The 72,089-nt window shown below is 33.1% G+C and overlaps 1 protein-coding gene and 1 long non-coding RNA gene across 2 annotated transcripts in view; one reads left to right on the forward strand and one right to left on the reverse strand.

Moving 5' to 3' along the window:
• The first annotated feature begins 12,999 nt into the window (after positions 1-12,999).
• Positions 13,000-33,382, forward strand: LOC127727718 (solute carrier family 28 member 3-like). Its single transcript, XM_052234832.1, has 11 exons — positions 13,000-13,116; positions 13,911-14,302; positions 20,916-21,060; positions 22,479-22,670; positions 23,143-23,304; positions 24,651-24,776; positions 25,286-25,416; positions 25,879-26,047; positions 26,940-27,212; positions 27,964-28,144; positions 33,144-33,382. The coding sequence occupies exons 1-11, from the start codon at positions 13,000-13,002 to the stop codon at positions 33,161-33,163; spliced, it is 1,908 nt and encodes a 635-aa protein (XP_052090792.1). The 3' UTR covers positions 33,164-33,382.
• A 38,496-nt stretch (positions 33,383-71,878) lies between these two features.
• Positions 71,879-72,089, reverse strand: part of LOC127728429 (uncharacterized) — a 1,266-nt gene continuing 1,055 nt past the window's right edge. The window contains exon 2 of the long non-coding RNA XR_007994119.1: positions 71,879-72,089. This exon is cut by the window's right edge and continues 309 nt beyond it. This is a non-coding gene — a long non-coding RNA (uncharacterized LOC127728429).

The raw sequence follows: 72,089 nt of genomic DNA on the forward strand, positions 1-72,089 counted from the left end.
GAATCCGGTTCATCTATAATAGACTGAAGCATTCTATTTCTTTTTGGAAAAGCATCAATACTTCAGATTTTATTTTAGATGTAATTAATTCTGGTTATAAAATTCCTTTTATCAATGAACCTGAAAGTGTATTTTTGAAAAACAATAAAGCTGCATTTGATCATTCAGATTTTGTAGGGAAGGCTATACAGGATTTGTTAGATGATAATTTGATCAGAGAGGAGTTTATATATATATATTTTTTTTTTTATACAAAAATATTTGTATTCAAGTTTTTATATAGTACAGTATTTAAATCTGTTGTATTTATTTTGTAGATTATTTTGTTACAGAACGTGATATTATTGAAGATTCTACCAGGTAGTGTATCTTGTGTTTTTGATGGACTTTATTTTTGTAGTTTGATGGACTTTTAACCAAATCAGTAAGAAAATAAAATTTAAGGTGGTCACTGCGCCATTCAGTATCCACACTTGTGTTTGTTCTATTGTATTTAGAAAGTAAAGGCTAATGTTGAAGTGTACATAATTGTATGTGCTCAATTATGTACACATATGTTCAAAATAGATGGAGCTTTTTAGCACATAAATACTTTATGTTTGGTTAAACAAAGTGCATTCAATATAACTCAAGTTTCGATGTTTTGGTGTAAGATATGAACGCAATTCAATACATCTTGATATTTGATATTTCTTTTTTCAGTAGAAAAGACTTTGTACTAAAGTATATAACAATGGTTATTTTTTTTTTATTTTTTCAATTTTATTTTCTATGTTGATGTTTCGTTAGTACCATTTCAATTCATATGTACCCAACTCGTTTACAAAATTTGTCCGTGTTTGCACAGATATTGTGTATTGCAATCCAAGTTATTGTAGCTTTGGAATAACTGAAAACAAATTGTATGCTAAATACCTACCATTAACTCCATATAAAAACATTTCAAACATTTCTCTAAGAGCTATAATAATATAAAAGATTTTTTGCATCCGAATACGGTTTGCCTTATATTGCGATGAAGCTATGCCGTGATATTCTCGTGGACTGATAATTCACAAGCAGCAATTTTAAAGATCTTTAGCTAAAGTTCTGCGTAAGGGATTAAAAGTTGGACACTAGAAACTTTTCTAGACAGTTAAGGTAGTTTCGAATTTCGTTGAAAAACTTTCAAATATCTACATCTAAATTCTTCTATCCTTTGATCCTTTGATCGTAACAAAGAATGAATAGTCAATACGCAAAAAATCCTCTTGCACGCATCCCCCCCTCCCCCGGTATATCATCAAATGCCCCTAACCAGGCTGAGGATACCTTGGCAGAATTTCTACTGTATTGTAAAGCCTTAGAACAAGTCAGAACACCCATACTGAAATAAAATTATTGGTTAATGTAGTAGTGAGCTTATCGCAAAAATGCAATCTACTAACGCACAGCTCAACATTATGCAAGTAATTTTTAGCACTATCCACTGTGGTATAAGAGAAGCATTAAAATAGATATCATCACTCAAGATAAATGCCAAATAAGAGATACGATATGCTTGCAAGAATGAACATGCTAAAATGTAGGAGGAAAATGAGCATGAAAGTGAAATAGACAGGTCAAATTGATTGTATCCAGATCACATAGACTTAAAAAGTAACAAGACACTTCTTATCTGTTACGTGAACAGTGTACATATTATTTGAAGTGTAAATGTACTGGTAGTGGAATTCAGCGACTATTGTGGTTTTTTCGAATAAAATCTTCTCCAATTAAAGATGTGTTTCTATATTGGCAGAATTTCATATGATTCATATATGGCAGACAGCAACCAACGACAACCACTGGATTGCAGATTCCTGCCATGGAAAACGCACATATATAATTTGACATAAGGATCAACATGTTAACGAGAGCTCAACCACCTCCTAACCTGATGTGACAGTTGTGTAACGACACAATATAACTTTGGTCTCGAGCGTATCTTTGCAGGTATTTTCAGAGACAAGTGTCATGTGCGCTACAAATCGGTATATATCAGACGTTAAAATTTGATATTGAATCTTTACAAGTTATTTCTACATGCAAACAAGAAGAAGACAAATTCCGGTTTGCACCTACGCGAAAACAAATCAAGGCTTTCCTGTGTATTATTGTGCTCTTTAATATAATAACGAGGAGATGTGGTAGGATTGTCAATAAGACAACTATTCGTCTCGTCAAATGACGACGATAAAAGCACTTATAGGTGACCGTAAGGCCCGCAACAACGAAAAAACATTGTCAGCTTTAACAGGCTTCTACATGAAAATTGTGAAACAATTAAACAATTCAGACGAGAAACCCAACGGCCTGATTAACACTATACAATTTACGACCAAAATATGACATACACGAAACAACGACAACCACTGAATTAGAGGCTTCTGGTTGGGGACATGCACATATAGAATGTGGCTGGGTTAAACATGTTTATGAGCGCTCAACGATCCCCTATTCTGGGACAGTGGTGTTACAGTACAACATATGAACAAACTGTAAAAAAATCAGTTGAAAATGGCTTAACTCAATAGATCGGTACGAATCACACAAAAAAAAAACAACATAAAAACAATAGACACAAATCACCGATATAAAAATACTCGCAATTACTGGAAGCCCATAGACAGTTAAGATTAATAAATGAATCATGTTTCCCGAGGCTATAGTGTCAATCAGTGCATATCCTATGTATTAAGTGTGAAGATGTCATAAATAGTCTTAGAAACGCATGATCGTGTGCAATGCCAAAAGATAAGTAAACAGTATCGACAGTCATGAGTACCCTTCGGGAAAAGAGGGGGGGAGCAGTCTTTGCGGATTGACTTTTCATTTTCATCTGTTGCTATGCATATGTATTTTTTGCCGCGCGAAAATTTATTTTCACATTTGTACACGGTTGTTTCCTGTGATGCAGAATATTATTATTCTTATGCTTATATATTTTCATGGCATGATGTTCAGTATCAAAATCCTCCTAACCCCCACCCAGAAAGTTAAACGGTCGTCCCCTTAAGAATAACCGTTCTCAATCGGATCAATAGTTGTACATGGCTCGTATCTAAATATAAAGGTTCTGAAGACAACATCACCGTAAAATTTGTGATAAGAATACTACAGATACGACTAAACTCCTTAACAAAATCTGTGCATCTATGAAAGAATTCAGTAAAAGTTTAATTAATTTGCAGTGACGAAATTCCTAACTTAATAATGTACCAGGTATACATAAATAACGTTCATTGAAATCTAAAATGCGACTACAGACTCGAGCATAGCGAACAAGTTGTGAAATATACATATCGTAAGAGGAGACTGAATGAACGTCACCGTCCTAAAAGAGGAAACGAAAAGTTGTATCTTTTGTCGTAAATGCTTGTATAAAGTTTCCCGTATCATTATCTGGAAAATGACTATTACTGCGGTCTGGATTAGTATTATTCAAATTTATCACTTTGGGAAATTTCTGCGGTAAAATTTGAAATTTCTTGATTATTTAACTTACTTAAGAGTTACTTAGAGTTGATTTCCAGTACAGAATCCCTAAGGTTTCTCTTCACCAGACTCATAATTTAAGTTATTTCTAGTCATCTTTTATTAGAAAGCTAAATAACTTATTGTGATTTGTATATTGATTTGTATGAATTTTCATTTGTTTTTGTTTTTAAATGTTACCATTGTATTATAAATCATGTTTATAATTGTATATTTACCTCATGTTACACATATATGTGTCTGAGCGTTGCTTTACAATAAATATTGAATTGAATTGAATAGTTCTATTTTGTCCGTGACTTCCGGATATTTCTGCTCTATAGTCATTGTAGTAGATCTCACCGTCAGACCAATATTCATCTAATCGGGTTTTGAAGGTATTTATGGATTGGGCTTTAGTGATGTTATCTGGTAGTTTGTTCCAGGTTTTAGCAATTCTAACAGAGACTGAGTGTTTGCGGATATTATATTGAAATCTTTGATGGATGACTTTGTTGCTATTTGTCCTGCTACTGGTTCTATGTTGTGAATCATCTGCCATTTTTAAAAAGGAGCTTACTTCCTTATCATAGTAGCCATTGATAGTTTTGAAGGTTTCAATCATATCCCCTCGTATTCTCCTATATGATAGTGTAGGTAAGCCTAGTTTTTTAAGTCTCTCTTGATAGCTCATGTCTTTGAGACCTGGTAGTTGTTTTGTTACCCTTCTTTGGACTCCTTCTATTTTGTCAATATCTTTTTTTTTTGTATGGAGACCAGACTGAACTCATAGTCCAAATGAGTTCTGACCATGGTTTTATACAATGGTACGAATGTCTCAGTACCCAAGTATTTAAAAGTTCTTCTAAGAACTGCAAATATTAAATGATTTAGTAGACTATAATTAGTTGAATGGTCAGTGCTATTTGATTTCTTACATATTTTCCTGTATTTACGTTTTTCAGGGTGAAATTTGAGTAGCCATTTGTCACTCCATGTTTCCATCTTATATAGGTCTTCTTGTAGAATTTCCCTGTCATTTTGATTTTTTGTTACTCTGAAAATCTTGGTGTCATCAGCAAATAGATAGGCATCAGAATCCACTTGGTCAGGAAGATCGTTAATGTACAGTAAAAATAACAGCGGCCCAATACTGATCCTTGGGTCATCCCTGATGTAACGTTCGCCCAGTCTGATTCTTCTCCATTCACCATAACGTTTTGTTGTCTGCCCTCTACAAAGCTTGTGATCCACCCTACTATATGTTCCTCAGTACCAATTGGCGATCAATCTTTTATGAGGTACCTTATCAAAAGCTTTCATAAAGTCAGTATATATGCAGTCTATGTCTAAACCTTGATCTAGTGCCTCTGTCCACTTATCAATCACTTCTAATAATTGTAGTCCAGATGACCTCCCTGCAATGAAGCCGTATTGTGTTTTAAAGAATAGGTTGTTTGTTTTCATGTGCTCTATTATAAATTCTCGCAATATTTTTTCCATTTACACACAACCGATGTCAAACTTACAGGCCTATAATTTTTGGCTAATGATTTATTTGCCTTTTTAAATATTGCACTTATCAATGCATTCTTCCAGTCAGTAGGGACTGACTTACTATCAAGTGACTGATTGAAGATAATGCATAAAGGTTTTGCTATTGACTCAGCTATCTCTTTTAGTAATCTTGGGTGCAGTTTGTCCATACCTGGTGATTTGTCTATTTTTAGTGAAGATAAGTGCTTCAGTACTACATCCTCCTTTATTATCTGTTTTGACATTTTATTTATTACTTGTACCTGGTTTGGTAATGGTACTTGTCCGTCTGGTTCTTTGGTAAATACGCTAGAAAAATAATCAAGTATTATCTTTGCCTTCATACTGTTATCCTCAGTTTTATCTGATTTTGTATCTTCTGGGTCTATGTGTAAATCCCCTATTCCTTCTTTGTTTTTTGTCTTTGATTTGATATAGCTCCAGATTGCTTTAGGGTTCTCTTTGGCTTTTTCTGAAAGATTTTTTTCATATTCCCGCTTCAATTTGTTTACTCGGCTTTTCACTTGATTCCTTATCTTGTTGTATTCTTTTCTCACCTCTGGGTCATGATGGTTTGTTATCTTTTTTGAGAGGATGTTTTTCCTTTTAATTTTGTCTCGTGTTTTTATCAATTGGGAAGTTATTTTCCCTCTACCGATGTTCTTCCTTTCTTTCGTCGGGATATACTTTTTGTCCATATTTTGATTTATTTTTAGACAAAAGAGATGATTTCAGCTTTCCATTGGGAACCTTCCATTTCTGTGTAGCAACATTACAGCTGCGCCTGCATACGGAGTATATATATATCTCCTCATTGATACGATATTACCGGGCTTGGATTTCCTATCATCATTTCCTTGATAGAGGGGTGCTGCTCACAAGGAAGCTATTAAACCAAGAGTTCCAAATGGTGAAGTTGAAATCATCACTTCGTAAATTTTACGGACGACATCACGAGTTGATTGACCGTTATGGAATATCCGTTTCACAGATGATAGCGGATATGTTCCTAATGTCGTAACTACAATTACATTCCCTTTTCACGAATGTGACCTACCGAATTAGTGGCCTACCGAATTAGACTATTTACCGGGTTTGTACTAACATGAGCAACACGACGGGTGCCACGTGTGGAGCAGGATCTGCTTACCCTTCCGGAGCACCTGAGATTACCCCAAGTTTTTGATGGGGTTCGTGTTGCTTATTCTTTAGTTTTATATGTTGTGTTTTGTGTACTATTGTTTGTCTCTTTGTCTTTTTTTCTTTTTTAGCCATGGCGGCGTCAGTTTATTTTCGGTTTATGAGTTTGAATGTCCCTCTGGTATCTTTCGCCCCTCTTTTAGAAGTTTCATCCAGTTTTTATCTATATCGTTTTCTGCTTGTAGTAGTTCCATCCACTTTATTTTGTCTAATTCTTCTTTTATTTTTTTGTAGTTGCCCCGACTGAATAATTAAATTATTTTTGGCTTACTTTTAATATTTGTATAATAGTTAAAATCAAATTTCATGGTACAGTACTAGCTTTTTCCTAGTGGACTCTGATATTCTAAATTTGAGATCATTTGTTCTTCATTTGTCAAAATCAGGTCGAGGGTATGCGGTGTGTTAGTACCTCTCCATCTTGTTGGTTTTGTGATATGTTGAAATAAAAAATTTTCTTGTAGATTTTCAAAAACTTTATACTCGTTACTTTTCGTACTATCTCCCGGTGAATTCCAACTGTCCCAATTTATTTCTGGAAAGTTAAAATCTCCCATTATAAGGATATGTGAATAGCCTTTACTACATGCTTCAGTAGTTAGCGAATTTAGTTGTTTAATGTAATCATGTGTTCTGATTGATGGTGATATATATATTTAACCTATAATAGTTGGTCTGACTGATTTAATTTAATCTTAATAAATAAGTTTTCTTGCAATTCCGAGTTCATTTGGACCTGTGATGCGTCCAATTGTTTGTCTTTATACAATGAAAAACCTCTGCATGTGTCGTTGTCTAGATTTTTACCAAAAATATTATGATTGGACACATCGGCTAAAGAATATTCGGCAACTCCTGGTACCTGGTAGATACCTATTATTTTTTGGTTTAACCTCAGTAATACCAATTATTTTTGGTATATCATCTCTTGTTCTTACTATCAATTCAGGCAGCTTATTTAATAACTGGTCTGCTTTCGTGTATATACAGCTTAGTTTGGGTAAAACTGGAAAATTATCTACATTTACACTTTTAAAAACCCTTTTAACCATTAAAATTATTTACATTCTCTTTTCCTTTATTCTGTTTTAGGAGTCTAGCTTCTTTAGTTCGACAACCATTCTTGCCCAGGCACGGCCCCTTACTTTGAAATGATAGTCCCCCAAGACCTCTTCTTCAGTTTGTTTTCTGGCTTGATCCCACAGCTTTTTTCTTGTTCTCTTTCTGCTTGAGTAAGGTCGTTACTCACTCCAACTTTGGATTGGACTTCATATAATGTATGTTTTTAAATAAAGTGATATTTGGTTCAACACTTGGTAATTTCACTAAAATTGGTCTTTTTAGTTTCTCGTTATCAAATTTTCCTAGTCTTTTGACCGTTTTTAGATTTTCATTATCTAGATGGATCTTGCAATCTTTTAACAGTTCGTTTAGTTTTTCCTTGTCAAATTTATCTCTTTCTTCTTTGCTCTCTTCATCCATTTCTGGAATCCCAAAGACAATCAAGTTGTTTTCTCGTGATTTTCTTTCATTGATTTCTTCGAGAACATTAGTTACTGTCTCCTTTCTACTTTTCGGACTGGTTATGTTTTTTACCTCATCGTTTGGGACTTCGCCAACTCCAGTATTTTCTGGCCTTTCTATCTTGCTTATTTCCTCATTGATTATGGCTTTCACTTTCTCCTCATTACTGCTGTCTTCTATGGTTAACGATGTTGCCTCTAATTTGCCGACTTCCTCTTTTACAATCATCTTTACCATATCCTCGTTACTTATGCTTATTTCCTCTTTTACAATCTCCTTAACTCTTTCCTCGTCAATTTATTCTCAACAGTCTTTTCTAGGGAGGAAATTCTCTCCTCATAATTCTCCATTATTTGTTTGTACCTTCTTTCAATTTCAATATCTGTGACTGCATGGCTGCTCCATGATTATCTTGCATGTCCCACAAAACCACATAGCGTCTGTTTTACATAGCATAGTGTACTCGGTTTTTGTTTTCTTTAGGCAAGCTATGCAGAAATGCTCCTTGCACCTTTGGCATTCCATAAGTTGGGCATCGGGCTCCTTAAAGATTTTTGTACATTTTGCACATGTCAATGCTTCTTCATCATCCTGACTTGTTTTTTAATGATGATTTTGAGTTTGTGATACTATTTTACCTGGTTCCCGCCATTTTCTCTTTAATTTATGAAAAATAGGGCTTCCCTTAATCTCTTGTTCACCTTTCTTTTACAGCAAATAAAATTTGTATAAGGCTTCCTTGTACCAAAAATATATTTGTAGATTTAATTATTATTATTTAATTATTAGTTAAAGGACAAGGCTTCCCTATCCTTATCTTTTTTAGATTTTCAACAGAAGCTAGAGTATCCTAATATGACAGGGCTTCCCTAGGACGGGTTTGATTTATTCAGGGACAAGGCTTCCCTGTCCTGTGACAGTATCTTTCAGAAAAAGGCTACCCTATCTCTCACGTTTAGGTATTAGTTAGATTATTTTATTATTTATCTTTCTTTTTTTTTTATTGTAACTTTAACCTCTTTAAATTTCTAGGACAAGGCTTCCTTATCCTTGTGACATAGACTGCACGCTCCAGTGATTGAAACAGGGCTTCCCTATTTCCGGATAAATATACACTTAACTTGTTCCTAGGACAAGGCTTCCTTATCCTCACAAAAGTTTTACAGCACTGACCTTTATTATGAAAACAAGGTTTCTTTGTTTTATTTCTGAATTCTGTTCCCTCAAAATTTTATAGCATTGACTTTTAATATGAAGATAAGGCTTCCTTGTTTTCTGTTCCCCTATACAATGAAACTAGGCTTACCTCAATGTAACAGGGCTTCCCTGTTTCGTTTATCTCTGGATTTATCTGTTAGAATATGCTTTTATATTACTCAACTCAAGACGAGGCTTCCTTGTCTGCGGACTACTTTGTTGATCTTTAATTGGCCTCCCTATCCAATTAGTCTCAGTTCTATCCTATCTAGAGTATATATTTTTTACCCTCCCGATATTATAGACTGAACAGGGCTTCCCTGTTCAATCTCACCTCATTAATAATGCTTTGCCCAAACAAGGATTCCCTATTTGGGTTAAATACATAAATTTACCTTCTAACATTTGTGACTGAAACAGGGCTTCCCTATTTCAGTAACACCTGTTCTTTTAGCAGGTTTCGGACACCTCTATAGACAGCTCCACCATTTTATATACCCATAAATTGGAATGTGTTCTGTTTGGTTGTATACCGTCAGATAGCAGTTTATAATTCTTTCTATACCTGACTCTGTTCTTGTTTTTAGGTTTGCTTAATACAATCTGATCTTGGGAGAACCTTGGCGCTGTGTATTTTTTGTAAAGTAATTTTAACTGTCTATTATAATAATCGACCCGGTAATACAGTTCTTTTATCTATATTTGTTGCTTCCGTGACAGATCTATACCCTTTTGTTTTATCAATGACAAGTGCTGGGTAGTGTCTCTTGTTTCCTTGTAAGTTGTATGTTTTAGATACTTTTCTTGTGCCACTGTATTTGTTTATTACTAGAGAGTATTTGCCTGTTTTTGTCTAATTGTTGTTTTGATCTGTTTTGTAGTTGCTTGTGTCCTTCCCTTTTCTAAGCACCTTATTAAATGTAGAGATAAAGTAATACGGGCACTCTAGGAAAATTATAGTGACGTATTTAAAACTTGTTAGTATTCTGTCTTTTAGATCTCTATAACCTGTTAAAATGTACTCTATGTTTTGATAGGGGTAGTCTCTTAAATAGGTATACTTCCCTTTACTTGTAATTTCGCAGGTGCCAAACCAGACTAATATTATAGGGTCTTTTTCTTTTAATTCTTCTATTTTCTTTAGGAGGTTCTCTATATGCTCTTCTGTAGAGGCAGTACTTCCGCTCCTGGCTATAACGTGAAACTTTTCCCGGACACTATCCGGAACCACTTTATTTAGGCTGAAACCCTTGCTATCCTTGAAAAGAACGGTTTCCCTCTTGCCTTTTGAAGAGGTTATAAACCCTTTTATACTCTTTAATGATTTTGTTCACGGACATGAAGTTCAAATAATTACACAATTTCGTGAATTCAAAAATTCAAAATTCCAATATGTCGGCAAAATGCCTAGTGTCAATGAATGCATAGTTCAAAAAGGTGTCACGCTACTCAGACATATAATTAATCCATATTTACAGTTATGTATGACTTATAATATGAAAGCATTTTTATATTTCACAGATTTGACCAATTTATCCCAGAATATCACACTGAAAACTTATCTTTTGATGATTTAACACTATCAAAAGATTTGTGACAATTGTATGCATTTGCACTTTAACAGATTGTAATCTTAACCAAAAATGATAAAAAAAAATTAAAAAAACAGTTATTATAAAAAAAACAGTAATTATAAAAAAAACACCAAATGGAAAGATTATAGTGGTATATATTATGTAATGATGTTTTAATCTATTTGAATAAGGATTAAGATATTCACCATCTTTATCTATGTCCACCTCAGAGAACCCCCCACTCCAATTTGAAATGGATAAGTAACACTAATGTAATGTTATTTGCTCCAGGTAAACTAAATATTACGTCGGAAGGATAAGGTATATTTACAATTTTATGTCGGAAGGTAGGTGTTCTATAATCTAATTTATATTTGTTGTCCTGTTAGACATGCCTTTATAGTTGTATTTTTTTATATTTATGCATATAAATATTAATTCAGTTATTGGGACGAGAAAAATACAGTGAATTAAAATTAGCTTCGATAGTTTTCCTACCAGGGAGATCATTCACAAAGCATCCGTTAGCTAACGGACCCGTTAATATCTCCGTTAAGTTTCCGCTAATTTTAATTCATATTCACAAAGCCTCCGTTAATTAACGCACCCGTTAACGTCTCCGTTAAATGTTCCGTTAAGCCCGATAATTAACGGGTACGTTAACGTATCCGTTAAACGGGCACTTTTAAAGAATGCATTATATATGGATTCGAATTTTATAATATTTCTTATATGCAATACGAAAACGAATACGAAATTTGTTTAATGATTTTTAGTTTAGCAACTATATGCACAGGATATTTTTGTTTATACACAGTTTTGATTTATAAGAAAAACCGACATGGTTAGAAAATACAAATAATAACCCCATTGCAAACACAATTCCATTTTAATATTCTTGTTATGGTAAGAAAATACATAAAATTCCACCATTACAAACTCAATCTTATATTCTTGTACGTGTCTACAATAAAACAAATCTATTCTACTTTTAGAAATTTACCTGTGATAACATAAACGTCACAAAAATACGCCACTTTTTGTGGCGTTGATACATTCGTGTGTCTTACAGTTTATAGTTCGTGGGTGGTGTCCTGGTGTGCTGTCGTGGATTCATGGGAGGTGTCCGTTGTTATTCTGTGGTTTACATGTTGTAATGTACTAACACTATATTATTTATTTATGTACTTCTCTGTCCTGAGTGTTCTTGTGTTTATTAGTACTGTATTCCTGTCACGTAATGTTGTCACTTTAGCGGTGTATTTAACATTGCCATATGAGCGGGAAGTTTGGCTAGCCATAATACCAGGTTCAACCCACCATTTTTTCTTAAAATGTCCTGTACCAAGTCAGTAATATGGCAGTTGTTATCAAATAGTCTGTTTCTATGTATGTTGGCGTTTGTTTTTTGTTACAGTTTAGTGTTTCTGCTGTTCCTCGGTTTTGGTTTGTGACCCGGATTTGTTTTCGCTTCATCGATTTATGACTATTGAACAGCTGTATACTATTTTCGCCTTTATTTCTAGCTTGTATTTATCCAATTTTAACCATATTTACGAGGAGGAGCATTCAATAGCGTGTTCTTGATAAAATATTAGTATCTCCAGTATAGAAAACATTTTCTACTGTTCTGTGTGGTATGTAGATTCCATATATTTTTTGGAAAACGATACAAAACACAGTCTCAAATAAAACAATACTTGATATTATTGATATGAAATTCCTGAAGTTTTTGTAAACTAGCAGAAAGTACTTCATCTACATATATGCCTCTTTGTATTTGTTTACTTTATGCTTATTTTATAACTAGTCAGTACGTCACCTATTATTATAACATTGAGATTATTTGAAAGAATAATCGGATAAAATGTAGAAAACGTTCCTCAGGCTTTGGAATGTGATAAAATAGTTCCCGTTCTATGCTGAGCAGTTCTATTTCAACCTTAGTTCAATTGTTTTTCTTTTTCAGCAAACGCTAATAAATCTATGACCTGTGGAATATGTCAATTTGTGTTAGCCAACCGATTCAAAGAAACTTTTCTTTACTTTCTAGTTCATATTCCAAAGCACTTCAATCGATCAGCGGTAGAGATTTTAATTATTATTTCTACAGATGAGCTCCCGTTTTTGCGCATCTTTTATTATAATAATGAAATCTGTATTAAACGAACATGTTTGTGAGATTAAGCAAAAACATTCAATAAGCACACCCGAAATATATATGAGAATTAATTCTAAATAAATTTCCGCTCGTATACATTTTGTAATATTTTGTTTTGCGCAATAGGTTTTCAGTAGTTCATGTACAATAAATTCAATAGATTATGATTTTATGATCAGTTATTCAAACAGGATGTATAAATTTACAGTCAATATTTCATTTGTATATTTGTTTATGACTTTCCTTGCACTTACGAACCCTGTTTGAAAATCAAGATTACTTGTCAATAAAATTTTAATACAATGTTTTCAGATGGCTGTTGAGCTGAAGTCGGTGAAAGCAAGCCATGTTTACTCTAATGGATCAGATTTCGACCAGATTCCAGTCAATCAACTATCATACCAAAATGAAGCATTTCAGACTGACAGGGTAACTTATTATTATTACATAAACCGTTAATAGCAATAAAAATAATTATAATGAGATATTGGTAAATAGTATTATGAAATGAAAACAAATAACAACAGAGCAAAGTTGTTTTTACACAATTTACAAATCATCATTTTCTTGTAAACATTACAAACGATGACAGTAGCAGGTTATATGAGTTTTGTGTAAAACGTGTATTAAATGTTGCTATATGTTCAATTTCCTAACTTACCAACCATAATCTTTTTCACTCGCTGAATTTGTATTTATAAATAAACTGTTTACAAAGTTTGATTTGTTCGAAATACTAAGAGTTTTCTACTTTAGGAATACATTACCTTAGCTGTATTTGGCAAAGCCGTTTGGAATTATTGGCCATTAATACTTTCCAACTTCGTACTTTATTTGGCTTTTAACTTCTTCTATTCGAGCGTCACTAATGGGTCTTTTGTAGACGAAACGCGCGTCTGATGTACAAAATTAAAAGCCTGATATCTTTGATGAGTTTTATGTTAATGCGCTAAGATAGATTGTTGTTTGCTTTACGTCCAGTGGCAAGTATTTCATGCATGTTTAGGATCAAAATAGACATGAGCTGTTCATGAAAAAAATATCCAAAAAATGAATGATATACAGAAAAGATTAACACAATGAACTGCAGTCAATGTGGCAAATTCAAATCAATTGTTATAAGACTCTATACATTTCATGCGAATTCGAAAAGACCGCATATATATATCCTGAAAAGTATTTTTTATTAAAAGTACTCATGACACTTTTTTTATGTTTTCCAGAATGATGATGATACTTCTGTTACAAATGAAAAAGTTCATATGCAGATCGAAATGTCCCATGAGAGTTATTCCGATTGTTGTTCCAAACCTACTTTACAGATACAGTCGGTGGTTTACGCTTGTCTGAGAAAGAACAAAACAATTATAAAATTTGTCTTTAAATTAGTATTACTTCTGGCATATTTATCTTATGTAGCGTATGCCATGTACTACAAATTTGGTGGAGAACCGGAGTGGAGGCTACTGATTTGTTCTGTTTTTGGTCTGATGATGATAACTGGATTCTGGTTTTCAAATCAATTTAAAAACAATATAAAAAATTGGAGACGTGATAGACTTGTACCTTTCTGTACCAGCTCTAGTACAGAAAGAGCTATGTTCCATCTCAAGTGGTATGTGAAGTAGAAGTGTCAATATTTATTTTACAGAAGTCCTTAATGCTTTACACGTATATATGTATATCCTACCGACTGTAGGTTTCAGATAATTGAATTGATCGTGAGACGTCACGTGCTGACTATATTTATTTTAAAATACACGGTGTGTACAAGAGTTATGTTCGTTCTTGACATTGGTCCATGTAAGACGAAATCTGCTTATTATACAAAGTATTAAAAGAAACTCATGTTTGTTTTTTTCAGGTATCAGATAGTTGGTAGGATATAAATATTATACAGTCCATGCATAAGTGAAATTATACGCTCTCGCCACATATAAATTTACTGACTGTGTATATACCATATTAAGTTACTAACGGCCTGTGTAATATCTAATACTATGTAATAATTTGCCTATACGGTACAAAATTTACAAGATATTGGTATTGTCAATAAAAACGTAACTGTTTTATAAACCATAAACATTATCAATTCGTGTTTAATAGACGTGTTACGAAATGGTATATACTCGACGCTGAGGTTGACAAATTAGACTTTAAATGCGGGTATCGTATCAAAACACAAAAGTGATTTAAAGATTTAAATTACCTGTGTATCAATTATATCTTGTGTTTAAACTGCATAGTAATCAGTGTATGTAATGTGCGAATCCTAAAATGTCATTTTTACTGTATCCGTCATGAATTTCTGATGTAGAATGATAAATAAACAGACGACAAATTCAAGATTTTTGAATAAAATAAGAAATAATATATAATGTGTACTGTTTTTATAAATTCATGATATAGGTATGAGATGCGGACGGGTTCTCATCGCGCCTACAGCCATCCAGGTGCAAAATTGATACACAAATAGATAAATATTAAGAATAGTTCACGAACAGAGCGTGCAAGAGATTTTAAAGTAGCAGTTAAGTTTCATTTGCAGAAAAATGTACCTTTTAACATAATTATTAATGTTGTTTAACTTAAAACAGGTTTTGTTATTCAGCTTGTTGATATTGAATCAAATTCCACTATGCTGTTTTCGTTATGCGATTCATGTTTACTGTCGAATAATGATACTAGACTTTCATTTTCACTGTAGGGCGATTCATTTCTATTGTATATGCGATGCATTTTCACAGAAGGAAATTAATTAATTTTCATTTTATAAAGTCTTAATTCAGCCGACTCTCTTACAAAATTTATGAAGTCAGAAGGATTGATTATATATACATACTTAGTGAGTGAAAGTCTGAGGTAATATATCAATAAATTCCTTAAACATGGTATTTATTGCTAATATATTCAATTCTATTTTCTCAAATAATTTGTCCTGATCTATATGTAGGATAAAATTTATTCTTTCCTATGACACCTCATCATTAAATACATATATCTTGGACAGTTAAGCCAATCCACGTCACCGGAAAAGCAAAGTTTCTGTTTCGGTCTAAATCTACATCGCATACTAATAAATTAAACGTCATTAGAGCTAATTTCCTAATGCTTGTAATTAAAAGATGTGGTTGGCCTTGATTGTGTAAATGTTGCCTAAGCATTGTTATTAAGACTGAGCAAATGTTAATACAAACAAGGCAAGCAAGCCAACCAAACCTTTAAACTACAAGCGCTAGGAAAATAGCTCTAATGGATGCATTTGAGATAACAAAGAGCATTCACAAAACGATCTTCATTTCACGATTGAATGAGTGGAAACGTTTTCATCTTGCACAAACAACTGACGCTTGGATGACTGGATAATTGATATTTATCATGCCATTGCGTATAAATTTTATACAGTAAAGAAAGTTCGAGCAACAGTCGAGTCACCTTAAATTTGCTTGAATTTCTTATAAGTCGGTGTTACAAATAAACCAATACGCAATTGTAAGTATACAAAGAAATATTAAAAACAGTTTATTGTTACATGTTTAAACGGTTTTATACCACGGGGTATGACCGCCGTACAGTTGATTTCGGACGTTAATCGCTACATCGCAAAGCAATGTTGGTAGATATACCGTTCTTATATTTTCACCAAAGACTAATTGACTAACTGTTCAGTTAAGAATTCAATGTTTATGAAAAAAAAGTTTACTGCTCCTGGCAGCATTGCATATCATTTATATTACATGAACACCATGTGACTATTTCAAATAGACAGGTCTGTGAATTACTTGTAAACATCGCGAAACAAACACTATGTGTAACTCAAACTTGATTAAACTACAAATAGAGCATAGTTGGTTGGCTCTTTCACTAAATGCGACCGTGTATTTTGTGCTTTGTTGTTGTTAAAATACATAATACGAATGAGAAACCCGTTGTTTTAATTCGATTTGAAGACATTTACTTGAGAAACTGACCTCAGAATTTTGACACTGTACGATTCATTCTCTTTGTAGTTTGTTTTCTTTCTTTAGTACCGTTCGTTGTACATTCTTGTACTGTTCGTTGTGCAAAAGCCTATCAATACGGTAGACATATGTATGACACGGCGTGACAAATGTTCAAAGCTTTTTTAAGCGAGTTATAAAACTTTTTCGAAGAAAATTCATCGTAGAAAAACGTTTTATTCATGGATGTTCTGCTCCAGTAAATTTTCGGATCCTTGACAAGCTAATAGCAAACCCACCAACAATATTTGAATATTCTTGATATGAACGTGGTTATACCCGTGTATATTCAAGTAAGCATCTACGACTAGCTTGCATTTCAAATTGTAAATATCATCAATATTAAAGTCATTTAAAAACTATTTTCAGTTGTTGTATGTCGAATAATCATATAAAACGACAATGAAAATTCATCGCACTTCCAAAAATTCCACATCAGAAATGATTGCACTTACAGTGATAATTCATCGCATCTATAGTTAAAATGAATCGCATTCAGTAATCAATATTATGGATTCTGCTGCTTAAATAACACTTTTTTGGACTTTAATCATGTTATTATACATTAAAAAGTTATATTCTAATGAAATTCTGTTAAAACATACATTCAAATTTATTATTTTGTATTTTCAAAAAGTAAACAAACGTAGTTTTTCCCATCATCCTTTATTCTACAATAGACATACTCGCATACAACAGTGAAAATGAACTAACTGGATTCGCACTTTATATACACTGGTAATGATGTCCGCGTATATTTATTTCTTTTAACAAACGTCCTTTTGAAAACTTTATCATAGATAATTTCATTATAAATATTCCTTATTGAATAAATATTCAATAATAAATATTCCTTGAAGAATAAAAATAATATACCCCATAATATTTCTTCCTTTTCATATTTTGGAACACTGACAGGAGGCGAGGTTATAGCAGAAAGGATATAAAATCCAGAAGGAAAGCCGACAAAAAAAGGAGTAATGAGAGAAAAAAATACCTCGCCAACCCTTAGAAATTAAAGCAACTTGCTATTTTTAATTTGTTTGAACTCAATAGTGACGGACATTTAATTAAAGGTGTGTTTACCCGTTGTCAGAACTTTTGGACGGGTTCTACAGACTTATCATACAATATTATGAAATTCAGCTTGCGGTCGGGTGACGTCCAGGCGAGCAGGATAAGAGGGTACCCGTTTTGAGTGATAAAGTCCTAACATCTAGGGCCTCACTAGTCCTTATTAGACGTTGAAAATGATTTTATATATAATAATCTGTTAATACCTACTCAGGAAAAGATTAATTTCGCTTATATTATATTATTTTCATGTAAAATGTGACTGGTTCGACCCAACGAAAAAGACATCTTAAACATATTCCTTCAAAGTTTTAAAACATTCCGCATTGTAATTTCTGAGGTCTGAAATTGTCTTACCCATTTGACCTGCCTTTCAAACAGTCCGAAAAGTACTCGCTGTCATATACACTCTAATGCATGTATTTTATTTGTCTATTTCTGTAACTCCAAGTCTTTACAAAAACAAAAAACAAAAAACAAAAAAGTTTAAACTTAAATTGTAAATTCCCTTGTAAGGGTGCTATGTAAAATGTGAGTCGCTTTTCGCCGGTTGCACATCCTCGACAACTACTTGGAAGGGTAGCATAAAATGCCCGAAGCGTTAGCGGTAATTGTCAGCAATTTTCGTGCCATTTTCGGACCAGACACGGAGCCTTGGGTGCAATTTTACTCAAGATACCGGCATTGCATACCTACACAGGTTTATGAGGACAATAGGAATCATATCTGGTTCACACGCAGTAGTTTCCTAGGTTAACAGGATGATGCTCAACAGTTTAATTTACTGCCAGGTATGACATTAGATTTCCACGGGATTTTGTCATTTTAGGTAAAATAAAAATACCGCATGTCGTTCTCCGTTCGTTATCCTCTATTGGCGCCATAAACTTAAAGCTACGTGTTGAACAAGAGCAGAAAGAATATAATGTAAAAAATAAACTTGCAATTGTCGTTTGGGTTTCAGGTATATGTGGAACACGCTATTAGGCGCTTAAAAACTTTCAAAGACAGTGGAAGCCTATGAAGACATCCGAAAAAAAATCAACCAGACTGTAGAGCTTTGTGCGGGTTTTGCAGAGATTGATTGAATGTTGTTTGTTTTTCGTCCAGTGACAAATATTTCATGCAGGACAAGGTTCTGTAGTGGAGTGACAGATTGATATCGTAATTAACAAAGTAAAACATCAAACTGGCTTATTATTTGATTTTGTTCAAATATAATTGCATACTAGAAAAAACCATTGTCCCCCTCCCCCGCAAACACGTACACCTTTCCCATCCTATGATCATAAGCAATGATATCAGAAAATGATTATTCTAAATTTTTGATGAAACAAGAAGTGTGTAGGATAACTGGTTAACATCACTCAAATTGAATTTTACCTGTTTTAATCGATAATCAATGTTTTGACAGAGTCCCCACATTTAAAATCTAATTTGTCAACCTCAGCGTCGAGTATATACCTTTTCGTAACACGTCTGATGAAAAGTTGTATGCATGATCATAGCCAATATTTAAAGACTCCAAGCTGGCTTTTTAAGTCAAGTGACTTAAAAAGGGTGATTTACACCCACCTCCCTTTTGAAATGACGCTAACAAAATTATTTGGGTTACTTCAAGTCTGAGTATTTTGTAATGCTTTGGAAAATGTTATTTACTAATTCACTATTTATTCTTTGAAATGTTCATACATTAATTCCACTTGTGATTAGTACGATTTGGATAGTCTGTGATCGGCAAACGTTACTCATGTTGGTGCCGTAGTTAATATAATCAAAGTACTGAAGTACTGAACATCGGATGACCACAAGTTCTTGAGGATGGTCAAAAGCACTTGTCTCAGAAAAAAACAACATATCTCTTTACCTGAAACTGAGGTTAATGTACAGAGATATATTTTTTTCTGAGACAAGTTCGTGCGTGGATAATGAATAAATGACAGGAAATTCAACTTCACCGTAATAACTATTATATTGTAGTGAGACAAATCAGTATACACTGATTTGTTGTTATATATTATATTAAAATAACAGTTACATATATATATGATTTGCATCCATTTGTATATCATTCTATTCTACTATTCTAATAATAGTGCAATGCAAGTGCATGGTGGACACTTTTCTGTAAAAATTCGATTTTTCTAAGATTGGATACGAGTAGGCATTCATATTTTCCCGCAAAAACAATTACAGAGTTACCGGTCCTTGCCGGTATTGTCGCAAAACGTTCTTTGAGATATTCTTCCGCATGCTTTAACACAATTTTTCGGTAAGTGTGCATTGATATTATCAATGGTTTTTTACTTATTTATATATATATCTAACTACAAAACATTTTCATATTACTAATTTATGTTGTAAACAAAAATATTTTTATCAGTATTCATTGAAGAGATGTATTTATATCAAACGATAAGGAATGTTATTTTGCACTCGTTTATGTGCGCATATTTATCATGTTTATAGATCGGTTACAAACCCAAAACTAATTTACATAATGGAAATCTAGGCGATAGCAATACATCGGAATGACCTCAAGGTCATCGCGATGTAAAAAAGGAGATGTGGTATGATTGCGAATGAGACAACTATCCACTAGAGTTCAAATTAAGTGGATTCAAGCAATTTTAGGCAACCGTGGCCTTCAACAATGAGAGAAACCAATACTAAGTATGCGGTTTTTAAAGGCCTTTGACATGCAAAATGTGAAACATTTCAAACGATAAAACTAACGACCTAATTTATAAAAAAAAACTTACAAAAACAAATATGACAGACATGAACCAACGACAACCACTGAACAACTTAATCCGTCATGTTAGTCCATATTTACCTACCAGTAAATGTCTCCCCATAGTTTCACTATAAATAAACGAAATAAGAGAGCTAGCGAAAAACAGATTTCCAAAAATTAAGTCATTTAAGGGTCTTCAAGATGGGAAAATCATGTACGACAATCTTTAAGCTCTGCGTTAAGACAAGTAAGCATATTAAGTTAAGTCCTAAATTTCTAAGTGTAAGAAAAATTAAAACTATACATCAACAACCACTGACGAGATTCCTGACTTTTGACCTCTCGTATGTGGCAATGTAAAAACAAATTTTGTGTTATGTATTATTCATAATCTACACCGTTCTTCTATTTTTCAGGATATTGAAAGTAGCTGTGTTTATTTTTATTGTGGTATATGTTATCATTAACGTTGCAATTGATCATCCTGATAACCTGATTGCAGCTGCTGGGATAGCTCTTTATATAATGGTCTTCTATGTCACATCAGTAAACCCTGCACAGGTCAGTGGGAAATCAAGTGACAAAATATTACCTCCCCTGTAAACACTGAAAACTAATAGCAGCTGCTGGAATAACTTTTTATATAATGGTCTTCTATGTCACATCAGTAAACCCTGCACAGGTCAGTGGGAAATCTAGTGACAAAATATCACCTCCCCTGTAAACACTGAAAACTGATAGCAGCTGCTGGAATAGCTCTTTATATAATGGTCTTCTTTGTCACATCAATAAACCTTGCACAACCTTGCACAGGTCAGTGGGATATCTAGTGACAAAATATTACCTCCCCTGTAAACACTGAAAACTGATAGCAGCTGCTGGGATAGCTATTTATATAATGGTCTTCTATGTCCCATCAGTATACCCTGCACAGGTCAGTGGGAAATCTAGTGACAAAATATTACCTCCCCTGTAAACACTGAAAACTGATAGCAGCTGCTGGGATAGCTATTTATATAATGGTCTTCTATGTCCCATCAGTATACCCTGCACAGGTCAGTGGGAAATCTAGTGACAAAATATTACCTCCCCTGTAAACACTGAAAACTAATAGCAGCTGATGGAATAGATCTTTATATAATAGTCTACTATGTCACATCAGTAAACCATGCACAGGTCAGTGGGAAATCTAGTGACAAAATATCACCTCCCCTGTAAACACTGAAAACCTGATTGCAGCTGCTGGAATAGCTCTTTATATAATAGTCTTCTATGTCCCATCAGTAAATCTTGCAGAGGTTTGTGCTATGATTAGCTATCAGTTTACAAATACATTTAAATTTGTTCAACTTCATTTATAAAATGAAAGAGAAAAAAAATAAACATACGAGACATTTTTTTTTAGGTGTAGAAATACTACTGAACCTAAACTCCATGTTTAATTTATTTACCGTTGTACATTTTAAAAGCAATATTTATAACACCATACTGCAAGCAGTAGTTTATTTAATTGCGTATTTTATACTACCGGTTTACATTCCAGACAGATCTCCATATACAGAAGATGTATTAGCTGTATCCTCTATACAAAGACTTATTTATGATGAGGAAGCTATTAACGTATAAGTTGAAGTATAAAAATATTTACTTTCGACCATGGTCTTGTCTTCGTCTTTTTGACTGAAGAATTTCAATTGGTCCGTGGTGGCTTATTTCCCTACATATACTTACATTGCAATTGCTTTTTTCACGTCTTTTTAATTGCTATCATTTCTGAAGCAAAGATAATTGAAACTCTTTCGATTGGGATAAAAATGTAATATCAAAGAAGAAGAATGCAAGTCAGTTAGTCTGGATTCAAATTAAGTAAAGAAATGTGCAACAATCAGGAAGAGAGAATATTTGTATAACAATCATATAGGATTTTGTTGCAAGTATCCTTTTCGAAGTAAATGTTTCCAGATCATATTTTATTATAGGTAGACTGGCATCCAGTATTCTGGGGACTTGCATTACAGTTTATTTTTGCACTGATTACATTAGAAACTCAATGGGGATACGATGCTTTCAAGTGGGTTGGTGATAGAGTAACTGAGTTCCTGGTGTACAGTGATGTAGGTGCTGAGTTTGTCTTTGGTAGTGTGTTCGCTGAACATTTGTTTGCTTTTAAGGTATGTGTGCATAATGAAGTAATGGAATAACTTCAATCTTCATATTTTAGTCTTTTTTGGGGGGTCCCAAGTTTAGTGCAGTGTTTTGTTTACTTCGCCCTTTTTATTTTTGTCATAATGTTATATGTCTTTCTTTGACTTATGGTATTTAATTGTTCCCTTGGTATTTACTTAACTCTTTTTCTTATATTGTGTATAATGAAGCCCGACTGTGTGTTTTTGTTTTTGTTAATGGGAAAAATAACATATTTTAAATTCGTAGGATATCGCTTAATTCCGGTTGAAACCATATTTTTCATGAAAATTTACTTTTTATAGTCTTTCAACTGTTTACTTCACCACAACGGGTAAAGATAATCCATCCTTTAAACGAATTCTATAGTTACAAATACATTAGGAATTCCAATGAATTTATTACAGAAGTCTTTTATTTTATTTCCCTGCCTTTATTTCAAAAAATGGTTTATTTTAGGTCATGCCAGTAGTAGTTTTCATGGCAACAATTATATCGATTCTCTACTATCTTGGTGTTATACCATTCCTGATTAAACATGCGGGAAGATTCCTTGGATTTTGTATGGGAACAAGACCGGCAGAGTCACTTAGTGCTGCAGGAAATATTTTCCTTGGAATGGTATGTTGGTTGAGAATATTTATATTTATATCGGGTCTATTGATACTTGTTCTAGGATAGGAGCATGTGTGTGTATGGCTACAGATATCTCTGATTGATAAACACTGTCCGAAGTAAACATTTATTTGTATGGTTTCTGAAAATACCATATGCCAAACATTTTCGATGAACTCAATACGATATACAGACGGTTCTATCAAGTCGTTTCGGGCTCTTGAAGAATATTAATAATTGAAAATACTATCAAGATTGCCCCAAACTTTAAAGTATTTGGTTATTAAATTTCTGCGGCCTGACATTGTAGTTTATTTAATCTTTCAACTGGAGCAGCTACCTAAGTTCCTCGGTCATCCGAGGAAAATATAATCCATAAATCATAGAAATTTCATCGAGTTCTTCAAAGTTAAAAGTATAAGAGGAACGATTTTTTCATTGTAAAAGGTAGGGGGGAGTCACTGACTTGTTAAACATACACATCATTTTTTAAATACCGGGTATAAGTGTAGAATTTCTAAGGGCAAATACATGCTCTGAAATAAAAACGGGAGACTTTCAAGTCCGTTACCAACAGGCGAAACTGAAGATTATAGCTAGATCAATACTTCCATAACATCATCTTTTGTATTGCATTGTAGGCAAATCAAGTCATTTATACACTGATAAGTTGATGAAATTCGGATATCTGAAGTCACTATTTCTTTTATAAATGTTTGAAACAACAACAAAAATATTTCTATCTTTTGTCTAAATCGTAGCTAATGCCCCTTTACCACTGTAATTAGATCTTTGAATATTGTTTTTATCAGTATAAAAATTGATTTTGCTATCAATAAATTAAAACTCATTTAAGCAACTAAATATTATTGCTGTACACCTATGAACATTCACGGTCCTTCTTTATGTCGATACCTATATTTTTGCATTGCAGAAGATCATGTTTTTCTCTGACTGTTAATGACATTAAATTTAATCTATTGGATGATGGATTTGTACTGATTAGTATTTTAGTCTTAGATACATGATTTTTTTATTAGTTGTTTTAAATGACTTTGGTTTTGGTAGCAGATACATGTGGTTGTAGTTATTGATAATTTTGTAACATGTTATATGCTCAGAACGATTTTAGCTTGACACTTACCAATTGTTTAGATCTTATGTTGACCTCAAATGTCTATTATTCCGGTTAGTGTGTAGGGTATTGAAGAAAGTCATGCATTCCCTGAATGGTGATCCTGTCGCCTTAGTCAAGATGATACGTCATAGGGTCTTAGGCCTTATCAGACTATATTTGTAGTGTATATAGCGCTATAAACTGTCATAATATTATATTTTTGTTCATTTTGTAGACAGATTTACCACTAATGTTACGACCATTCCTCAAGGATCTAACGAACTCTGAACTGCATGCTATATTGACTGGAGGGTTTGCAACTATAGCAGGGAGTGTACTTGGAGCTTACATTAGCTTTGGTGTAAGTTCATATGGGTGATTACTGAGATATATTTCACTAACTGAAACCAATTAGTTACTTTAACAATTTACGATTGGTTTCTTTGTATTCCCCATTATGTATTAGCGCATAAGTAATTCATATGAATTGGAAATAACCAGCATCAAGTACATTGCACTATTATCAAAAAGGGAACAAATTAATAAACGAAATATCGAATACAATTAAATGAATACACGACACGGACTTGAAGTGCATTGATATTTTTGCACCTGTGACTATTCCCTTTCGGAATCATGTATCAATACACTCGTCATAGATACCAGAATTAAATTGTTGTACGCCAGACGCGCGTTTTGTCTACAAAAGACTCACCAGTGACGCTCGAATCAAAAACTTTAAAAAGGCCAAATAAAGTACGAGATTGAAGTCAAATGTTCAGCTATAACGTAAATAATATACACACTTTCAAATTGATCATTAATGAAGTATACAAATTACCGATCACAGTTAAAAGTTTTTGTTCTTAGGTACCTGCTAATCACCTTCTAACAGCATCCGTGATGTCAGCGCCTGCAGCATTGGCATTGTCTAAATTGTCATACCCGGAACTCGACAGGTCCCATACATCTACAACTGATTACTCTAAAATAGCCAAATCGTAAGTCAATACCCATGTTTCATCAGTCATTATGAGAATGATATTGCGCCAATCAAAAGAGAAAAATGTAAATAACGATAGCTCTGAGGCTTAGCAACGAAATTTATAAAGACAAAAGTTGTTTAAGCTGATACAATATTTTTCTATGTCTCACTGTATAACTCATGCTTTGGGTTTTTTTTTCTGACGGTTTCTAAAGTATTCTATGATGATATAAGAATATATTGCAATGATATTATAATCAAGTGTTTGAAGTGGAAAAAAATATCTGAACTGAAAACAATTCGAAAATGAACAAAAGGAGATGTGGAGTATGACAATGATACAGCAACCTAGCTGGGGGGAAAACACACACACACAAAGGATAAAACTAATTTGGAATTCAAGCATGTCTTTTTTTCTAGTTTACAATATTGTTTACATAGGGAATTTATTTTTCTTTATTTTGAACATTTCTTATAGTGCGGATAGGAATATTTTTGATGCAGCTACTCATGGAGCCACAGTCTCAGCAAAACTTGTCGCTGCAATTGTTGTCAATGTTATTGCATTTTTGAGTTTACTAGAATTTGTCAACGTTACCTTGATTTGGTTCGGAGAAAGAGTTGGAGTAGACGATTTCACTTTAGAGGTAAATAATCGTTTAAAATCTGCTCTATCATTACACTGTTATGCTAAAGAGAGGCGAAAGATACCAAAGGCATATTCAAACCCACAAGACGAAAACCAACTGACAATGACATTGCATAATACGAAAAACGAAGAAAAAAAAAACAGTACACAAAACACAACATAGAACACTAAAGACCAAGCAACATGAATCCCACCAAAAACCGGGGGTGATCTCAGATGCTCTGGAAGAGTAAGCAAATCCTGTTCCACATGTGACACCCGTCGTGTTGCTCGTGTAAGTACAAACCCGGTGATAAGTCTAATATGGTAGGAATCATTCGAGGATAAGAAGACGGGATTGTGGTAACGACAATTGGAACATATCCCACGTCATATGTAAAACATATATGTCATAACGGTCAACCAACTCGTGATGGCGTCCTTAAAATTTTCAGTGAGATGATTTCAATAGCTTCCTTGTAAGCAGCAACCCTCTATTCTTAATTATAAAATGAGCTAACCCGAAATAATTAACTGTTGCAATCATCTTGTGTGATATTGAGGTGGTCGACCTTCACACTTATACACAATATTTTTAAGAACAGCACACAACTTCGAATAAAAAAAGCAGTTAGAACGTTTTACAATTTGATTCTAAACATCTTTCGAATAACACCTCACGCAAAAATCTTCAGTTTGGAAGTGGGACGGTAGAAGTTTTTAAGAAGGGGACGACCAAAAAAATGTAACGGAAACAAAACTTATCAACAGGCAATTAATTGGATAATTTTGTTTTACTTCAATTTACTAAATATATTTTGATTTTTCAATGGTTTTATACTTTTACGTTAAAGCTATGTTGATACATTGCATATATATATATATATATATAATAGTATTATCTTTTTTAGTTCATGTGTTCCTACCTTTTTTATCCTATTGCATACTTCATGGGAGCAGATGTTCCAGATTGTCGCCAAGTAGCAACACTTGTGGCTAAGAAGACATTCACAAATGAATATATAGCTTATTTTGACTTGGCAAAGATTATAAGCAATAGAAAAGAATTAACAAAATTCATCGCATTTGACAACAGCAGCAGTTTAAATTGGTGGTGGAATAATAATGATGTCATATATAACAATGGGACACAAAACATTACACTGGAACTAGGAATAATGTCGGTAAACACATTTGTTATTATTATCATAATTAAACATCATGTTTTTAAAAATGCCTGTTCAGTAATACGAGGTTAAGATTCTATTCTAACACTGCGGTAGGAACCTACGACTACCAGATATGAATAAAAGGAGACGTTGGGTATGCATAAATGAGACAGCAACACAACAACGAAAAAATATTAAAAAAAACATCTTAAGGACTCTAACACATGGTCCAGCGGGTAACAAATGTTTTCATTTTGCCTGCTCGAATTAACTTATAAAAAACTGACAATACAAAAATCAATAACTAAAAAGACAATAATAAAAGGGTATTCAGTATAATAAATTAACACAAAGCTACGCGGGTGACAGATATGATTATTACCCCTAGAACAAATGTTTTCAACCTACTTTTCTCGGGGCTATGATCTAGTCAATCACCCTTTCAGCTGTGTTTTATTTGCTTAAGAATCTTGACATGATCTCAGATACCACTGCGATAGGAACCTACGACTACCTTATATAAATAACAGGAGACCTGGGTTATACATAAAAAATACAGGAACACAAAAAACAAGGACTACGTACAGCCTTCAACAATAGACAGGTGTCTGTTTACAATATCAAGTTATAAATAATCTAAAAGAAAAAAAAATACTGAAATAAACTACCAACTTAAAAAACAACATTAAGTTAAGACAGAAAATATGCTAGTTCTAAACATAACCTATTTGTTGCTGTAGTTTTTATGTATTCTAATTTACACAAGGACAAATCTGAAGTCGTTGCGACTTACGCCTTATGTGGATTTGCTAATTTTGGATCAATGGGAATTCTACTTGGAGCATTGAGTGCCTTGGTGCCATCAAGAGAAGCTGATATCACTGGTATGATACTGAGAGCTATGATAACGGGGAATGCAGCTTGTTTCCTGACAGGAAGTATTGCAGGTACGACTGATGATGACTTCTCAAATGCCTTTGCAACACAATTGTATATGATTAACCGTTGGGTGAAACGCTTATTGGATAGATTTTAAACTGTAAATAGAGATTTCCAATAAAATGACATACTTACGTAACTCGACGTACGGACCTAATGGGACTGGTTATTGTCAACCATTGAATTTGATTAAAAACGTCGCTCAAGTTTAAACAAAAAATTCCAAGACTTTTAAAATCACAAACTGGAATTTTCTTCCATATAAAACAATTTCATCAAGACGAAAAATGATAGAAATCTTGCAATTTTATTTATCACGTGGTTTTCCAGATTCCCGCCTTTATTTTCACTGACATAAGATCACGTATAAACACACGTATCTCATACCTATCATACGTACGATTAGAGTTATCTTTCATGGTTTTGATTATGACAATTATTTTTCAATATATTTTGCAGATGAACGTTACATTATACTTTTTTCTGTCTTTCTTTATCTATCTTTTTATTAATTTTGTTGCGGGGGAAACATTTAGAAGGATATTTTTCTGTCAATTTCAGAAATATCGAAACCAGAGTTTGTCAGAATCTGTCTCTTTATAAAAGTTGAAAATTGAGATAAAACTATCACTTCCATTTAATTTCTAAACAAAAGTATTTTTCTTTTTTTCCTTTATTATAAAATGTATAGATTAAAAAAATCCCTATATAGGTTGTTTTTTAGAAAGTGTGTTCGATTAGGGATTGTTCTGTATTGTTTTGTTTAACTGGAATGCTGTCAGAGTCCAAATACAAAAGACATTTCAAGGCAATTTTTATTATATCTCTTGAAGTAAATTTACTTATATTTTATCCATTTTATTGATAAACAATTAAAAGGGGGTCACCGAATTCATTTTACTGAATAAATCATTAACGGAAATTTGTATGGTACGTAACATTGAACATCATAATATAATAAGATTTCGTTGCCAGATGCGGGCCCAGGATTTTGAAATGGGGATATAGGCAACATTAGAAGTGGAACATTAAATATAAGTATTAATACATTTGAAGGATGTAGGGCCATATATATAAGTGTTCATTGCATATGTATTTTACATATGCATATTTAGGACGAGAAGATGAAGATGAACCAGACTTTGTATTATACCGCAGGAAGACATGTCATCCTACCCAGACACATGATTTTGACTCCGGACCGATCAATCAATGCTCTAACTCCTAAATATTGCGTGCTTGGTAGAGAGGCAGCTAATCTTTGATTTGAAACGGGCTAGGATCGAGCCCAAGACTTCACGCACCCGAGCAGTGGTGAAGCTTTCATTGACGCAATGAGGCAAGCGCCTCATCAATTTTTTGACCATTAAAAAAGACAGACAAAGCGAACTATATACCGTGTACTTCATAGTATAAAGTATACTACTGAGTGACGACGGTTCTAAACGTTGACTGTTTTACTCTTTACTCAATCTTTCCTCATATTTACGTCTTGAAAACTTTCTTTCATGTAAGGTAGATGCAAATATCTTTTTTAAGTAAAGAACAAAGTATACCTCGCAAAAAAACTGATTCAAACAAGAGGTCATAACTGTGAAACTGATATGAATAGATGCTTGATTTTTTTTTACAACGAACTTGTTACTTTTGGTAAACATAGTTTTCAACAGACACTTGGCATTCCTACATTTTATGTAGTACTTCTTCTAACTTGGTTAATATAAGCAAGACTTTATGGTTCACCCAATTTATTATCATCCATTTTTTGACAAAAACTAAACGTATAAAGTTAAAAGACATAGTGGATCTTAAACTTAATATTGCCCAATCTGTACAAATGCATTTTAGAGGAGGTCATACATATAATTCTGTCAATTATTTTTGTTTTGATCAGGACCTGTCGGTAACTGAATACTGAGAATTAAATCTTCAACCAGCAGTTTCATTGAAATATATTGATTTAATGCGCACTAGAAATATTATTAAATTATTAATAAACTCCACAAATCTGGATTTTTCAATGACAGGTTCTTTTTGCCAGTGTGTGACCTATCAAGAGTATGATCACCTACACATATTTTGCGATTCATATTTTCAATTAACCGTCCACTCCCTATTGACATTGACGTTTTTTTACCAGGGTGAGGCTTTGACTGCCAAAATTCAAATCATTTGCCTCACCAGAAATAAAATTCAAGTTACGCTAATGACGATTGATTGATAGTTGGTTGCTTAACGTCCATTGCCAAAATTTCAAGCATAACTAACGTGCAGAGAGCTTGGCATTCTCTCTACAAGAGGCATCGGATTTAAAGTCCCCACTCTGACCGGACGGAACTGCGTACATTGTACATCCCGCACAACCAAACGGACTCCCCACTTTGGCAATGGTTTAACTGCCGATCGGAACAAGACCAATAGTGACCATATTCCTATTCCCCGATCACCCTTGATGGGTTGCTGTCGAGGCGAGCGCGCTACCACAAGACCAAAGAGACAGTTATGAATATGGAAGATACATATACATGTACATGTATTAATCAAAACATTTGCAACAAGAATGTGTGGCCTTAAGACACCGTGCCCCTTCACATGATCATATTTCCATGTTCAGTGCACCACTTAATCCGGGTCAAACTCTAATTTGGTATATGACTTCAAACGTTTGATATTTTGAACAGAACGGAAGAACGGACGGCTGCGCAGACCAGTAAATATAATATCTCCTTGCTATCATAAGTTGGTCATAAAACTAAAATTATCATCCTACTTAACTAAACTTTAATCAAATATTCCGTACATGTTCGTTTTTATACGTATTTGTACAAGTTAAACGCCAAACATTTTAGAAAAACAATTTAAGAGCAGTGACGGTAAAAAATTACGCATACGTTTGTACGGGCTTTTCCGAGATTCCATGCATCATTATAAACACAAGATATAAAAACATTAACTGATTCAGTAAAGTGTAGTCATATATTTTCTTGAAGATGTCTCCTCATAAATTCCATTTGATAAAATTCTACTGATCAAAGTACTACCAGAAAGATGCAACAGTGGTCTTAATTTCTACCTCTGACAAAAGTATTTAGAAAAAAAATATAGAAGTATGCTAAAAAAAAAAAAAAGAAGCAAGTCGTGTACACCTTTTACATTCCGGCGTGTTAGAAACTCCTGTTTTAATCTTATAACTTTTAAATCAAAAATGAGAATATGATCTCGCTTCAGATTCCATTATTTCTATTTTTTCAACTTAACTTTGATTTAGTAGCTTTAAAAATTCATCGTTTGAGAGATAAATATATGGGTCAAGTGAAATGACGAAGTAATGATCGGTGCATTTGATTACCGGTAACTGAATTATTCCCTTAAAAGGTTGTTGTCAATGAAATCATCCCAAATTTAATAACAAAATATGTAAAGAATTAAAGTAGCAGTTTGTTATAATTTTTAAATAGCATCTATTCCAACAAAGTATGTGTATTCAACGAGCCAAAAATTAATGCAGTCTATGCTCTCCTCCGTCATCCTTCAATGCAATAGCAGAGATACGATCAGATAGGTTGGTTATGTCGAGTAATGTCATTTTATTTGAAATCTCTATTGAGACATTTCTTTCATTTACATACAGAGAGAAACACTTTATTTTTAACTTAAGCAGGAGAAGTCAATTCATTACACAATACATACATATTCAGGACGTCAAGTTCACAAATCTGACCGGTGATTTTCTACTTTAACAATGTTTCTAAAAGGATTACCCAATTGGAATTTAGTTTTTGTGTTGTGTTAGTATACTTCCTATAAATCATTTTCTGTATTTGAAAGTAATCTGTTTCAAATAAATTGTATCAATTCTAGATTTAAAAAAAAACAGGGTGTTATTGGTCAAAAGAGAACTGTTTTTACATTCCAAGATTACAAGAAAACAAAAAGGACGACTCTTGGGCAGATGAATATCTAAATGAATAAATTTACAGATTGGTATAGGATAACCAATTTTACATTAAGTTTCCAAGCACTGTATGACTGGTTTTAAGTTGAAAATCCCCATCGACCCTGTTACCGTACCTGTGTTTCAGTATGGACATGTCTCCATCATCGCTAGTAATCATATACGTGTAGTGTAGTAAAGCTTTGGTTGTTACTCCGCAGGCAAAGTTGACTTAGGGTGGTTATTGTTCTTTTCCTTAAGTTATGTTTTAGGCTTTTTAAAGATTTAGTTAATCTGGCCGAGCAAACTATTTTCTAGAGCATATAATATATCAGTCGGGTGCACTGAAATCGATATCACAATTCTAAGTTTATGTAAAAGAGGGACGAAACATACCAAGGGATATTCAAAATCATAAGTCGAAAATAAACTGACAACGCCATGGCAAAATAAAGAAAAAGACAAAATGACAAACAACAGTATACCCAAAACAACATAGAAAACTGAAGACTGAAAATGTAAATAATGTCATAATTATTGCTTGAACAATCAAAGTACAATGTACGTGTTACTGTTGAAATAACAATTGTACACTAAATTTGTTCCATTTGGTTACCAATAAATGATTTAAGAAAATAGAAAAATGCAGAAATATCTCACTTCATATGCGACACACACCGCATTGACCAGTGGTCAAAAATAGGTTAGCCTTAAAAGGAGATGTAGGGTATAAGATGAGACAGCAACCAAACGACAAAAATATCCAAAAGACATCTAAAGGGAAACATGCAGTCTTTAGCAATAGACACGTGTATTTATAAACAAGTTCTTAATCATCCCGACTGTATAAAAGTTGTGAATACATTTAACAGAAACAATTAAAGATCAGCTGTTGACGCCGAACTTGTGTTCTTTTTTTTATATACGACCAATAGTGAAAGCTACAATTGCGCATCAAAAAAGCATATTAAATGAACAGAAGAAAAAGGAATTTGAACACATTTCGATTCACTAATAATGTTCTCTGAGATATATGCAAAATTTTATTTCTTTTTCATGTTTTCTTTTGATAGGCCTTCTTTATAAAGGATGACTCCTTTTAAGTTACAGCCTCCGCTACGAGTTCACTAATCAAACAGACTGGAAATAATTTTAAAATCGATCTATTGAGGTAGAAGCAGTGGTAAAAACTATCTTTTCCGTTTTATGTTAGTTTGTTATTTACAATGTATATAAACATTAGTAATAAAAGTCTTTAAATATTCATTTTATAGGAAGTTTCAAGTATAAAATTCTTGTATTGTGAAAATATTAAAACATTAACGAACCAAAAATACAATTTAAACATCTTTTGGACAGTTTAACACAGAAGATGATCATTTGGAAATACAATGTAATTATGGTCACAATAGGTATGGTAACATTCAGTATAAATATGAATCTATCTATTCTAAGGAAAATTGGAATCGGATTTTGATTGTATAACTTTAGAAGATATGTTAGAGCATATACAATCAAAGTCCATCTATTCACACAGTACATTAAAACAATTGTTTACTCTATCCTTTACACAACTACTCTTCAATTTTAAGATAAGAAATAGGCAAGTAAAAATGTAATGAAAATCATAGAAAAGAATGCATAACTTAGATACAAATATTTTACCACAATATAAAAAACAGTTATATCGCAAAAGTTCTGTAAAATATACAACCGCAAAAAATGCAAAATTTTCTGGTCGATAACATTTTTTTAAATCTGTGTTTTAAAAAAAAACCCGTTTGTTTATGGAAGACAAATGTAAATGTCTTCTCTTCCTTCTGAATTGTAATAATAAGTGACATGCCACGCTATCTTCACGTTTAAAAAACCCTTGAAACAACTCTTTGATTTGTGCACAGGTAGCCTGATGCCCCTATCAAACAAACCTTCATTTATCAATTGCAGTCAAAATGTTCCGCCTTTCATCCCTCGCGACCCACTTTTCAGTTACTACCCATTATTTTAATTGTTAATTCGCCTCCCGAATATGCATAAAATATTACCCACTGGTCGTTAATCGACTAGCAATAAAACAATAAATGTATTGAGTTTGTAACAAACTTCTGTGCTTTGTTGATGCTTATCTTATGGCATCGCACAGGGACATACTGTTCTTAGACGTGTTATGACATGTTTTCTCTAGTTCAGTTACAGATGCAATTTCAATGACTGCAATAATTCTTAGACCAGTAATTTCTTTTTTGTTTTTTAGTTGTTTCTGCGCTTAGTGGCGATTTAATTGCCAATGATTTTTTAAAGTTTGTTTTAAGATTGTGCTGTTACACCACCACTGTTAAGGGAAAGTTTAAAGTTTGCAAACATGTTTAACGCACCTACAACATTTTTTTACACAAACAGACTAAGAAATGACTACATTTTTTGTTTTGGAGTTTTACAACTTTATGATGGAACATTTCAGAAACACCTGTACATGTACCATGCTTATGCAATGTCCAACAGCTTGTGTTTTTAGCAAAAATCATTTATACAAGATTGATGTCTGATTAAGACGATTAAATATAAGTCCAGAATTGTAATATTGAAGTAATTACTTGGAAAGTTTGACCATCGTTATCATAACGAAGTTGACTGCAATAGGATACATGTATTACTGATGATGAATTTCAGTTTTCGTGTTTTTGTTTTGTTTCTTTTAAAAACTTAAAAAAGTTAAACCAATTACAACTATTCGTCGGATTTCTACATTCCATGAGCAACACAAAGGGTGTCATTAGTAGAACTTGAACTGAAAATTCAGATACGGGGTGGGGGGAGGTAAACGTGTGTGTAAGCGTTCAATCCTCCACAAAACACTACATAAAAACCTAAAGTAAAGACTGAGCAACACAAACCCACCAAAACAATGATAATCTCAGGCGCTCCTGAGGGTAATGAGATCCTGATCCACTAATAAAATCCGTCACATTGTTCATTTTAAGTAAAAATTCTGTGTCAAGTCTCATTCGGTGGATCATTATCGAGGAACAAAGGATGGGATAAAGGTTACGACAGTTGGAACATATCCGTGGTCATCTGTAATACAGATAGTTCTTAGAAATCAACCAACCCGTGATTGCATCCGTAAACCTATCCAAGAAATGACTTCAACGTAACTACCTGGTAAAATAAAATAACCGCAATCAATATTTTATGAACAGTATTGCACCGCAAAGATCTAATCTGGAAATAATAGTCTGTTCATTGCCCTTCAAATCAAAATAGCCGTTTCAGTTTTAACGTGTTTAAACGAATGCATAAAACGCGCATCCAGCTGAGCAGAAACAGTACATTTTACTACGAAAATTTGACCGTCACCATCAAGAATAAGTTGACCGATACTATGTCTCTGTGCCTCAACTCACGAGTGCCCTGTCTTTGAATTCTCAGATCTATAAATACCACAATATTCGTCTGATCTGTAACTTAAGCGACTGTGTCCTATTCATTATTGTAACATTTTTGGTTAGTTTTGATTCGCATTATTGGAAATGCATGCATAGCAGGAGGTTATCCTGACGACACACCGGTCTCGATCCGTTTAGAGTTCTGCGATTCCCTCTGAGTTTTGATTTGCGTTGTAAACTCGGAAAAGATTTTCCTTTTTTCAACATCGTTATACAGCTGTTGCCTCATATTTACTTTGATTTACTACCGTACCATCGATACAACCGTTGATGGACATATTGCTCCTACTACTACTTGATGTTTCAGCATTGATAATGATTTGACATGCTCAGGCAAATTAACTTTGACAGCTTTGGATGTCCTTTTTTAGTCGCTGTTGACAAAAAAAAGTAAATTAACAAAAATACCGAACTACAAGGATAATTCAAAACAGAAAGTCCCTTATCAAATGGCAAAATGAAAAGCTCAAACACATCCACATCAAAGGAATGGAAAACAACTGTCATATTCCTGACTTGTTACAGGCATTTCCTTTTGTAGAAAATGGTGGATTAAACCTGGTTTTATAGCTAGACAATATAGCTTCCACAGTATTATTTACTGCTCTTTGGTCTCCTCATATTTCCACTTACTGTTCATAATGAAATATTAACCACTAATACGCAAGAAACGTATTAAAATTGATTGTTGAAGTTAGCCATGCAGTCTTAGTTTAGATCACTGACCATTATCGAATATCTGTATCACAGATGACCACGAGTATGTTCTAATTGTCGTAGCCATTCTCTCGTCCTTTTTCTTCGATTGTGACATCACCGAATGGGACTTCACACCGAATCATTACTTCCAATGAGCAACACAACGAGTGCCACATGATTGATGCGGTTCGTGTTGCTCAGTCTTTTGCATTTTTTTTTTTGGGGGGGGGGGGGGGGTGAGGTAGGAGGAGTTTGCGGACTGTTGTTGGTCTTATACGTCATTTTTCAATTTTGCCAGGATTTTGTCGGTCTCACATTAAATTGAACGAGTTTTGATTCTCTTTTTGATATCTTCTGCCTTTTTTTTACTTAATTTTTTTTCAAGTATTCGTTGAAATTTCTGCAGATAGTTAAAAACTATTTTTTACATTTTGACAAAATAAATCAAGGCCAAAGTTGACATTTTCATACCTTTGATTGAAACATTCCGCTTCCGACCACTACGGTATCGGTCGGCCATAGTGTGTGCATTTGATGAATTTTCCTAAAATATTTGCATTTGCTGCTGAAAATTGTCTTTTTCGGTACCACTAACAATGGAAGTACTTTAAAGGCGTTTTTATTATCTCCATGCTTTGACCATTTGCCAATTAAATAAATCATTTAATTCTAGACAATAGGAAAACATTTCCAACTTTGGAACTTTAATTATATATCGTGTCAAAAGATGCAACAGTTTATATGTAGTAGTGTTCTGATGTATTTTTCCCATCCATATATGTGGCTTAATAGGACCCTTAATATCCCTCCCCATCCTGTACAAAATAATTTCATATTGAATGACTGATCGTTTTGAAATGATGAACGTGAATCACAACTTGATTTAAACTCTTTGGCTTTGCAATAATTTTGCTTGAACGTCCCTGTCGAAGTTTAACCAAGAAAAGCACTTTGGACGCACGAAATTTATAAAATGTTTTCATTTACCAGCACCAAGTCGATACCTCTACTGTCATATTCCTGACTTGGTACAGGCATTTCCTTTTGTAGAAAATGGTGGATTAAACCTGGTTTTATAGCTAGACAATATAGCTTCCACAGTATTATTTACTGCTCTTTGGTCTCCTCATATTTCCACTTACTGTTCATAATGAAATATTAACCACTAATACGCAAGAAACGTATTAAAATTGATTGTTTAAGTTAGCCATGCAGTCTTAGTTTAGATCACTGACCATTATCGAATATCTGTATCACAGATGACCACGAGTATGTTCTAATTGTCGTAGCCTTTCTCTCGTCCTTTTTCTTCGATTGTGACATCACCGAATGGGACTTCACACCGAATCATTACTTCCAATGAGCAACACAACGGGTGCCACATGATTGATGCGGTTCGTGTTGCTCAGTCTTTTGCATTTTTTTTTTGGGGGGGGGGGGGGGGGGGGTGAGGTAGGAGGGGTTTGCGGACTGTTGTTGGTCTTATACGTCATTTTTCAATTTTGCCAGTATTTTGTCGGTCTCACATTAAATTGAACGAGTTTTGATTCTCTTTTTGATATCTTCTGCCTTTTTTTTACTTATTTTTTTTTCAAGTATTCGTTGAAATTTCTGCAGATAGTTAAAAACTATTTTTTACATTTTGACAAAATAAATCAAGGCCAAAGTTGACATTTTCATACCTTTGATTGAAACATTCCGCTTCCGACCACCACGGTATCGGTCGGCCATAGTGTGTGCATTTGATGAATTTTCCTAAAATATTTGCATTTGCTGCTGAAAATTGTCTTTTTCGGTACCACTAACAATGGAAGTACTTTAAAGGCGTTTTTATTATCTCCATGCTTTGACCATTTGCCAATTAAATAAATCATTTAATTCTAGACAATAGGAAAACATTTCCAACTTTGGAACTTTAATTATATATCGTGTCAAAAGATGCAACAGTTTATATGTAGTAGTGTTCTGATGTATTTTTCCCATCCATATATGTGGCTTAATAGGACCCTTAATATCCCTCCCCATCCTGTACAAAATAATTTCATATTGAATGACTGATCGTTTTGAAATGATGAACGTGAATCACAACTTGATTTAAACTCTTTGACTTTGCAATAATTTTGCTTGAACGTCCCTGTCGAAGTTTAACCAAGAAAAGCACTTTGGACGCACGAAATTTATAAAATGTTTTCATTTACCAGCACCAAGTCGATACCTCTACTGGCTTATGGACTGTTAGTCCCGGGTCTTACCGTCAGGTCAGTGGTCAGTATTTCAGTACTGCCATGATTTATAACATATTGTTTTCTAAAAATTCTCCGTTGATTAATTAAGAAATTACCAAGGAATTAAGGTTTCAACTCATGCAGGCAAAATTGACATAAGACGAATTTGGCTATAGTCCTTGGAGGTTCCTTTTTATCAGATAGCTTCTTACTTTTCTTCTTTTTTATTGGATTCGATCGAAGAATAATATCAACGACTTCATAAATATTTTCATTTATTAAACAATCATTTGAAGATATACATGTATGTTGTGTTTGAAATACAAAGACTTATGGGCGTGAAATGAAAATTGTGATTATTGTTCCTCCAAAAAATGTATGTTGATAACACTGGTTATATCCTACTTCATCCGTAGTAATAATATCTTCTGTAATACAATCCACGTCCACCCCATCCATTATCCCATCCGTTATCATAGCCGTTATCTCCGTCCCATCCATTATCCCAGCCGTTATCCCGATCATAATACTGTGCTAAGGTTGTCATCAATATAACACAAAACAAAACCAATTTTAGGAACATGTTGTCTGAAATGATAGTTTATAATCTCGTCAGTAGAAACCTATAACATCAAGTATATAAAATATACTGGTCAAAACTATGCAATCATCCAATTTACATTAACTCTTAACAGCTATTTAAGAAATATTTAGAAAAAACAGTTGCTGATATTAGATATTAATATTAACAAATAAAGAACTTTAATTGGAAAAAAATAACAGAATTAATTTTTTTAAGTTGATTTTCTTTCTTTTCTGAACGAGATGGTAGGAAGAGGGACGAAATTATAACGTGTTGTTTTCATGTTTTGTGTCTTTGTCATGGGGATATAAGGTTTTCTCATGTGTGCTCGTTCCAGGTAAGCCTGTATATTAAACTCTTATTGTCTATTACTGTTTTCGTTTTCAATGAGTTAAAAAACAATTCTCTGTATTCAAAAGAACATCTCCTTATTTTATGTAGACATTATACAATAATACAAAGGTACATATGTTGAGGAAATATGTAATAATACAAAGGTACATATGTTGAGGAAATATGTAATAATACAAAGGTATATATGTCGAGAAAATAAACAATCAATACAATAGAAATACATAAATATGTTTACATGTAAACAATGTGCATTGTATATCAAATGGAAGACCTTAAAATATGGAGAGGAGGGAGAAGGTTAATTGAGAGAATCTACTTCATCGTTTATAATTTTAATAAACTTACACATATGTTTAAGCTTAAATTGTTTAGATGTATTCATAAGTTCCCTGAACTTAAGAATATTACAATTTTTGTTAATTTTTAAGCTAAGTATTCTTTACTTTCTGTTGTAAAAAGTTGTATTTGAGGAGATAATGGTATTCATCACCAATATCGCCATCCTGTAATAAAGAAGAGGTCCGATTTTCTCTTGGGTTATTAAACCTCTTCCCACATTCTATTTGCAGTTTATGATTTACCATTCGAAATTTCCAGAATGTAAACAAATCTTTGTCGCTTAGTTCATCGAAATACTTTTCAGTTGTAAACGATTCTTTGAACAATCTGTAATTCAGAGTTTTTGCAGAGGTTTTCTGCACTCGAGGCCCAAGTTTGAGTAAATTGGTCTTCTAAAGTAGGTTTAACAATTCGTTTAAGCCAATTTATTTCTCGCTTAATAAGAATTTTCCAAAACTCTTTTGGACTGCAACTTCTCATTTGATCCATCTTTTTTCTAAAGTCATTTCTGAATCGCTTTTGTGCATTATTCAGAAATTTTTAAAGCGCCTTTCTGCCATTTTGGCAAGATTACATAAATTTTCGGACTATCTTTTACAGCGTTTGAATTTCGGTAAACACTCCTAGCCGTTTTACATGCAAATTTGCGTGATGCTTCACATTCTTAATTTTCTATTTAATGTTTTGTACCAAATGTTTTTGTTGCACAGTCAGTGAAGACTATAATGCTTTTTATTTGTAATCATGTCAATAAAATTTTGATCATCCTTAATCTTATTTTCTAACTCTAATGAAATACTATTAATTTATTCTCTTGAAATACCTCAAACTTCTCATTTTCCCATCTTTTTATTTTTAGATTGTTCATAGTATTTCTTTTTTTTTTTTTTTTTTTTTAGATTATGGTTTTATTTTTTGTTCTACTTCACCCTTTACCGTTATTTTAAAGGGACCATAAACATCCTAAAAGAAATTCGAAAATTGTAAAATTTCAAGATCACTGAAGTGCATGTCAGATTACCCTTACTATCTTTTTTGTCCTACCATTCTAATAGATAAATTTTTGCCATTGGATAGTTATAGCAGTTGAGTTCCAAGTCTATTTTCCTTTTATCCGTATTTTTTTCTTTTCCTTTGAAATTTGAATCGAACTAATTCATAGACTTCGTTTATATCTGAACCTTCATTTAAGTTTTCTGTGAAAGAAATATATTCATTCTCAATTTTACTAATATCACTATTTGATTAATATGATGTATACTCGGATGGTATATATACTATCCCTAAAATCACATCTTCATCATGTGAAACTATTTTAGAAATTTTGCACAATAGTACAATTTTTTAAGGAGTATCAATTACTTCTATATACTCATGTAAATTAACTTTGTAGGCAACAGCTATGCCGCCCGATTTTATCTTTTTGCTTACTTTTTTCCTATTTTTCATGACAATTTTATTTCCTTTAAATTTAATATCATCTAGATCATCAGTTTTGTTTCCGTAAAGCATGCATTACCATTATTATAAATTAGTTCGGCGAATTCAGGATAGTTGATTTTTGTTTGAAGTTCACAGCAATTAATACATAAAATACTCAAAGTAGAGTCTGTTAATGAAGAGTTACATTTAGTAATGCCGGATTCTCTCTGAGATTCCCATAACTTTGTATTGAATGTTTGAGATATGAAATGGAAAAAAACCAAAACTGTAAAAAATCACCTTATTATGCATCTTGTTCTCTAAATACACACATGTACTATAAAAACGAAAAAAAGACATGACTGGACTATTGATTCGAAGAACCTTCCAAACTACACAAAAATAACTATATCCATCCTTTATTAGAAAAGTAGACAGACTTAAGAATGATTGCTAACCTATATGTACCATGAATTTAAATCATAGCGCTAGAGGTATAAAAAAAAAATTAAACAGTTTTATTTAAACTTGCATTTACATGACATAATTGCATATAACAAAATCATGGCTTCTTATTGGGATGTTAATTGACTAGCGGACGCCTTTGTTTGTTGTGTTGCTGTTTTGTAACGTTTATTCCATTTCTCTTCACGTTGACAATTATAACTAATGTACAGTTGATTACCTCTGTTATTTGTGTTGTCCATAATGCACATTCGAGTGAATATTTAAATTAGGAAAATAACACTTTATAAATTTCATGCGCCGGAGGCGCTGTTTTTGGATTTTCCTTCATCGCAAAACCGAATATTTGAAGGCAAGAATGTATAAGAACCGAAACCGTTGAAGAGCTTTTCGAACAAAAAGGACCTTAAAAATAATTGCCAAATGGATCTACGGTCAACTTAGACTGGGAGAGTTGAAACCTTAGTTTCTTAAAAATTTATAAACCTTCAATTTAAAAAAAGTTTTGTTATAAATCCTGTCAGTTTAAATGCAGAACAAACTTACTAGTGATTGTTTCCAGTAATTCTCACTGCTTTCTCAGTGTCACTACCAAAGATAATGTTCTTGCAGAAGACTACGTTTGGTGTTTTTAAAATTTGATAGAATCATTAAATTGATGCAAATGACCTACCAACTAGAATGCTGTTCTTACCTTAAGAAATAATCTTGTCTAACATATAACGGTAATTGCTTCTGCAGAATGTATATATATGATAAGTAATGGTTTTTTTTATTTGTTCTTACAATTTGATCAAATGCAACTACATACATTAATATGTCTTCCTAAATGTTTGTTTACTCAGGCAAGTAATAAACAAAATATTGGTACATTCATCTTCAAACCTGCTGATTGTTGCATACATGCCGATCCATGTGAAAAAGGGAAAACAAATTAAGTCATTCGTTTTTACATTCACTGTAATGAAAACTGGTTTTATCCCGCAAGTAAGATTGAGTAATGTCATCCAAAAGAGACATTCAATTTTGCCAGCAGTTCTGGTTTTGCGGTTTTAGAAAGGACTAATGTATCCTTTTCTACTTCTGAGATTTGTTGTGCTCTTGAGTTTAATCACAGTAAAGGTTTTCAAAGTTTTATGTTTTCTTTCTTTTTTTTCATTTCCTCTTTTCAATTTTCTTTTTCTTTTTACAGAATATCCTATTTCGACTCTTTAAAATTCAAGAGTCTATTCTAAATTGAGGTAAATTATATGGCCTTCCAAATACCGTTTCGATCCCTAACATCACTGAAGAGACATTAATTGTCGAAATCCCGATATGGTGTACAAATTTTTGCACCTCAAGTTTGTGGAATACCATCTTTCCGCAAGTTAATTGTTTTCTGTTTGGTATTAAATTAACATTAAGATCCATGCTAAATCTGGTGATCAATTTATTTGGCAATCGCCAATGGCAGTCAGCAGGGTTTAAGAACATCCGTTGTTCGACCTGTTAGTCAAATGCGTTTTGTTAAAATATACTCTTTCACTCTTTTGGTCTTTTGGAAAATGTTGTTTGTGCTGTATTAAGACCCCTCTACCAAGAAATTTGTTTTATTTATTTATTGTCTGCTTCTGGTGCTATTGGCCTTTCTTAAACTGAATCAAAACATTCAATCAGATAATATAAATCCGATGTGTATATACAATTTAATTTGTAGGACAGATATGAAAGATAACGTCAAGTATAGAGGTACATGTAGTGTACTGATGCTTAAATATCTTTGAAGTGAGCTATAAATCATTGAACTGTAAATAAACTCTTAAGGTGGCTCGGCCCTTTAACAGTGCGTATATTTTAACGCATGTTCCTTATTGGGGTGAGCCACCTTAACAGAGTGAGACAAGGAACGTCGACACTGTTAGCAATTCCTAGAATGTTTCATGCATTATTACATTAGTTGAAATGAATTACCGTAACTTCTTAGTGAAATAAAACCGAATATTTCACATGTGAAATAAAAAAAGTATGACAAAAATACGGAACTCAAAGGCAAATTCAAAAAGGTGGATGTCCATAAAAAAACTGACAAAACCAAACGCTATCAATCAACGGAACAAGTGAAAACAACTGCCATATTCCTGACTTTGTACAGGCATTTCCTGAAGAAAATGATGGGTTACACCTGGTTTTATAGCTAGCTTAACCTCCCACTTGCATTCATGAATTAACTTGTTGTTGAATATTTTTCCATATTTGAATTCTTCGGTTAGTTATTCTATAATTAATGCCATACGATTCCAATGTCACACCAAGCAGTGAGTATCAAAACTAGGAACATGATAAAAACGGTAATAATATCAAATTTTACAAAGTGGACATTTGGGTCTATGAGAGTTAAAATGTCACTTGTGAGTTGAGAAACACTGTAAAGATCTACCAATTTAAGATGGCAACCATAGAACGTACTAGTGATAATATCAGTTGCTTTTCTATATATCCTTTCTGGAGTAGATTTTGGGCAAAGAAAACAACTCTAATAGTGAATTTGCAATAATAAGAACGAGCTAAATCATAGTGTAATATATAATGAAAACCAAAAACCGTTAGGCATGGGTAAATGGTGTGGTAAACAACAAAAAAACTGATAAATAGGAAAAGCTGAATTATTGTGTATGTCATAGATCGTCGTTTTCAGTTTTCCATTATCATAAAAAGGTCTTGACATGGAGCAGACCTTCTGGTCTCAGTTTTTTTTTTTTTTTTATTAAAAAGATCACGTGGATATGTAATATGTAAGTCCTTGCTGAAAAGAAAACGTATCTCGATCATTAGTGTTTTTAACTACATTTCTTTGTTTGAGCTATTTCAGAATTTCAGATACATTTATATAAAAATTGGCATCTAAAACTTCAAACGTTAGAAACTGACTCGCAACTTCAACTATCCGACCTTAAAACGATTTTTGCAACTTTCCTACATTCAAAACATTTGTTACTGCTGTAAAAAAGTATAACAAAAATACTGAACTCCAAAGCAAATTAAAAAAAAAATAAAAAATTGACAAAATCAAACGCTATCAATCAACGGAACAAGTGAATAAACTGCCATATTCCTGGCTTGTTATAGGCATTTTCTGAAGAAAATGGTGGGTTAAACCTGGTTTTGATGGGTACATAAAGTGTTCTGTATACTTGCCAACACATTATACACAGCTGGCCCAATAGAGAGTAAATGACCAATTACCAAGATTTTTTTTTCTCACTGGGGCTATTTTGTTAATTAAAAGTTCTTCTCTCAGTGACGAAATTTACAATTTTTTAGTTTCATGTGCTATTGAGGTTCTAGCAATATGATGACGTATTTCTGAATATTCGATCAAATTATAAAATATAAAGGAGTATTATAGTTCAAAACTGCAATTTTTGTTGAATTTTTAATTAAATGTGTATTAGATTCACTCTTAAATGCTTATATCCCACACGGTTTTGTATTTAGGGGAAATATTTCTCATTTCATTTCTACAATGTAATTGCGAATTTTACGCGTTAAACTTGGTCATGAATATCAAAAAGAACAAAAGAATTTAAAGTGTGGAGCCCCCATAAAGACGGTGTTGAACATAGTTGCATAAGATACATTACCCTGAACCTCTCTACATTGTGCTACGTATATTTCTGCTTGGCCTTACCGCGTGACTATAATTTTTAAATTACGTCTCTGTTTTTTTTTCTCACATAAAATTTAATGTTTTATCCAATAATTGTTCATTATTGGCATATCAATCATTATCTGACATTCAACTAATAGTCTTCCGTATTGTCATTATTACAAACAGGTATATTTTGTCATAACTGTCAATTTTTTTTTGACATAATGATATGTATTTTATTTGAAACGAAACATGTGATCATTGACATAAAATGTAATAGATTGACAATGATTGGGCAACCTTGACTCACTTCCAAAATGATTTTTTAATAATGTAACGATAAGAGACCTCAATCGTAAAAACGTGAATTATTTTTATAAGCATTCACGATGAACTTCAGATCTTTCATTCACGTTTTATTGATAGTATAAAGTCAATGACACTATAATAATTAGTCTTACATCTTATCTCGTCAAACGAAAGTATATAACCCGCATTTGTTTGTTACACTCTTCTGATTACACTTGAAATAACATATCCTCTCAGTGGACGCAACACGCAGACGTTTGTACTACTTCAACAGAATAGTTAAGAAATAATTCATTTGGGGTTGAATTTATACTGATTTTTTGCCCTTTAAGCTAAATATTTTACAACGAGCGACAGCGACAGGGGTAAAATTTCGGCAAAAAGGGCAAACCCGTGGTAAAATCAGTATAAATTCAAGCCCCCATGAATTATATCTGTTCTAATAGAACAAATACGGCAATTCTAATGGATCGAAGCGCTCTATGTGAAGGCAAATATTTGTCGTTCCCGTAAATAACCGCACTATTACATTGGCGTAAAAGAACGGAGCAAACTGAACTAGTGACATGCTTAAACTATTTACAATAATGTATTTAGATATGTTTGGATGAATTTAAATGATAATTTTACTTATATGTTAAAAAAATGGCTAATAACACACTGTATCATCGTTTGTTTACGTTTCCTTGTTGTGATGATTTTCGGTTTCACAAACGTGCACGTATTTAGATATGTTTGGATGAATTTAAATGATAATTTTACTTATATGTTAAAAAAAAATGGCTTATAACACATTTTATCATCGTTTGTTTACCTTTCCTTGTTGTGATGATTTTCGGTTTCACAATCGTGCATTTTCCCGTAAAATGCTTATATTCTTACGCCATCGTTCAGTGACGTCGAGTAGCTCATTCATAAAAAAAAAAGCATATGACGTGAGAGTATGATCGGAACAGCCAAACAATATATTCATATTTTATCACGGGTGTGTACTAAAAGCGTTTGGAGAACATCATATTAGAATTCTTGGTAACGCAGCTTCCCTCATATTAACATTAAAATTAAAACGTCATATTTATTAACTACACCACAACATAATAACAATCAATATCACAGTAAAAATTAGGGTGAGATATTATTCAATTTGAATTAAAATTATTGCTGTTTATATTATATTTTTTAAAGTCAGTTCCTTTGGGTAGATTTGTGTGTAAAATGTTTATTTATCAGTTGCGTGGTGTTTCTTAAAGTTATCTCATGTCTTCTTATTTAGATTTCAATCTTTGACCTCTTTAATATGTATATATTATTCATGTCGTTTTGTTTCCTGTCTCATTGACATATATTCCACATATTGATTTTTACAATTCGTATATATATTTATTTTTCAAATTATATGATTGGTTTAAAGTTTGGCAAATACTGATCTCAAACTAGTGATGTTTAAGGAAACGTTACCTGCAACCTTGACCTTTTGCACTAAATACCACAATAAATTACAATGGTTAGATCAAGTAATAAACATTTTTTATGACATTCTGGATATGCAATAAAAACAGTAAAGTATATCGAACTAGTTAATAGCATTGTCTAGATAACGTTTCTATATTTATCTCATTCATCAACGATTACAAAAGTATTCTTATGGATATCAGTACACGGTGTTTTTCTTCTTATTATCAAGATTTGTCTTGCGATAGGCTAAACTGCTTAAATACACTTTTAAAACCCGAAAAAAGTCACGGCACCTAGGATCTAACAAGAATAGTCCTAAAAAATGTTTGAATCTTGAGCAGTTTTGTTTTTTTATGTTTTAGCAAAATATAAACCAATGATCCATATGGTGGAAGTGGTCATCATTTTACAATTATCATCACCTCAGTAGACAGTACTTCAGTACTGACATGAAAAAGGAAAATAACAAAAGGAAAATTCAAAACGGAAAGTCCCTTATCAAATGGCAAAATCTAAAGCTTAAACACACCAAACGAATGGAAAACAACTGTCATATTCTGATTTATAACACACATCATCACCACCACCACCCTCCTCCTCCTCGGTATACTGTAGACATTTCAAGTAAAGACAGTTTATGACAAAAATCAGCAAAGACCCATCGAAACAACATCTGATACACAAATTTAATAATACTTTTAGATATTTGGATGATATTTTGGCTCTCAATAATGACGACTTCAGTATGTATACTAAAGAAATTTATCCTGTTGAACTTACTTTAAATAAAGCTAATACTAACAATGACCACTGCCCTTTCCTCGATCTTGATATCTATATCATTAATGGAAAGCTTAATACTAAAATATATGATAAAAGAGATGATTTTTCATTTCCTATCGTTAATTATCCATTTTTAGATGGTGACGTTCTCTTGTCACCATCTTACGGTGTTTATATATCTCAACTTGTACGATTCGCTCGTGTATGTAACAATGTTTTAGATTTTAACGAGAGAAATTTATGTATTACTGAAAAATTATTACACCAGGGTTTTCGATATCACAAACTAGTCAAAACATTTACTAAATTTTATCATCGGTATAAGGACATCATTCGTAAATATAGCTCAACATGCAGACTTCTTATACGTTCAGGTATTTCACATCCAATTTTTTATGGAAATATTCTTTATAAAGCACAAAAATGTCAGTATTCACCTCTGAAGCTAACAAAACCTTTAAATAGACTTATTAAGAAGGGATATAGTTACGATACTGTTGTCAGGTCATTAAAGATTGCATATTTTGGCGTTAATATTGATTCACTTATAGGGTCTTTGCATCGGCACTAAACACATTTATTTAAAAACCAGTTGTTGGCATGACACGGGTTATGTTCTTCTCATATATGTTATGATGGTATGATACTAAACCCCTAACGGGAAGGATTGTGCCTGATATTCATATGATGAAGACATAATCTTTCAATCAGTTTAATTGAAGTCTGGAGCTGGCATGTCAGTTAACTGCTAGTAGTCTGTTGTTATTTATGTATTATTGTCATTTTGTTTATTTTCTTTGGTTACATCTTCTGACATCAGACTCGGACTTCTCTTGAACTGAATTTTAATGTGCGTATTGTTATGCGTTTACTTTTCTACATTGGCTAGAGGTATAGGGGGAGGGTTGAGATCTCATAAACATGTTTAACCCCGCCGCATTTTTGCGCCTGTCCCAAGTCAGGAGCCTCTAGCCTTTGTTTGTCTTGTATTATTTTTAATTTTAGTTTCTTGTGTACAATTTGGAGTTTAGTATGGCGTTCATTATCACTGAACTAGTATATATATTTGTTTAGGGGCCAGCTGAAGGACGCCTCCGGGTGCGGGAATTTCTCGCTGCATTGAAGACCTGTTGGTGATCTTCTGCTGTTGTCTGTTCTATGGTCGGGTTGTTGTCTCTTTGACACATTCCCCATTTCCATTCTCAATTTTACAGACATAAACATGAAGCAACTAGAACATTAAAGATTACTGCATCAATACAGTAGATATCCTTTGTTATGTTGTGATTGTATCATCAGTCATAATGTTATTCCAAAGTCATAACGAGAAGCAAGCCTCATGGTAAGGAACATGATAAAACCGTCAAGAACAAGGAAAAGATAATTCTCGGGTAGTTCTAGACGAATTCCATCCTAATTTCCGTTTTAAGCTGCAGGGAATATGAGAAATTTCCGTTCTTTTGCTAAATGTTGCTGATTGAAGGCAATCATTGACAAGGCCAGCCATAACATGCCCAACTGGGATTCTCTTCACAAAAATCTGTTTGTCTTATCAGGCGCATTAATAAAAGTCATAATTATACTATTGTTTTTATACATATAAGTTTCCATTTTGTAGTTTTAAAACAACTTTATTCAGCGACAAAGAAGTTGTGAAATGTCAAGTCTCTTCACAATCAATATGTTGTTGTTTCTGCGGATAAAGCCTCAAACAATATTGTTTTTGTCTGTAAATTTCAATGAGCAACAAATCTGAGGACTTACCTTGTTTGTATTCTATACCTAAACTTCACAAAGTTCCGTACAAACAACGGTATATTGCTGGCTCATCTGCACTTCCTACCAAGGAATTGTCCGTTAGATTAACCAAAATTTTGTCCACAGTAAAGAGGGAACACAGAAATACTGTGATAATGTTTACTCGCGTAGAAGCATTAACCATATGTGGATTTCTAAGAACTCAAAAGAACTTCTTGAAATTTTTTAGTCATTCTCTGAAATAAATTCTATCAAAATCTTTGATTTTCCACCCTTAATAACACCAAACCACACAAACAATTAAAAACAAACCGTCTTAAAGAAATAATCCACAATGCTTTCCTCCATTAAAATGGTACCATACGCTACAAATGTATTGCTTTTGGGATATAGTTCGGCATATTCAATGAAAAATGAGCTGGAAAATAAAACAACCTACACCGACGATTAAGTGGTCAGTATGCTGTAGTTTCTCATTGTCAACATATTTATTGAATTTCGAGGTCGAATTTTCCAGCAGATTGTCGGTATTCCTATGGGAACCAACTGTGCACCTCTCCTAGTTGAAGTTTTCTTATTTTTATCAGTCGAAGTTTCTACAGACACTTGTAAAACACAAGTAGAACATAGAAGCTAGATCATTTTATTTCACATACAGATATATTGGTGATGTTCTTTCCATTCAGAATCCAAACCTTTATGATTGGGTCCTACTAAAATATCCTCCTGAACTAAGATTAAAGAAACAAAAGAAACAGCTTCCTCCGCCTCATTTCTAGACATATACCTCGAATTTGACTACAGCGATTATATCAGTACCTGCATCTATGACAAAGGAGACAATTTCAATTTCAATTTTGAAATTATAAATTTTCCTCACCTTAGCAATATATCAACTTCACCTGTGTATAAAGTATACTTTTCTCAACTCATGCGATATTCAAGAATTCAGTATTTATGCATCATGCTATTAGGTTTTTAGCTTTGGGCGTTCCTAGTGCAGGTGGGTCCGGAGGGTCGATTCGGTCGTAAGAGGTTTTTACAATGTTGTTTGCATTTTTTTTTTTAACCCTTGTATTTTTATTTTCCCTGATCTGTGCTATATTATATACTGTATGTACTATCAACTACAACAACTTTTTTTTTTGCGTCCTTTTTTGATTTATTTGTATGTCAGTTGTGTTGTTTGTCTGTGATATATGTTTGCACAGTTTTGTCTGCTGGATCCCAATTTTTGTCACATTAACCTGTTATGTCTGTTTGGGTTGCTCACCCAATTTTGTCAATATTTTTCAATTGTTTGATAAAGTCTAATGTTTGATGTTGTCAGTTTTTATGGACTTCCTCTTTTTGAATTTACCTTGGAATTCTGTATTTTTGTCAATACTTTTGAAGATTTACTTTTTCTTCCTGATTTGTAATTTGGTACAAATATACCATTGGCATTGTTATGGGTCGTGTCTTCCTGTAATTTTCTTGACGTAGCTGTATGAACTATGCTCAGAAGTAAATCCGCCGATATAAGAATATAGGAGGAGGCATAATTTATTTATCAGAAGTATAAATGCTTTAATTTTGCTTTACTTTAAGTACGGTATAATTAAGTATTGCTTTAATTGTACCCTCTTTTCTATTGGTAATATATAGTCAAGTAAGTGTTTTATCTCATCTGATATTTGTTATACACCTTCGTATGTATATTTTGTTATTGAATTTCCACTAATCATGATGAATCAGGAAAGGGTGGCGTGTTTAAAAACTAGTTGAACTTCAAACCGTTGTTGACCATCCCAAGTGAGGAGGCTTGTCAGAAGCTGTTTTAATAGCGTTGTCCTTTAAGGAAGTTGGTGTTGATGGAAGATGTTTGATAGTCTATTAAATTTAATTACTACTTGTGTAGACTCGGGGTAATTTAGAAATTAACATATTGTGTAAACACTTGTCTTTTGTTCATCATAAAGACCATATGTTGACCTCTTGTTTTTTTTATTTATTTTTTGTTTTGTGTTGTTGGATTGCTGTCTCATAGGGTCATTGCTTTTATTCATCTTGTAAGTTATATCGGTTTGATAAGAAGTAAAGGTTTTCCAATTCTATATTTTTCTTTTTTAAAAGACTTACAGAACAGCATGTCGAGTAAAAACGTTCAGCAACATTCAGTCACGCGGCATATTTAAGAGGATATTCTTACAGGTGAGTGAACTAGCGAGCCATTAGCTTTAAATCTGAGCATGTTTGAGAGATTAATCGATTAGGGTGGTACATAATTTGAAAGTTTACACAATTTGAAAAACAGGATAACAGCAAGATAGCATCGGTCTGCCATCAGCTACCAATAATGAAAGCAGTTACGGCATATATTTAAAGTTTAGACGATAAAACGTTTTGTTAAACATAATCATGACCAATAAAACTAGATTATACTTTTGGTTCATCTTTTACACAAGCTCAAATCAAGAATTGTCAATATATGATTGGATATAGTTGGACAAATGTACACCTAGCAACAAGCTCTCAATAATAATTCTTACATCATGGAAACATCGCTTTTATTATTTTTTTTTCATCTTAAAAGTACTCGGAGGCTTTGGACGTGATCTGAAGCGCTGACTTAACGACATGACGGTATTCTTTATCAAAGACCGTTACCGTCATGTTCCTTTAACCACAAAATAGTTTTGTGACGATGTGTATCATCTTAATACACCTTTTTATATCAATTTACTCTGTTCAAAGCTGTATCCGTATCTAGTGTTTAACGTAAGATATAGACCTTTAATTACATAAGATAAAAAAAGATTGAAGATTCAATATTTTATTGAAGTCTCATCACTTGTATAACAAATCTGGGTAAAACTTGAAACAACTTCATATGTAGGTCTCCAGGTGAATGAACAAAAGAAGGGTTTTTTGTTTTTTTAATATTTAAAATTTACGATGCAATCACTGACAATTTCATTTCCGTGTTAAAGGGATACGTGTGAAAGTGTAATTAATAATTTAAAAAGTGTCAACAGTTTAACATCTGTGAAATGCAATTGATAAAAAATTTATTAAACTGATATTGATTAATATTCGGAGGAAGACAACAATATTAAAAATTTAATCAAAATATTCTTTATTCCCCACATCAATCATATCGATTTTAATTAGCATAAATGTTTTTTTATATTCTGTGCTTTTATAAATATTGGTAGATCCATCTTTTTTCTCCAATACGCGGAGAAGTATATTGTTACTAAAGGTAAGACAAATTGGCATTACTGTTAATTTTTTTATACATTTGCCAAATTGGTGCATAGAAAAATGAGCCTATGGGTTATCTGTATATAATACTCTCGATCATCTTTCCTAACATGCTTATGTTTAAAGCTCACCGATTATTTAAATAAGAGAATTTAAGCGAATTATGTCGTGTTCTGTATTGTAAGAGTCATATCAAAATGCTACTTTTGAATTGACGATAAACTGGGTATATTTTCATCTGATTCTAAAATAAAATAACTTTTCAGGCCTTACTCGAACATCTTGAATGGACCCCAGTACAATTTTACAATTAGTCATCAATAGGAACATTCTATATATGTAAAAGCTGTAATCATTAGTTATGTTTGTAACCATGGTTACTATTTATGTGTCTATACATCCCAAACTCATTGTCACAGTTAGCGTTTACGTTTATTTATTCCTTCATATTAGTTGATTTTTTTTTTTAATTTCAGATTCAAAATGGTATTGCGGTTGTTTTTACTTGTTCTCATACATATAACTATTATGTATGTTGTCATTCAAGGCCATCATTTGTCGTCTTGGAATAATAACTACTACAAGAACAGTCAATACACCACAAGTTCATGGGATAATGACTATAACAATGGTTATGATACACCAGATTACAAGAGTGGATATGACAACGGATATGATAACAGCTACGACACTAACAATGGGTATGACAACAATGATAACACCTTAGATTACAACAGATACGATAACACGAATGATAACACCTTAGATTACAACAGATACGATAACACGAATGATAACACCTTAGATTACAACAGATACGATAACACGAATGATAACACCTTAGATTACAACAGGAACGATAACACGAATGACAACAGATATGATAACTCATATGACAGAAATGATTATAATTACGACAACGGGTACCAAAAGCAATACAACAATTATAATTATAATAATAATAATGGATATTATCGTTATGTTGGATAATCTCCGACCGAAGACAGACAGACCATTTATCACACAAAATGCAATACTTCATTATTGATTTTATATTCTATTTTTATATTCTTAATGATGCTTTTTCATTCAGTAAAAACTTTTTGGGAGGACATATTTGTTTTAATCTGATAATTTTAAAGAGATGCTGCTTAAACGGTTTACTTTCAAACTCATGATCAAATCCAATGACCTTTTTAAGAAGGCCGGTGAATCCAGAACCATTCAGGCGATAAAGAGGAGAAAAACTTACGTCAGTCTAACTTCTTGTTAAAATCATAGATTTACATTTCTTTTGATTTTATTAATTTTTACATGTAATTTATATTTTTGGTCTTCTCGATATATTCGCGTTAAATGTTTTTGAAGGAATATTGTGTTGATCTTTCAATTGCTAATATCAATAGAGTTTGTGGGAAATTGACGCGTTCCTGTGGAGTATACAGGAAAATACATTGAAGTTGGTATATGAGGAAATATTTCCCTTAGCAACATTTTAAAACAATTTTACACAAAGCTCTCATAGCCTGTTGTTATCATCGTTTCCTATATTTAGAGAGAAATGAAATTTTTATTTGATACATGTGGATCTGCTTTTATTTCATTATACAATTTGCTTTCATTATTACTATTTACCAGATCGTTTTCTTTCGAATTTTCAACCAATAGAGTCCTTAACGATAGAGAGCGATAATGTTTTAATTTTGTCACGATATTTCCCACTGACCCCCGTTAGTTTGGAAGAATTCAATCCGGACGGCATATTTGATTATATTTCTTTCACATAGGACTTCATAGGGCAGTTGCTAAACCGATGAACGAGAACAAAAGAACATTCACTCTTCTAATGAAAAAGTCGAGAAAAACAACAGTAAAACAATGCCGGTGACAATACTGATCAAAAGTTATTTCTGAACAGCAATTGTACATTTTAAATAAATTATTTGTTCAACTGTGTTATTAGAAAGATACATGCAAAGATACCATGTTTTATGTTTATTATTTACAGAGATAATTGTATTAGAAGCTTGTGAAACTGCAATTTTAAAAATGTTAAATCTTTGCTGCATATTGATAAAAAAAATCATGAACATACAAAATCTATAGATCTTTCAAGATAAAAAATTTCTGAGAATTCAACATAGTCCTTAGCATGTTAAACTTTCCCAAAATATACTTATTTTCACGTTTTCGAGTACACCGGTCTGCTCTTGTCACGTGAACTTTCTCTATAGAAATATTGTCTTTTCGTGAGTATAACAATTTAAAAGTCATGTCTTCTCCGGTTAAACAATTAAAGATAAATATTTTTATAAAGTAGGTTATCCGTTAAGATATTGTTTACTATGTTATATACAATTCTAAGGAAAGATTGTCTCGATTTATGTACATGTATTTGCGATCTTCACTTTCAATGTTTACATCGGAATAAGTATAAAAAAGAAGATGTGGTATGATTGCCAATGAGACAACTCTCCACAAGAGACCAAATGACACAGAAATTAACAACTATAGGTCACCGTATGGCCTTCAACAATGAGCAAAGCCCATACCGCTGAGTCAGCTATAAAAGGCACCGAAATGACAATGTACAACAATTCAAACGAGAAATCTAACGGCCTAATTTATGTACAAAAATGAACGAAAAACAAATATGTAACACATAAACAAACGACAACCACTGAATTACAGGCTCCTGACTTGGGACAGGCCCATACATACAGAATGTAGCGGGGTTAAACATGTTAGCGGGATCCCAACCCTCCCCCTAACCTGGGACAGTGGTGTAACAGTACAACATAAGAACGAACTATAAAAATCAGTTGAAAGAGGCTTAACTCATCAGATGGATAAAAATACAAATACTACAATTACAAATGGACGTGGCCGGGTACTTGTACATCCAAACAACAAAAAGACACTAAGTACAGATCTGAGAGTACTCGCAGTTACTGACAGCTAGTTCAAAGCCACTAACAACTAATAAAAAAAATCATGCATCCAAGACTAAAATGCATCTAAGGTCTGTTTGAATTTGCTTAGTAACTTAATTTCTAAAGTGTTAATCTTTGCTGTATATCAATCGATTCCACTGGTGTATTTCCCTGAACTTCTCTGATCTAGCTGCATGCATATACGGATAATTGGCGTTTTCCAGAGAGATATACAGCCAGTAAAAAATAATTTGAAGTTGGTACTATTTTGATACTGTAAGAGGGAAATGATCATTTCTATGAACATTTTATTTTTTATTTCAATTACATTTAATTTTAACTATTTACCAGGACGTTTTCTTGTGAATTGATAATTAATAGCGTCCTTGCTACAACGAGATAAACATTGTAAAGATCAAGATTTCTGTTTTTACAGGGGATGTAATATGGGGATGAACATTTGCGCAGAACTTTTTCTTTCTTCCGGTCTCGTTTGTCACGGGACTTTTGGTAAACTATCGGAAGGAGCATCATATTGTAAAACCCGCAAAATTGTAGGTTTTTGAATTACCGAAAGAATCTTGCCAGCTAAACAATCAAGATAGATTTCTTTCATCTTAAAATGAGTCTGGATCTTATTCAACATACGATTTTATAGCAAACAAAATGTGTTCTCTTGGGAAACTCACATGATCAAACATCGTTTAAAATATATAAGTTATAACAATTTTGTTTCAATTAAATTATTCTTTGATATGAAAAAAAAACTAACAACAGAACCAACATCGGAAACGTTTCCGTATTTCCGTTTCCTTTTCAACAGATTCTAAAGTTAAAATATGCTTGAATTTAAAAAATAATTAATTTTATACGAACTTCGTTCCCTTTCACAGGTACACTTATAACGTGTTGTTTTCATTTTGTACACCTGCCTCATATTATTTTGTCACTAGATTTCCCACTGAGGGGTAAACACTAATAGACATTCTTGAATATTACCATGGTAATTTAAAAATAAAAAAAACGTAAGTCACCTATCTAGTTTCAATGTATAAGGGATTGACTAGGTTATAGAAATATGGTTATCCTTGTCCGACCCTATAATCTATACTAAAGAGTGGAATTCGTTTTTCTGTGTAGGATGTATAAATACGCTTCCACGTCCGGTTGGAATGGAGAAGTATAATCCGAAAGGTTTTACGACAAGTCTGTAGGTGACTTATCGTTACTCGTTATGTCTTATTGTAATTTCATGTCATATTTTTTTTCTTCAAATTTTAATCAAAACCCTTCAAAGTTCTACCTGTTACACAGGATAATAAATGTATGTTTAGGAGTGAAATGAAATGTAGGATTTTAGGTCAATGAGAAACCAGTCATTTACACGTCAGACAAATCAAGAGATATCTTCATGTAGAGGTCAATATAATAAGACATCATATCATATCAAGCCGTAAATCGCCCATGTTTCGACAGGTTTACTTGAGATCATCCAAAGACACCAAATTCTCATATGGAAAAAGCACCAAGGTATAAACTACGACTTCCACCTAGAGACAACAAAATCAGAACAGCCATGAATTGCAATCTACAATAACTGCAATAGTAAGCTAGACTCAGTATTTGATTTATGAACTTAAAATATATCAAAATGAAATACAACACGAGTCATAATTATTTTTATAAGTCATAGAAATATATAGAAATTGTTTTGTAAATTTTACCTTTTTCAATTTTTTTATTTTGCATTATTGAGCAAATGAACTAGTACACTTAAGTATAAACTTATAACTACGTAAATTAATGTGAAGTAAAGAAACAAAAACAAAGCAAATCGGCTTCCAATGGTATTGTATGATATATAGAGAATAATGGTTTAAAACCTCCATATAATGTTCTCTTTGTATAATATTAATTGGTTAAAAACAATCACATCACAGTCATATTTAATATTAATTGCGTTGCATTCAAGATTGCAATATAATTTTGAGAAGTCTTACATTAACTATAACATCGGAAGCATTGAAGACAAGTAGATATATTTAGCCATTGGAAGAGCAACTGATATCCCTTCGCTTAACAAGCCAAAACTGCATACTAGTTCACCAATTAAGTTAGAAAAAATCGGCCCCTTACAAGTTTCAAGTACGTCATGAACCTTATGACATATGAACTTTAGTGATATAACATGATATTAAAAATAAATTCACGTTTTCTTATTTTTTTGTAAAATAAACCGCTAAGTGACACTGAATATCTAAAAGCCTCATTGCGCATCCTATACAGAATCGACACATTTCAAGAAGAAGCAAAATCCGCATTATCAGTTTTTACAAAGCTTTGACTCCGTGGCATAAACAACGTTTTTTTACATCCTAGTAATCATATTAAAATATGGTTTAAGGCTATATTAAGAAACAGTGCAATTCTTACCATTTAATTAAAGAAGAGTTTTCGATAAAGATCCACTATGTTGGGAAAATTAAGATCTACATTACCAACTATATCTTGAAACCAGAAACGTTATCCCATCAAGTGTATTTACATGTACACATGGTAAAGAATAATTATACTACAAATATCAAAAAAGTATATGAAACAACACAAAAAGGAAAAAAAGATTTCAGGATTTCTGGAGAAAAAAGTTTTATCAAACAGACTGGACGACACCATTTCAACATCTCAAAACTTCTTCCGAAATGCAGGGGTACACTGTGACCAACATTAGTAATACAAGTAAAAGATCATTTGCTTCATATAAATATACTCATGTGTGTGTGTAATCTGCGAACATTTTGCTCAACAATAAAACTGGGTCTTCTTTTGAATAAGAGCTGTCTAATCGGTCTAGATATAAAATGCATACCCTGAAATGTAGGTCGCTGGCTAACTTGTTTTAAAATCAACCTAATAAAGGGTTTTCTAAAATCCTAATTGTCTTCTGGTTTCGTTGTTGTCGCTAAACGCCATCAATTGCTGAGATTGTCTTGAGATTCGTGAATCAGGTCGCGTATGTGGTTTATTAATTCCAACAATACCGATGTTTTCAAATTAATCTGGGTCTTTCGATTGCATAGCTGACCATAAGACTGTTTGAGTCTGATGTTTCCAGAAATTCTCTGTTTGAAGAGGCTGCTGTCTGTGTTAATCATCCTGTGCTGGAACCCATACTTTCTCAGCTCTGTTATTAATCCGAAAGCTATTTTCTGGTTCATTCGTAACACTAATCTCGCTCTAAATTGAACTGCCTTACTCAATAAGGATTGTATGTCCATTTTGTCACTTATGTCTACTGTTGCAACTATTTGAAGAACACGTTTAATCATTAACTGACGATATATATATATTTAGACTATCTGGTAGATGGTTGTTGAGATTATATCCAAAAGCGCCAGCTTCTAGCCTGCGTCTGTCTTGCAATACATTTACCATACTAGTGTCTTTGGATTCGATCTGAGAAAGGTTGGTATCGTTTACAGTATCTCTCTCGTCAGTTTCTGTCACCAGTTGTGTTCCTGGGTTAGGAAATAGTGGATTTATAATAGTTAATTGCTGTTAAATCTGATTACTGCCGCAGGTATTTTTACTATCAATGTTTGATTCTGGCATTCTGATCTCTATCTGATATTTGATTTGACTTAGGTTATTTCGCCATTTATCATTCCTTTCAATATCATCTGTCTCATTTGTGTTATGTAACATTTTACTTTTAATACAATTTTCAATTGACCATGTTATTTACATTTCAGAATATCATAGTTGTTATTAATAACAACATGTGGACCAATGACTTTTGTAGAGGCGTTATACAGCTTGATATACTGTAGACATTGACTCTTTGTTTAAACTTCTCGTGATATCTCGTGATATTTTTGAAGGTCGTTTGGGGTCTGATCAGTTTCGTCTGTTAATAATATGTGTCTATATGTATGCATCAGAGCTATATTCTTATCGTCATTTGAGTTATGGTGTTTGTGTAATTTATTTCTTGAGTATATCGGCTCTTTCTTGACAAATTAGTATACTTGTAGTTATATCACTGTTTTTTGTTGTTTGTGTTATAGTCTTGTTCTCGAAAATTTACATTATTATTTGTTCGTTGGGTAAGAAAAAAGAACAAATAACGATTGTCATAGAAACTAGTAACTTCATGGTGCTTGTATGTCTAGCTGAACTGAAAAAAAATATATATATATAAATGATATATTTAGTAAACAAAAAATTCTTCCTGGAATAAATTGTAAAAAAGTTATCAAAGAACTACCATCAACACCAGTTTCTCTAAATAACAAAACACGTTAAAATAAGACACACGACTACCATTGGCAAGATTCCTGACTTTGGGATTGGAAAGGCGGAGATTTTAGAGTGTCTTTAATTTCGGAAATGAAGATATTTCAATAGATACATGAAAAGCTGAGTGCCTTGACATTAGAAGATAACTTACAATACATTCGCACCTTTTTTCTGTATTTCAACAAATTCGCAAATTATAATCAACAAGAGAGTAGGGATGCGGTAGAAGGTTTGGATTGCAACATGCTACCTGCTTACCACCCACAGAGTTTTTATATAATAAATCTTTGATCGTTCAGAGGGCGTGACCCTCTCCAAACACGAGGAATTGCATTTGCCGTTCCCATTCCAATCGCACGTGACTGCATATTTATACATCTCACAGAGACTAACGGACACCCCTATTTATCGAAGGTGTTTTCTGCTTGAAGGGAATAAGCCTAGATGACCTTAGCACATACTTACAACTTCTCGTCCAATCAAATTGCTTGAATTTGCCTTCTAATTTTCATAATACGTACTTTTTCCGTGTACTAAGTAACTACGCATGAATGACCACAAGGGTAAGATTAATTGTATCGAAATCAAGATATTAAAACAAAAATTGCCACTGGCTAACGGACACCCCTATTTATCGAAGGTGTTTTCTGCTTGAAGGGAATAAGCCTAGATGACCTTAGCACATACTTACAACTTCTAGTCCAATCAAATTGCTTGAATTTGCCTTCTAATTTTCATAATACGTACTTTTTCCGTGTACTAAGTAACTACGCATGAATGACCACAAGGGTGAGATTCATTGTATCGTAATCAAGATATTAAAACAAAAATTGCCACTGGCTAACGGACACCCCTATTTATCGAAGGTGTTTTCTGCTTGAAGGGAATAAGCCTAGATGACCTTAGCACATACTTACAACTTCTCGTCCAATCAAATTGCTTGAATTTGCCTTCTAAAATTCATAATACGTACTTTTTCCGTGTACTAAGTAACTACGCATGAATGACCACAAGGGTAAGATTCATTGTATCGTAATCAAGATATTAAAACAAAAATTGCCACTGGCTAATTTGAAATAAAATGCTGTGTACCAAATAAAATTAATTAGTTTGTAATTAGTTTTCACATTGATTTTTAAATATCCTGCTTTTAAAATCTTTGGATCTAAAAAATATTTTTGACGATTGCAAGTTTCTTTCATTTAAATAAAGAGTAACAAATATGGTTCTTTATATCTTGATTAGTGTACAATGAATTGATTGATTGATTGATTATTGGTTGCTTTATGTCCAGTGGCAAATATTTCATGCATGTTCAGGACGATGTCATGAATTGAAAAACCGTTATAATGTCTGAAGAGAATGAGCCACCTATATAAACATGTTCTGACAAATCTTTTAGTTTTTACCTTGAAATAAAAAAAAAAACATAAACCCTAGTATCTTTGATCTATTGGTAGTTGCTTTTTAATGACTATCCGCTAGACTACCTATTGGGAAATACCAGGGGCGGATCCAGCCATTTCTAAAAGGGGTTCCAACCATATATCCCCATTCAAAAGCATTGATCGTCCAAAAAAGGGGTTTTTCCAACCCCTGGACCCCCCCCCCCCTTGGATCCGCCACTGCATACTATCTATATGTTTCAAATGTATTATAGCTTTAGTTTTACTGTGAAATTGAAAAGCTTCCACTGCAATTTAATTATTGCCTGCTTTTGGTCAATTTATTTTTTCATTTTACCATGTAAAGAAGTACATGTGTAATAAAACACCGCTTTTTATCAATAACATACTTACACCAGCAGCAACCACCTTTTCATTCTGGAGTCAAGGCCCTTTTGAAATCACATATTTTACAATGATACTAGTGAGTAGATTTACAAAACATCGTTAATGAGCCCCGTTTTACAAACACCTCTGATACAAGTAGTCAGCCAAAATAAATTATCTATAGACCAATTAAAAGATTACTCGAGTTTTACACCCCAGTTCTATTGTTATACTTCATAGTTTCTATTTCTGAAACAAGTGTAAATTGAATAGATCTATTGTTACGAATAACAATGGATTTCGACCACATGGTGTGACGAGCGGGGTTTCTGGAAACCCCTGCTTCTACATCCCGAAACACTGTCCATTGTTATTCATAACAATAGAAATTGTTTTTTTTTCTAATAGCATGAACATAAGAGATAACTAATAGTGTTCACTACAAGTTATTTCAAGACATATTAAAAAAAACATATTTCAGGCAATTCTAATAGCGAAAAAATATTTAGCATCTATTAAAAAAATCATTTAAATACTCCTTTGCTTGAAGCTACAATTTTAATCCCATATGGCAATGTCTTAAAGAACATAAATGTAAAGAACTTTTATTTGAATTATACATTCAAAACATGTAGTTTTCATTTGGACTAAGTCTTAATCATAAACTTAATATTAATGTTTGGATTGTTGAAGACTAATGAAGGCACCCAGGGGTGGATCCAGCCATTTTTAAAAGGGGGTGCCAACCCAGGATAAAAAGAGGGGGGGGGGGTTCCAGTCATATGTCCCCATTCAAAAGCATTGATCGTAAAAAAGATCCCCCTTGGATTGTCCCCAAAAGGGGGGGGGGGGGTTCCTACATATGCAATCTGTATTTTTGTAGGTTAAGCGTGTCCGGTCGTCGGGTTTCTAATCCAGACACACCTATCCCTCAGTATGTTCGAATATGAATGTTTGTTTAATGTTGAGAAGAGGGGGGGGGTGTAACTGTAACATGTAAAATACATTTATGATTACCTTCATTAAACTGATACATGTAAGTACTTTGGGTTATAAATATTGCGTTATCTTCAGTCTCTTCTGCCAAATCCAACGCCTGACTCAAAATGTCGTCCGTCTTATACCCGTCCATATTGACAATTGCATACGAGGAGCATGGTGTTTTTTTTTTTTTTTTTTTTTGTAACAAGAATGCACGATACGGCCAACCTTGACCTGCTGATCCATACAAGCACATGGATTTAACGGGAATAGAATATGCAAAACGGCAACTTTGACATTTGTAAAATCTACTCACTTGTCAAAGTTTGAATGAAGATCGACAAAGTAAGGTTACTAGTGGGTTTTCATTTAAAAAAAAAATTCTTATTAATCATGATTTGATATTGTCAATAAAAATACTATCCGTTCTTTTTCATTTAATATTTAATGTAAACAAATATAGGGTTTAGCATCGGGTGTAAGTTAGTTATAAACTTCGGGATACGGCGTGTCTGGATAAGAAACCCCTCCGGCCTCCGGCCGTCGGGGTTTCTTATCCAGACACACCCATCCCTCAGTGTATAACTATTACATATTTGCTACGTGGTGAGTACAGTGCCGCGTAAAATGATTAATATATTTCATGAATTAAATAACACAGTATAATGTTTTCACTGACGATTATTCAAAAATTTATTTTAATATTCATTAACGCCTACACACTATACTATTCAAGTTTATCCTTGGTAAGCATGTGTATACTCTCAGTTCTCAGTTCCGGTGTATTTATTTGTGTGATAATTTCACATCCACTCGTTCCGCCAATTTGTTTATCAAAATTGTTATGCAGTCCATCCGAATTGTTTATCTTATCCATGCACTATTTCCTCGAAGCTATCGTTTTTGTATTTTGTGATGTGATTGTCGGGAAATTTATGGCAGTATTTATTAGATTTACTTGCCCGTTATTAAAAATTATAATTTGATAAAATACACCGCAGCTGAGTTTTTCAGTGCACAATTGTAGCGTTATCGACATCTAGTCAAGAATTCTGATCAAATCGAGGATAAGGGTCGATTTCAACTTGCAGGGAGATGTGTGCTTTAAATTGTTTTCCATGTTCAGACCTTATTGTGATATGGAGATGGAGAACACCAATAAAAGCGCCGTTCCTTTGCTCTTGTTTTTTCGAAGTGTGAGTAGGAATTTTGTATCATGGATTAATACACCATATGTTTCTAATTATGATCTTTCTAATTATGACATTAAATATCTTGTGCTTTAGATAAAGAAAAAAGTTGTAGTTTTTGTATGCAACAAAAATTGTACAGAAACATGTTTTGGGTTTGAAAATATAACGCACCTCTTGGTATTGTTACCAAATAGTTTTGTATGAATATAAAAGTAAAGAGATGTGGTTTGATTGCCAATGAGACAACTATCGACCAGAGTTTAAATGACGTTTGATCTCAGAATATATAACAGATTGCTGTACATAATGCTGCTTTTTGAAGTTCTTATTCTTGAACAACTTTTTGTAATTTTTTTATTTCACATGAATATGCCAAAATAATGAATAAACAAATAAATTAAGAAAACAGAAAATTTTTAGATATAGTTTTTTTTTATCAAGTTTGAGTTATTCCTCCTTGTATTCCTTTCTGTTTAGAAAAAATCAATAAATGATTAGTGAGCGCGAGGGAAATGGACATACCGGATAATGGAAATCGCACAAATTTCTTGCCGCGGGATTTAAAACCCAAGCGTGATTTTTAAAGGTTTTTTTCTGTGTGAAAAATGTCTTTGGATCCCTACCCACACTTTTTTTTAAATAACTGTTGCGTCTCCTTATTGACGAGACTGAACAATGAAAATTTTAATTTAGCCATAAAAATGTTGTAGGCAGGAATAAGTCAACGTGATGTAACTTGACAATTTCACGTCAGAAATTTCCCTTTCAATTCTAACAACAAATGTAAAGACAGGCGGGATTTGTAAATGACCAACCATGACCAGGGCAACATGTATTGACAATGTCACGTCAATAACATTTCATTACGCAACGCCATATTGGCATATACAGATACCGTAACCACTGCAACGTCAACTGCTAACCAAGTCATCGGATGTCATGGTAGAGAGATACAGGTCAAAAATGTTTCTCGTTTAATGAAATGCTACAGAAAGCTCTGCAGAACACCATTCATATCCTCATACATGGACTTATATTATGAATGACATTTATGTTTATATATGTATTTTACAAGTATTAGCTAATTAAAAATAAAATAAAAAAAATAATCTAGTGTTGCGTTTTTAAAGCCTGTCAGTATAGTATGTGGAATAGATATTAAAAAAAAAGTCTATAACATGTCATAATTACTTTAACCTCATTTTCACACTTCAATGCTTATGTTGAGTTTTGAGGAAACGAACAGATGTTCTCTAAAACTACATGTAAGCATGACAAGTAAAACAATATTCGCATGTAAACTGTTGAGTGATCCGGGTATTTATAATATAATTCTGAACTTATTCTCACATTTTGTATGTCTCATATTCACACTCCAGTGGTTGAGTTCAAATATCAGGACCAAGCCGACCTCGGTAATTAAGCAGGGCAAATGAACAATATATGCAGGAAGGTGTCTTTCTGTCTGACACGTGATTTATACTTTGGTCTCATATTTACTAGCCAATGGTCATGTCAGGTCAGGTTTCTGGTTTAGGCCTGTTATACATTTATTTAACTATGCACCACGAATCAAAAACATTAGATTTATGGATTTGTTGCTTTAAGTATATGTTCGTTTGACATATGACCCTGGCCTCATCTCTACACGCCAATTTGTCTAATGTAGGTTTCAGGTTTAGGTCCTATCCGTACTAACATACTTGACACTGTGTCTGTTTGCCTTTGAGACTCATTCCTTATTCATGTACTTTATATACAAGTACAGTTCAGAAATATTCATTTTTACATTAATTATAGATTGAAGACAATGGACTACTTTGGGTAACCAAAAAACATAATTGAAAAAATGAAGTTATTATTATATACTTTCTATGTAAATATTCACGAGATATAGTAGATTTTGTATAGTACAAACAAAAGTATATTCGTAAAAATCTTGTCTCCAAGTTGGATGTTTCTACGGTGATATAAATTAAATGTGTTAAAATGTTTGTTATTCTTCTGCTATTGCTATATTTTGTATTTGTCTTTTGAAGAACTGATACCATTTACGGATGATGGAAAATGAGCACACAAAAAATTCAAAAATTAAAACAACAGTCAACAAATTACTACACAGAAAACATCAAGAACCCACTGAGAGCCGGGAAGATCTAACATTCCGGAAGGCCAAGAAATTGCTCTCCATTGTTGACACCGTTGTTGAATGTCCATAGTCTAATCCTAAGACGATACCGATTTTTTAAGATACTGGAATAGGTGTATATTCTATTACATTATTATATGAACGAAAGTGAAAGTTTGAAATAAAAACAACTTTACTGAACAAACTTAAGGTTAAACAAAACCGATATCGATCGGCACAACACAGATATTGAAAAACAATAAAATATCGAAATACAAAATTGAAAGCTAAAGCAAAAGCAACACGAACTTCACTCAAAAATAAAGGATGAACTCAGGTGCTCAGGAACTGTAAGATTTTCCGCTTCACAAGTATAGCATTCATAACAACCCAGTGATAAGTCGCATGTATTATTAGTTACACAGTGTGCTGGCAACCTAATACGATTGTACGGAGTCAGTAAATTCTATATGGGTCAAGAGCGAGCGAAGCTCAAGCCTCATATGGAATTTACTAACCCCGTATATGTCGTACTAGGTCACTAGCACACTGTGTAACGAATTTATCTTATCAACTATCTTAATGTGGGAGATTTAGACGTACCTTGATATCACAATGTTAACACAACATTCAACAGTGGGAAAGACAGCATCTGTGAGACAAGGTTTTGTCTAAAACCATGAAAAATCTTAATTATGTATGTTTACAATGTATGTTAATTTGAGAACAACACCGTTTTGTCATTTTTTAAAGGAACGTAAATCTAGCTGCTACTAACCGTGTATTTTAAAATATACCCACTGACTGTATATTAAATATACACGGTTCCCACATGTTCGCTTTTAACCAATGATATTCCTAGAAGTGTATAGGAGGTTTGATCAAGGTGAATGTTATACACGGAAAAATATGGAATAGTCGCTGACCCATGGCCAATAGAACATTTCACTGTCATCTCTAACACAAATTATCCGTAACGATCAACAAAACCAAGTCGTGATGTCGTCCAATAAAACTTCGACAAGATGACATCAATTTTAAAATTAATAACTTTCTTCAGTATCGGCCTTGTAAGCAGTTACTAACTAGTACCTTCTGTTGGAAAATTCCTGATATGAATTGCATGCTCTGAAATATCGTAAAAACTGGAATATATTATACTTCATATCCTGGATTGCATTGACACTCCAATATCGTAGACGCTGCGTAGGGCTACGTTAATTTTGACGAATGAACGAATAGCTAGCCTAGCTGTTAAGGTGGCTCGGCCCTTTAACAGTGCGCATATTTTAACGCATGTTTCTAACGACGAGCGCCTTGGAAACGGTCGCTTTGAGGGGTTTTCTCAAAAATAGTTTTGACGACATTGGAACGCGGGCGTGTATGAAAGCACCCTTTCCCGATGTCATCAAACCATGCAAAACGTTCTACAAAACATGAAATACGTACGGTCAGAACTACAGAGTGGTTTGTTCATTTTTCACATAAAAAGGACAGAATTATACATGATATATTAAAGCATAACATTAAAAATGTGCGTTCGCTCCAAAAACAAATTCTCACCCTACACGTTCGCCTCTTGGATCAGTTCGCACTCTATTTTCATTTAAATACTGGTTGAATATATCAAAAGATGTCTTTTAGATGTATTAGTATATATCAGGGGCCTGATGGGGGGGGGGTCTCATCACGATTCACGAGTTGATTTTTTTGTCAATCACGATTCACAGAAAATAAATTTCCATGATCACGGATCACGAAAATATAAAAAGAGTATAAATCTGTAGAAAAACGGATCACGATAGCGAAAATGCGCCGATCACGAAGAACGAAAATAACCCATCAGGCCCCTCATATATATATATATGAAAATATTTTGCCAATGACGCAACGTCAGGTTAACCGTAAACAAAGGATAGCGATGTAAACAACTGCATGTCAACATACGGCTTCAGTGGCGGATCCAGAACTTTTTGTAAGGGGGGCCCACTGACTGACCTAAGGGGGGCCGCTCCAGTCATGCTTCAGTGATTCCCTATATAATCAACCAAATTTTCCCCACAAAATGGGAGGGGGGGGGGGGGAGGGGATCCGCCTATGGGCTTTCAAAAACAAGTAAAATCCATATAGTATGCTACTATAGTACAAAGGCATCGGGGTTCATCTGCACGCTATAAATGATGAATAAATAAATAATAACAATTAAGTGTTTTTCAGAGTCGGCAAAGTATACAAATAGAGTCAACATAAGCTCTAATGAGCTTTTAACCGTTTTATCCGTTTGGCGTATTATAACATTTTGTTACTGTCATAAATTTCTTTTTTACTTGAAATATCTTCATTTCCAAGTATTGGTAGGATCTTATTCCGGAGTATGTGAAATATTTTCCTACTGCAAATTTTTGATAATAGTTACGTATTTTTTATTTGCCAAAAATTTGTTAACATAACAATTCCGGAGTACTAGCATGTGAAATATTTGAACACTGCAAAATTTTGATAATAGTCAAGTATTTTTTATTTTCCACAAAATATGTTGGACATTACAATTTTCAAACAAAGACTAAATACTTGACAGTCACACATAACATTTTTATTTAAAGATTTATATACTTTATCAAATAATGGACACGAAAATATCTCTAACAAATTTTCTCGTATCATGATTCTATGATTTTTGGAAGTCTATAGTCCTATAACATGAGACCTCGGGGCCAATGTTTTCTATTTATGATATTTTCCTTTTACTTATTTCGATATTTGTTAATTTGTTAATTTTCTATTTTCTGTTGTATCTTTCAATATGCCAACAGAGTTCGCATTAAAAAAAAAGAAAAAAAAGAGGAAATATCAGCGTAAAAACTAAAATAATTGATTAAGATTTAGAATGAGTTATTATAAAATCTAACGGAACTGGAGCAACACATTTTTTGTTTTACGCAGAAAAAGACGGACACTTTAATAATTTGCATCATGTAGATGAAAATTGGTCAATAGCAACCGGGACCTTACTAGTATTCCGACCTTAGATATGAGTGGATGAATGATGAAATTCTAGACAGCATGAGAAAACGTAGCGTATCGTTCAACATATATAGATATGTAGGATATAGCGGATATACTATCTGCGACGATTTTGAACGCAACACAGTGTTGAACGATATATGCTAGTCTACGTAGCTACCCTATCAAAATGACGTCATTGGTAATAACCTATATGACGCCATTTTGTATTCTCTTGATAGAAAGATTTTTTTTGGCTGGTTTTGCTGGAATAATGATACATGGAGTCCTACATAAAAACGAAATGTTCACAATCAGAAATGTGAAGTGATCAATTTGAAATCGTAGTTGTCATCCCACTTTCAATGTGTAAATCAATGTTTCAATCAGACCTGATTGTATAATGTGCACTTTTTTTCATGTTTAATGGGATAGATGCGAGCAATATAGTAATTAAACTTTGAGTTTTTTAGTGAACGCATACCTTCTATAGGGCGAAAGGTGAAGTTTAAGGATAATGCTAGCATCTATTCATTGATCTTGTTTAAAATCTGTATCATACGAATAAAGAAATATGTCAGCGATAAGAGGAGCCCAGATGAATACAAATGGACTATTTGCTGATAAACAGGTTAACTTAACATGGAGAAAATGTTTCTGTAAAATTCCATAAAATCTTATGATCACTGACCCTTAGCACACATAGTGTTCTAGATCTGTCTCTTTGTGATATATACTATACTAGTATGAAATTTAGAGACAATGCATTGTCCTTTTGATTATAAAACCAAATTGTCTGAGGTTTCAATCCGTCGTCATGGAAGCATACAAGTGCAAAACATTTTTGTTTGTTACTTGTAATCACACAAAGAATATCAAATGTGACGCAATTACTCATATAGTGTAAAAGCGTCGTCGTATTCTTGGTTATTGACAACATGCAAAATTAACCAATGTGTCCATGAAAGGTCGCAATTTCCAGTCGTATAGTTTTTTCATTGACCTATGTGATATAGTAGTTGTTACAAGCATAGATTTTTGAATATTGTTTTTATTGGTGTTAATATTGATTTTGTTATCAGTAAATTAAAATCAAACTAAAAATTATTTTATATACATATGCACATTCACGGCTCTACAATCTGTCTATACCTTTATCTTGGCATTGCACAAGGTCATGTTTTTCTCTGACTGTTTATGACGTCTTTACTCTAAATCCATTGGATGTTGGATGTGTATACTGATTGATACTTTAGTCTTACCCCGTTCACACTAGCTTTTTTTAATCGATCTAAATTTGAATCAATCTTAATGAAATCAGTTAGCGTTCACATTATCTTTAATCCTAACGATCTCTATCGGTCTAATCTGAACCACTGCGTTCATACTACAATTAAAAATGCAATCGATCTGACCGTATTACTCGTAAAATTGTAAACACTGTGTAAAACTGTATAAATACAAATATGTAATCAAATTAATGTGTTGATACACACGTTTGCAAAAAATAAAGGACGAAGTTATTGTTTCAATTGAATTACAAGTTCAAATGTTGATACTTTGATCTAAAGTGAACCGATCTAATTTAAATCGATCTAAATGTCCAAGTGTGAACGGGGTCTAAGATGCATGATTTTTTTTTTTTAGTTGTTATTGGCTTTGAACTAGCCGTCAGTAGCTGCGAGTACTCTCAGATCTGTACTTAGTGTCTTTTTGTTGTGGGGATGTATAAGTACCCGTCCACGTCTACTCTGTGTATTTCTATTTGTATGCATCTTATGTGTTAAGCCTTTTTCAACTGATTTTTGTGGTTTGTTCTTATGTTGTACTGTTACACCACTGTCCAAGGTTAGGGGAGGGTTGGCGCCTTCAAACTAGTTTAACCCCGCCACATTATGTATGTGCCTGTCCCAAGTCAGGAGCCTATAATTCAGTTGTTGTCGTTTGTTGCTGTGTAACATATTTGTTTTTTGTTCATTATTTTGTACATAAATAAGGCCGTTAGTTTTCTCGTTTGAATTGTTTTACATTTATCATTTCGGGGCCTTTTATAGCTGACTATGTGGTATGGGCTTTGGTCATTGTTGAAGGCCGTACGGTGACCTATAGTTGTTGATTTCTGTGTCATTTTGGTCTCTTTTGGAGAGTTGCCTCATTGGCAATCATACCACATCTTCTTTTTATATATATAGCTCTGTACTTCTATCAGAACTTATTGCCCCTGTCATATGCCCATCTCTCACCCACCCCTTATCTATCATTAAATACGTTTATTATGCAATCATTTCAAAATCAGGAACTTTTGAAAATCTGTAACTTTATAACTAGTGATACTTAACTATACTTTTTGAAATAGAAGGATGAAAACTTCATTTTAGAAGAGTAAACTTCCGTTTTTTCAAGCCCCGTGTTTTCCCCCTTTGTTGGTGAATGTAAACCTTTGATTCTATTTACGACTGAGTACATTTGTATCCTCGCATACTCTTGTAAACATCTTTTCAACAAACAACTGATTGGAACTGAAATAAAAGTATAAAAGATAAGAAATATAACAATGATACCTAAAACGTAAGCTATACGAACTCCCTGAAAACCAGGATTCAACCAGATGCTTCGGAAGGGCAAGTTTATCCTGCTCTGTATTCGTACACATGAAATTTTGGATAACTATATATCTAGCCATAATACGTGTATAATTTACTTATAAAGATTTGTATTCCTTGGTTCAATATTTTATTTAAAAAAAAAAACAAATGGGTAATTGTTGTAGAAAAACACAAATAACAATATTTTTTACAGATTTTATTCAATTATCTCATTTTTTTTCCATTGAGGAAAACAAAACGGTCATGGAACTTCCATTCAAGTTTTTAAGTCTTTTGTTATCACAGTAACATTACACTCCTACTCATCAACACGTAGTTTCTGTCAATCTGAAGTAGAGAAAACAGAAGGATTTCACCAAAAGCCACCACAAAACAATTGTAGAAAGATTAAC

This window comes from Mytilus californianus, unplaced genomic scaffold (assembly GCF_021869535.1).
Source record: "Mytilus californianus isolate M0D057914Y unplaced genomic scaffold, xbMytCali1.0.p SCAF_2, whole genome shotgun sequence".
Lineage (NCBI taxonomy): Eukaryota > Metazoa > Mollusca > Bivalvia > Mytilida > Mytilidae > Mytilus > Mytilus californianus.

Bases quoted from the DNA above. Each gene is read 5' to 3' on its own strand.
- LOC127727718 (XM_052234832.1), top strand. From the start codon at position 13,000: ATGGCTGTTGAGCTGAAGTCGGTGAAAGCAAGCCATGTTTACTCTAAT. The intron at 14,303-20,915 runs GTATGTGAAGTA...TCTATTTTTCAG, and splicing joins GCTATGTTCCATCTCAAGTG to GATATTGAAAGTAGCTGTGT. The intron at 21,061-22,478 runs GTCAGTGGGAAA...ATTTTATTATAG, and splicing joins CATCAGTAAACCCTGCACAG to GTAGACTGGCATCCAGTATT.